This window comes from Eleutherodactylus coqui, chromosome 13 (assembly GCF_035609145.1).
Source record: "Eleutherodactylus coqui strain aEleCoq1 chromosome 13, aEleCoq1.hap1, whole genome shotgun sequence".
Classification (NCBI taxonomy): Eukaryota; Metazoa; Chordata; class Amphibia; order Anura; family Eleutherodactylidae; genus Eleutherodactylus; species Eleutherodactylus coqui.
The window spans coordinates 39,444,915-39,516,643 of record NC_089849.1 but is presented as its reverse complement, the minus strand read 5'-3'; the positions used below and the strand labels follow the sequence as shown (position 1 = coordinate 39,516,643).

At 43.9% G+C, this 71,729-nt stretch overlaps 3 protein-coding genes and 1 long non-coding RNA gene across 6 annotated transcripts in view; 1 reads left to right on the top strand and 3 right to left on the bottom strand.

The window, feature by feature from the left end:
• The window catches only part of LOC136588424 (keratin, type I cytoskeletal 47 kDa-like), an 8,589-nt gene extending 2,187 nt beyond the window's left edge, over positions 1-6,402 (bottom strand). Inside the window, exons 1-5 of the mRNA XM_066587618.1 lie at positions 5,682-6,402; positions 5,140-5,222; positions 4,879-5,035; positions 1,522-1,683; positions 193-318 (exon numbers count right to left, since the gene is read on the bottom strand). Coding sequence (XP_066443715.1) covers positions 193-318; positions 1,522-1,683; positions 4,879-5,035; positions 5,140-5,222; positions 5,682-6,329 — 1,176 coding nt within the window. The 5' untranslated portion in view covers positions 6,330-6,402. The remainder of the gene's footprint in view (positions 1-192; positions 319-1,521; positions 1,684-4,878; positions 5,036-5,139; positions 5,223-5,681) is intronic.
• Positions 6,403-21,001: 14,599 nt separating this feature from the next.
• LOC136588423 (keratin, type I cytoskeletal 47 kDa-like) lies at positions 21,002-28,956 on the bottom strand. Of its 2 annotated transcripts, none has more exons than XM_066587615.1 (8): positions 28,223-28,956; positions 27,475-27,557; positions 26,132-26,288; positions 24,520-24,681; positions 24,312-24,437; positions 23,662-23,873; positions 23,073-23,584; positions 21,002-21,236 (listed from the first exon to the last, which is right to left on the bottom strand). In XM_066587615.1, the coding sequence occupies exons 1-8, from the start codon at positions 28,886-28,888 to the stop codon at positions 21,139-21,141; spliced, it is 2,016 nt and encodes a 671-aa protein (XP_066443712.1). In that variant the 5' UTR covers positions 28,889-28,956; the 3' UTR covers positions 21,002-21,138. The 2 variants fall into 2 exon arrangements, with proteins under 2 accessions (XP_066443712.1, XP_066443713.1); XM_066587616.1 differs by having other exon boundaries at positions 23,281-23,584.
• A 16,368-nt stretch (positions 28,957-45,324) lies between these two features.
• On the bottom strand, positions 45,325-49,708 carry LOC136588428 (keratin, type I cytoskeletal 47 kDa-like). Of its 2 annotated transcripts, none has more exons than XM_066587624.1 (8): positions 49,239-49,706; positions 48,693-48,775; positions 48,287-48,443; positions 47,945-48,106; positions 47,735-47,860; positions 47,188-47,405; positions 46,375-46,487; positions 45,325-45,554 (listed from the first exon to the last, which is right to left on the bottom strand). In XM_066587624.1, the coding sequence occupies exons 1-8, from the start codon at positions 49,635-49,637 to the stop codon at positions 45,454-45,456; spliced, it is 1,359 nt and encodes a 452-aa protein (XP_066443721.1). In that variant the 5' UTR covers positions 49,638-49,706; the 3' UTR covers positions 45,325-45,453. The 2 variants fall into 2 exon arrangements, with proteins under 2 accessions (XP_066443721.1, XP_066443720.1); XM_066587623.1 differs by having other exon boundaries at positions 45,451-45,565; positions 49,239-49,708.
• A 113-nt stretch (positions 49,709-49,821) lies between these two features.
• Positions 49,822-71,229, top strand: LOC136588429 (uncharacterized). The gene is made up of 2 exons (XR_010787575.1): positions 49,822-49,986; positions 70,802-71,229. It is a non-coding gene; the product is annotated as an uncharacterized lncRNA (long non-coding RNA).
• The last annotated feature ends 500 nt before the right edge of the window (positions 71,230-71,729 follow it).

Below are 71,729 nucleotides of genomic sequence, written 5' to 3'. Positions count from 1 at the left end.
ATTGTAGTTTTGCAACCTCTAGAGAGCTACAGGTTGGGGATCACTGGCCTTGAGCTTGTCTTGTGATGGCAAAGGGGAGAGAAGAGGTACATATATAGTGTGTAGTATGCAGTTTTCATCTATTCATTAGACTTATGCCATTAGATCTTCATGGGCTCTGATAATCATGTTTAACTCTACTCATATTCGTACCATTGCCAACTGGGACTGCAGCTCTATCTCCAGGGCTTGCAGGCTTCTTTTCAGGTCGGAGATCTCAGAAGTGCTGGACTCCACCTGAGCCACTCCAGCGGAAATCTCCTTCTTCAGCTCCTTACTCTGAAACAGCAAGGTAACAGATTACATATCAAATCTGCAGTCACATATGAAATAATATACATTTTAGTTGAGTGAAAGACATGAAAGAGTTTCCCCACTTTGGATGACCTCTTTTTATTATAACATTCCCCCAATGATACTGCGTAATTAGGCAAGTGCTGCAACCTCTTCACTGTATACCAGGCACAGTGGCGTACATTGTATAGTGTTATAAAGAGGAGGCCAAAGGCTAGGGCTCTGATGAATGACACTTCACAAAGAAGATTCAACAGTGTATATTGAACCAAAGAAACATTAATACCAATGAATAATGTGTTTTGAGGTTCACAGACCCCTTCATCAGAAAGCTGGAGGAACATTAAATATGATGTTCAGCATCTTGGTCCATAGAGAGGAAGAGATCATGATCTACCAACTGCAAGGTTTCCGGAAACCAGGAGCAGCTAAGAGAGTTTGTGCCACTTCTCCTGGGGTTTAAGATGTGAACCTTGAAATACGTTATTTCCTGATGTTAAATAAAATGTATTTGGTTCAATATACACATTTTAATCTTCTCCTTCATGAAAAGTTGTTGTTCACCAACAGGTTGTGCCACAGCCCTAGCTTTTGTCCTCTTCATCATGCTTTCCAAAGACTAAGCTGACCATTGGTCTACCAGCATACTAGAATAGAGGCACCTATTATACCGTGTATCCCACCTCTCATAGATCCAGCACACCACAGTACCACTCCAGGTTCGACTGTTCTTTACCCCTTTTTGGAACGCTCTGCCCACATTTTTTTCTGTTTCGCTTCAAGTACATTTCATAGTGGCTGGCATAGCAGGTCAATCCCATTCACTTGAACGGGAAGGAGGTGCACATAGGCCAAGTGACAAATGATTGTGTCCTGACTGGCCAAAGAATTAGCCATGGTGCTTACACAGGCATTGTGGCCTCTTCAAACAGGGGATCAAAGGAGTCTTGGGCAGCAGACCCCCGCCTAAGTGATATTGATGACCTATCCTGAGGATAGGTTATTAATATCCTAGTCTCAAATAACCCTTTATAACTTTTTTTCCTGTACCTTCCCAGAATTATAAAAAGGATTTCCATTCCCTAGTCCTCCATCTAAACCTCCTGGCCAAGGTGGAGTGGCTTGAATCGCATCCACCCCAGAACCCAGTGCTCAGGGTACATGCACCACCATGATATCTCCCTTTACCTGTTCCAGGAACCGAGCCTCAGCTTCCCTTCTGTTCTTATCAGCGATGGCTTCATACTGTTCCCTCATGTCATTCAGGAGTTTGGTCAGATCATTGCCTGGAGCCGCATTCATCTCAACAGTGACTTGCCCGGCCTGTGTACTTTGAAGATTGCCCATCTCCTGGATGCACGAAAGGGAAAAGGAAAGGCATTAATCTCAGTTTTACTTGTGAAGGATAATATGTAGCAGTGACACATTAGATATCATTAGAAGGACAACTTCTATGGTCATCTTTATCTTTGTTTATTAACTTGTCCTTAGCTGAAGTATAGGAGAAGCAGAATCGGGCATGTAATGGTTAGGGTATTATTCCTCTTGCACTATAATCCTGCCATTAAATGTTTTGTTGTATGTTCTCCGTACGTTGTGCAGTGGCATGGGTTGGTATTGAAGGCTGAGTCCCATTCACTATAATAGGACTTAGCCTGCAGTACCAACCTGGGCCACTGCACAATGTACGGAGCTGTTTGCTTTCTACATCTTGGGGGAACAGCTAATCACCAGGGGTTCCCACATAGCAGACACTCGCCAATTTGCTACTGATCATCTATCCAGAGAATAGGTCATCTATAGCTAAAAGTGGGACAAGCCCCTTTAAATATTTTCTAAAACAAACGTAATGATAGATCTTCTTTAAATGAGCACCCACACAATAGCGGACAGCAGTGTAGACAATTTCATAAGCTGGTGGTAATATGAGTACCAGCTTCGTCTAACCACTCTACATTGCATACTGTGAGTTATGAATGCAGTCATTGCTTTTGTCTACAATTTATAGTGTAAATCTCTAGCTTAGGGGTGTAACTAAAGGCGCAGGGCCCAGGTGCAAAAGTTCAGCTCGGGCCCACCTTTACCTGCACCCATAACCAAAGACATAACTTGAAGCTTCTGGGCCCCATTGCAAAATCTGTAACAGGGCCCCCAAATATAATGCTTTATTCATAGTATTGGGCTCCCAATAGGAAAAAGAGTTGCCTTATGACCCCCCCCCCCTTTGCGCTTCTGGGCCTGGGTGCAACCGCATCCCCTGCATTCCCTATAGTTACACCACTGCTCTGGCTTAGATATGTAAATTGGAGGTGTATCTTGCCTCTGCAGTGCCACCTATTATACCTTCTCCTATTTACATACCAAATTTCTCAGAGGAGCATTTCATGGTCTATAGGTCTCCTCACTCCTACTTGGCGCTCTTCACAAGAAAAACAGTATCTCTTGCTTATAGATGCCCTAGATGGAGGATCTCACCAGTTTGGGTCCCAATTAAGAATCTAACATCTCTCATGTCTGCTGGACCCTTAAACTGGCATCGGGGTTCTCTCCCCACCTATTATCTGTCCTGTTCCTTTGCACATTTGGGGAGCTAAGCATGGATAAGTTGGGAAAATCTTAGCAGATAGGTGTTTATAAATACAGTAATTTGTCCAGATCAGATCTGATAAAGCATATCCATATCATATGTTTCAGGTTGGTATGGAAAGACTACAGCATGATGTACAAGACCTTCAGCTAATTACAGCCCTTCCTTATTAGTGAGCTTTGTAGTTATTCAGTAGGACAAAGAACAAAGTTCATAAGATGGGCATATTTTATTTAGGATCTACATTTTCCCAGAAACAGTGCCCCTCTTCTCCGTGGCTGTGTCTGGTATTGTAGTTCAGCCCCATTTAAGTGACTGAGGTGAGTTGCAATATCAAATAAAGCCCAAGAACAAGAGTGGCGCTGTTTTTGGACAACAAACAGGTATTTTTTTCCTAGTCTCATACAACCCCAATACAAATTCACAAGGAGTTACATGAAAAGGATCTTAAAGGGCTTTTCTTGGAAGAAGTGGGAAGCGGTGACGTTCCATACATAGTACGTGTGACCGCTCTGCCACTCACTGAAGCCTATGGGTGACTGAGTGGTCATGTGCACAATGAATTGACCGTGACTACCTGCTGTTTATTTGGGGTTCTTTGTGGTGGACACCGAGCTGCAGTGCTGAACAGAGTCAGGCCGGAATAGGTGAGTATTCCATTTTTCTTCATTTTAACACTTTCTAAGTTTTTTAATGTCCGATAAACCCCTTTAAAAGGATTTAGAACTAAAGGCATTTATCTCTCTGACCACTGTAACCCCCAGTGATCCCAACAACTGCACCCCCAAATGACCTAGTTGTACATACTGAACCACTACTGCATTTACTCCTATGGGACAGACGACGATCAATGTGCTTGGCATTTTGCCTCTGTCCCATAGAAGTGAGTGGAGCAGTGATGGACCATGTGCACTACTGCTTCATTCACAGGGGCATTCAGGGGCACAATTCTCAGGATCTCTAGGGGTCCCAGACGTTAGGCATTTATCCTCTATCCTGTATATAAGGAATAGAAACATGTCTTTGGTGGTCAAAGCCCTTTAAATAAATCTAATTCTCCAAACGGAATGTTTTGCTAAGATCTGGCCTTCCCCTCACCCCCTGTAGAACTGGTTCAAGAACCAATTGAGTAGAAAATGTAAATTGCAAATTCATCATTCTCAAAGCTTTGACGTAGGTCATGAACAGGCAGGTTCTGGACATAAATTCTCAGTTGCCAGAGGGAAAATATATTTGGGTTTCAGTTATGTATTTCAAGGATAATTGTAGGTTACGAGAAGGAACATCAATCATCTTCTATCCTTTATGTCACAAGTTCATCAACACCTACATCTTCTCAAGTAACTTCCTAACGGATGCCTGTAGAATACACAGTATCATGCACAAATAGCCATATAACCAACTCAGCTATATTTATGAATTTGGCTCCTCTACATTTGCACCTTTCCCATTATTGGAAGAGGCTGGAAGATGTGTGGAAGAAGCCATCAATGTTCATCAAGGTGGGTCGATACACCTCTATTTTTCAATTCACCAGTGAGTAATTTGGGGTTGAAAAACAGTGGGTGTGGGACACTTCCATCAGTATCATTGTTGCATCTAGCAGGGCTTGTATTGGTGTAGCATTAATCTTATCAGTGATGCAATGTAGCACCACATGGTTTTATAAATAGTGAAACCATTTTGAGATGATCACCCAAAATTGCAGTGAAAAATGCTCTTTTTGAAAGGCTGGTCTTCTGAACAAAGATGGCCAATATTTATTTTTAAAAAAGCCTAGTCAAGGTCGGGGTTGATCTTCTCAAAGAAGTCATCTTTTGGAGAGATTTCATTTTGACTTGAGTAAATTTCTTGGACATTCTGTTACTTCAGGTCATAGGGTCATAAATTTTGGACTAGCTCCAGTGACAGACACACACTTTGTTTTCTCCTATACTACCTAGAGTTCACCTTCTTACCTCTTGGTGGTTCTTCTTGAGATAAACCAGTTCTTCGGCAAGACTTTCTATCTGTATTTCCAGGTCAGATTTTGCTAAGGTCAGTTCATCCAAGACTCTACGTAGACCATTGATATCAGCCTCCACACTCTGTCGGAGAGTCTGCTCATTCTCGAATCTACAAAGACATCATCTCCATCAACATCCATTTATCTTTATGGGATCAATGCACTTATACATCCACTTCATACATAAAAACCTTAGTATATTTATTTTACTCACTTCAGTCTGAAGTCATCAGCTGCCAGCCGGGCATTGTCAATTTGCAAAATGATCTTGGCATTGTCAACAGTAGCAAGCATGATCTAAAATGGAAGGTGTACATGGTGACTTCAACCCATCACAACACCTGACCAGGACCACGTAGGTACTCTGTCTACTTCCTTTGTAGAAGTGTAGTATCACCCTAAGGACTATTCTTGCCCTCTCTCAACTTGAAAATTTTTTTTAGCTTAGATTCATGCAACCTCCTAAGGATGATCACAGCATCCGCTTACACCAAGCTCCATGTGGGCCCCAAAGTATTCACAGAGGCTGCCTCTATGGTACATATATCTATAGCTTTACTGTTAGCTATGCAATGTATATGTATGTTACTAAAAAGCTGATAATCTGTTTAAGCCAGGAATTATTTATATGCAGTTACATCTTGAAAAGCCGACTATGAAACTACACAATAGCAAACACATCAATTAAATGAAAACTTAGAATCACTTATTTCTACTGCATAGATCTCATACTGTATGCAAGTTTTTATATCTTACCTGATTTCTAAGATCCTCCATAATTGGATCATACTTGCTGTAGTCTGCTGCTCCTGCACCAGTAGTGGAGCCTGGACGATGTTTTTCATACCACTCTCGGATCTTTTGCTCAAGATCAGCATTAGCCTCCTCTAAAGCCTTGACTTTATCCAAGTAAGAAGCCAAGCGGTCATTTAGGTTCTGCATGGTTTGTTTTTCATTGGTTCCAAAAATTCCTTCTGTTGCACCTCCTCCACCACCAAAGCCTCCACTACCAAATCCTCCACCACCAAATCCTCCACCACCAAATCCTCCACCACCAAATCCACCACCACCAAATCCACCACTAGATCCTCCACCAAATCTTGCACCTCCACCAAATCCCCCTCCAGCTCCACCACCAGCTCCTCCACCGAATCCTCCTCCATAGCTACCACCAGCAGCTCCACCAAATCCTCCTGCATAACCTCCACCACCCCCTTCAACAAAGCCACCACCAAATTCACCACCTCCAAACTCATCATAACCAAAATGTCCAAATCCTTCTCCATTCATTATGATTGGCCCCCCACCAAATCCTCCACCGCTTCCCCCAATCTTCTGGAAGCTTTGAGTTGACCTCCTTGAACTTTGGCCCCCACCCAAGGACCTTGCGTATTGGCTTGCCATGGTGATGGAGTAGGCAAGGAACTTTCAGTGCAAGCTGTGGCTGATAAACTGACTAGACCGCAGTGCTGTAAGTGTTCCCCTCCTTTTATATTAAATCATTGTGGGTGTGTTTTCTTGTGCTGGAAGAAATCACGGTTGTGTAAGATCAAGGATTTGGTGTCCAGGTGAATAATTTATTCCGTTTTGATATGTTCTTATCTGCACAAATATTTTAGCCCAAGGGTATGTTGTTTTTTCAATCAAGACGGTAATATGGGTGGAGTGTCATGAGGCCGTCATTATATTGTCTCTTAGCTGCTGAAGCCTTTCTAAACTTGTCTAAACTAATTATTCATGCTGTATACTCAGAGATTTCTGCTGGAGGCCACAAGAACTATGCCACGTGGTCAGGTCCCTACTTTTTGCATGCTAGATTGCCATTAATCTAGTATAAGTGTAGATCTGCCCGGGGCATGTAAGTGAAGAAAGCAGTATCATTAAAGGAAATGTATCATTATATATTTTTTTTTACTAATTAAAACCACGTACTGAGAAATGTTACATATTTCCAATCTGCTTTTGTTTTCTGATTGTAGATTTTTTTTTATTCTATTGTTTGCTTTACAGCAGGCTCATGGGTCATATACACAATAGACAGGAGCTAATCTATTGACTTCTATGGTAGAATGTTATAGGCATGCTCTGTGCAGGGAGAGGCGGAGGTGAGCTGTGACCATCACCTACTGTGAATAGTGGATCCTATCTTTATATAGGTACTACATTTATTGTAGTCCTGCTTGTAATGATAATAAGATGACTGCTGAGAAGGTTTCTCTACACAACAGGAAGTGTCAGACTATTATTAGGCTTACTGGTCAGTGTGAAAATAACAGGAAGTTAGAATTCTTTTAAAATATAGATTGGAACATTAAAAAAAGAAAAAGAAAAAACACAAAAAATTCTTAAAAATATGATGAATTTTAAAACTTGATTTATGCAGTAGGTAATTTTCTGATGACACATTGCCTTTAAGGGGGTTTACAAAATGCAACCCAATTGAAATGACAGAAAATATAGAGCGGCAGACATAATATACCAAAATAATATGCAACATGTGTATAATGATTATAGGGGGTTTCCAGGGATAATACTATTGATGACCTATCCTCGGGAACTGATTAACTGTTGAAAACCTATTCCAAGGCTAGGTCATCAATGCTGCAAGGGATTAAATGTTCGAAAACAGCAAACATGCTAGGCTTTTTGCCACCTGGGACAAAGAATAAGCTTGTTGCGCCCCAACCCTAAACCCCTCCCTCCCAGAAACTTTACTCTTCACTTCCAGGTGCAGGGAGTCCCTCCCCTCCCCCCACGCTCTGCACTAGACATGACAGTTGCAAATTCAATTTTCCCAACCTCACTTCAAATGGCTGTAGCTCATATTATATAACTGCTATAGACATGCCAAGAATTCTGACTTTAAAATAATACCAAAAGCATGTGGGTAGCACTGATAGAACCGAATCTACAGCCGTTTGGCTAAAACTGTAATGTTCTTTCCCTGCAAATCAGCTTTTTTCTTTACAGATAAACTGTAGGGGGGTTAAATGGTTACACTGGCACCCCCCTCTTTCTTAATGTTCACTGCACCCGGGGCACATGCCCCACCTGCCTCCCTAACTACGCCCCTGCTCAAAATACCCATTTAACTCCTTACACAAGGACTGTTCAGAAGTTTTTTGTGCCACCATTTTTAAATCAAAACCCTTTGTTCATCTGTATGGAGTTATGGGTCATTCAGAGTGGACTTCCCCCATACACTATATTGTATGCTTTTAGGAATGTCTAAAGTAATTTCCATGACATGTAGCGTATATATGTATCCAGTGTGCATACTTCCCTGTGGTTAGTCCTTAGCTGGTCCAAGCTTGCATTAATGAAGCGTAAGCATTACGGTAATTACTGTAAAATCCCCTGTGTCAGGGCTATGTTTTATCTTCTTGGAAGTAAGTGATTTTCTTGCATCCTCAGGTATGGGAGGTTACTCAACTGACTGTGAACATGATCAGACAGTACGATCAGTTCTGCCAAATATCTTATAAATTATAACATGCACCTCTGTTGGCTCGCGAACGTTCAGAGCTCAGGAAGCAGTGATGAAGTTATGAGGGACCTTCTGATATATTAATCCGTTTTAACTTGCTTCCAGGTGGATTCCAAAGAATGTTGTAATATTGCAGCATAGAGGGCTTCATTTAATATATAGAAGAACTAGATATGGGCCAAAACATGGGCCAAGGACATATGAGTCTGATCACTAGTGAATGTGTATCTTACTGCCTCTCATATTGTGCCTGCTGTATACATATGTACCTCCTAGTCCATACCTCCCAGGGACAATTCCTGTTGTGTATATAGCATGCAAATTTTTATACCAGGCCATGCCTCTTTTATGTTAAACCATACCCTTTGTGTCCCCTCAAAGTAATAGTACCTCCAATACTGCTCTCAGTGCTCCCCGATAGTACTAGTTCTGTCTTTGTGGCCCCACTAAGTAATAGTGTCCCCTCTGTGGCATCCACTAAGTAATAGTGCTCTCTCTGTGGCCCCACAAATTAATAATGTGCCCTCTGTGGTCCCAATTACTAATAGTGCACCACTATGGCCACACTTATTTATACTGTCCCCTCTGTGGCCCCACTTGGTTATAGTGCCCTCTATTCCACCACAGAACCCCTGCAATAAGTCTGTTCAGTAGCAGTAAATGTTTATCACTTATACAGGATAGGACTGCTTGACAGTTGTTCTTTACACAGCATAGTGTGACTCCTCCACCGGCTCCTGCTGTCAGTACTGTACAGAGCCAGGGAGAGGAGTCAGGCTATATTGCATACTGAGCGCACTGTTAGACAGTCCTGTCCTATGTGAGTGATGAAGATTAACTGCTTCTACTGAAGTGACTTACTGGAGGTGGGACGGTGATGGGATATCAGGGCATGTGCCATGTCTGCTAGGATGGTAGGATAGCCCCAAAAATGTGCGGCTGTCCCACTGAAACTGGCACAGTTGGGAGGCATGCTAATGCCTCATGTCCACGGGGAAAGGCCCACCGCGGATTCTCCATGCAGAATCCCGCAGCGGGTCCCTCCTTTCCTGCGGACATGAGGCCTAAAAATAAGAATTACTCACCTGTCCGGACGCTGCGGATCTGCCCTCCATCACGGCCAGATCTTCTTTCTTCGGCCTGGCAGATATGCTAGGCACGCCGGCAGCGTGCCGCGCGCATGTGCCATGCAGTCTTTTTTTTTTTTGAACTCCTGCTCTCCCGCACTCCCACGCCGGAGAGCAGAAATTCAGCTGCGGGTGTGCTGCGGATCCGGACGGCTTCCATAGGCTTCATTAGAAGCCTGCGGGAGACCCGCACTAAAATGGAGCATGCTGGGTGTATTACCGCACACGGAATCCGTGCCTCAGGGGAAAATGACATCCGCAGGTATTTAATTACCTGCGGGTATCCAATGCATCCCTCTGGGGTGCGGATTTAAAATTTTTCTTTTACCCCTGGACATGAGGCCAAATACAGTGGCTGCTGTTCCCCTTTCTACTGTGCCTTATGTGTCCCTTTTACTTTACCTCTTTATATTGAACTTGCTGTGCCTCCATGTGTTGTGCTGGCTATGTCAATATGAATTCTGTCTGCTGCTCCCTTGTACTGTGTAGTGACCCAGAGGTTCCTACAGGGTAGTCAAAAGAGTTAATAGGTCCTAGGGACCTTGCTATGAGCCCTTAAGAGGACATAGGAGGCACCTTGTGGGAGAAAGACATTGTCTCTCCCTGAACCGCAGGAAAAATCCAGTCTGCCTAGCCACCACTAATTATCTGATTGGCTGCTGGAAGCTAATTTTCTGTTTGGTTGAGGAGGAGGAGTTGAGTATAGCCCGGGAAAGGGAGCTAGTAGAGGAGAAAGTGAGTCAGCAAGAGTGGAGAAAGTGCGGGAAACGAGAGGAAGTGTGGGGTTAGAGGATGGAGAGAGAGAAGGGAAGGCTGGGAGAGAAGCTGAAGAGAATTGGAGAAGTGCAGGAGCATAGCGCTTTCCTCCGACAGTGCCTGCTGAAAGGAACCGGAGCCAGGGCAGACCCCACGTAGGCTCTGTTGAGAGTAGTCAGCTCATCCATGAGTGTTAGTCAGCCGTGAGTAGTTAGAAGTCAGTGGGGTTACAGTGAAGCCATGCCAGTCCCTCCATTCCTCCACAAATAACCTCTGTATCCAACCAGCATTTAACTTGGTTCGGCAGTCACCTCATCAGAAAGAGAGAGAGAGAGCAAATCGAGGAAAGTGCTGTCTGCTATTACCTGTTTCAGAAGGACTGTGGAAGTTGCTATCACCTACTAAACTGCCAGTTGTGATCATTGTACTTTAATTTAAAGGAATTAGTAAACTATGTGCCTTCGGTTTACTACAACCCTCGTGGACTTGTTTCTTTATTTCGTCCTTGCACAAACGTAATTACTCAAAGGCACTGGCGTCACATCAGACATCACACAAACTATTCATCGCTATCATTACGAACCCTATTGCAATCCACCTGCTGCACGAGTCACCATCACTAGACAGAGTAGCCATCACCGTGACACAATTAAAATTGGCATAACCGCACAAGCTACCCTCCTGCCAACTTCAGCTCACTGCACTGTTACCCACTTGTTTGGTTTCTACTGTGTTACCAGCTACTATGTCTGCTGTGCCCCCATATATTATACCTGCTGCTTTTTTGGACTGAGAATAGCAATGCAACCAAACGAGTCAGGCCTCTTAGCACTAGGGCGCCTAACCCATAGGTACCATAGTGGGAGTTCCCCATCTTACTTATTAGGAGCTGGCCTTCATCTCATCTTCATCAACACTATATCTAGGAGAGAGGGCTAATGTACATGAGCATCAATTTTGTGAAAGTTAAGTAGACAATCAAGTCAGTGACTCCTTTAGGGCTCAGTCACACAGCGCCGAACCGCCCGTGTTTCGGCACGATAAGACCACTGCACTGCAGGTGCGGACGACTCTCTGCACCGGTCGGAAGAAAGAACACATGGCTGGCAATGGAGCCGGTCATGCAGAGCGTCGTCCGCACGCGGTGCGGCGGTCTTATCATGCAGAAACCCGGGGCGGATCGACGCCCATGGGACTGAGCCCTTAGAGTATATTCACAAAAGGAGAATTTTCATGCAGATTTCGCCACATAATCTCTATGAAATCCACGGCTCATTTTTTCATTGGAAATCTACACTGTAGTTCATTCTGTGGATTGTTTTCTGACATGGATTTTGAAGTGCACATTGTCGAAAACCGCTGTCAGGGGAAAAAGTGACGTGTCCCATATGTGATGTGGATTCTGCATTAAATCAGAAATAAATGCGGAAACTGAAGCAAATGTAAAAAACCAATCAGTTAAACGCATGGATTTCTGAACTGGATTTCCCTTCAAATCTGCATTGGAGTTTACAATCTGAACATAGCCGTACACTTTAAAGGGGAAAGCCTTATGTGTATATGGTCACCGAATGGCCATCAGAAAGGATAGGTAAAGGCTCCCAAGGAAGTGGAAGCCCCAAGGCTAGTGTGCCCTTTGCCCTCCCTATAATCTGGCCCTGCAGAAGAGCCCATGCATGCCCATTCAGCTCAGCTTATTGTGAGTATTACTGACAGCACTGATAGGATATTGCCAGACTATTGGGAATAGTAACACCCAGCTTTTAATTTATAATTTAATTTCATGCAGGGGGGTTGCTAGGGTCTTGAAAAAACAGAGGCAAAAGCCCAAAGACATATGTGTCTCCCCCTTCAAAAAATAAGTAATGAAGACAGTAAAGCTATAAAACAACTTTTTGACAACATGACAGGTTTAGATACATCATCTCAGCAGTACTGTACGCTGTTCCTAGATAGTAGTTTATAATGAATATCAGCCCTACGGGCCTGGAACCTTGATACATGTAGGAGATGCATCAGTCCCACCCCCAAACAATTTTTCCTGCCAGAAACACTAATTTAAAGTATATATAATGGTATATCTCCGAATAATTCAGTCACTAAATAATACCTCCACAACATGGAATATAAATACCATATAGACCAATAATATACCCATACAGTGACCAAAGGGTGGTGAGATACTACCCTGTTTCCTCGAAAATAAGCCCTAGTTACACTACATTAAAAAAAACACAACACATTACGTAGCAGGCGCCATCCAGGTCCCTGCCGGTGCTCTCTAGAGGTTTGGCGCGGTTCCTGCAGTCCTCAGACGCTCATACAACATCACTTCCTGCTTATGGGATTCATAAATCCCACCTCCAGGAAGTGATGGCTTCCACCGCTGCACAGCCAATCAATTCAGCACTGGATGAACTAGTGCAATGGCTGTGATTGGCTGTGGCTCAGCCAATTTATAAATGCCTCCCCTACAACGAGATGGCTGTTGATTGGTTCTTCCATCGCTGCTGAGCCAATCAATGCAGCGCTGGATAAACCAATCACAGCTATCGCATTGGTTCATTCAGCGCTGCATTGATTGGCTGTGCAGTGGTCAAAAAACAATCACAGCCATCACTTCCTAGAGGCGGGATTTCTGAATCTTGTAACCAAGAAGTGATGTTGTATGTGTGGCTGAAGACTGCGGGAAGCGCGTCAGAGCTGTGGAGAGCAGCAGGAGGGACCTGGACCGAGCCTGCTAGGTAAGTATAATAAGACCACCACCAAAAATAAGACCTAGTGCCTCTTTTGGGGGCAAAAATTAATATAAGATAAGGTCTTATTTTGGGGGAAACACGGTAGTTCTACACTGGTGCTCTGCAGAGTATAATCATGTAATCACACTGTACAGTACAATTAAATTCAGTGACTCACAGGTGATGTCTTCTCTTGAAGTCTCTCCTCTTAATATTTTTCTCCATTTGGCCCAGACCGCCATATTGTCCACACCCGGCCTCTTCAGAGATACTGGCTCTTCACTTTCTCATCACATCCTCAATCTCTACACAATCATCCCATCTTGCTTCCCCCTTTATCATTGCCCTCCTGCTGCAGTAATAGCGCCGCAGAAATAGTGCTCCTGAAAAAAAGTGGCAAACAGATAGTATCCCAGATGGCAAATGTGCTCCATTTAGTGATCCTCTAAAACCCCACATACTAATAGTGTCTTTCTTTGTGTCACACACAGTAATAGTGCCCTCTTAGTTACCCTCATACCATAGTAGAGCTCCATATGTGTCCTAATCTTCTAATAATGCAATAGTGCTTCTTTTAAAGGGGTTGTCCCGCGCCGAAACGAGTTTTTTTTTTTTTCAATAGTCCCCCCGTTCGGCGCGAGACAAACCCGATGCAGGGGTTAAAAAAGAAAACCGGGCAGTGCTTACCTGAATCCCCGCGCTCCGGTGACTTCTTACTTACCTGGTGAAGATGGCCGCCGGGATCTTCACCCTCGGTGGACCGCAGGGCTTCTGTGCGGTCCATTGCCAATTCCAGCCTCCTGATTGGCTGGAATCGGCACGTGACGGGCGGAGCTACAAGGAGCCGCTCTCCGGCACGAGCGGCCCCATTCAGAAAAGAAGAAGACCGGACTGCGCAAGCGCGTCTAATCCGGCGATTAGACGCTGAAAATTAGACGGCACCATGGAGACGAGGACGCTAGCAACGGAACAGGTAAGTGAATAACTTCTGATAACTTCTGTATGGCTCATAATTAATGCACAATGTACATTACAAAGTGCATTAATATGGCCATACAGAAGTGTATACCCCCACTTTGTTTCGCGGGACAACCCCTTTAAGCCCTACACATTAATAGTTTCCCCCTTTGAGTCCCCACATAGTGATAATGCTCCATTAGTCCACCCCACCCCATTATTATACTGTCCATCCCACAGTATTTGTGTCCCTAACACAATAATGATGTCCCCTAAGTTTCCCCAACAGTGTAATGATGCTCCTTTAATCACACAGTGTCTTCTTATTCATCTCTCCCAGTATTAGTGGTCCTTGAAATATTATGATTTATATTCACCTAGCCTCTTTCCTATGACAAATGGAGCAGAGCAATCTTCAAGTCTGTTCCAGCCCGGGCAGTTACGGATTGGCACAGGCAGACTGTGTCGGTGTCATGTCTCTTGATATATGTTGGTGTATTTTGTTAGCTACAGGTTAGGACTTTACTCTGCAAGATACCACAAAAGGACCCCAGAACAGAATGGAATGATAAAGTGATGTCATTGTTCTTACCTGCTCCATGAGTCTGATGGAAGAGTCAATGAGATTGCAGATATAGTTGACAGTGGTACTTGCCCAAAAATCCAGGGCATCAGATCAAAAAGTCTGTGCTTAAAAGGGTTGGACAGTTGTAAACTATTGATTGCTTACCCTCAGGATAAGTTATCAGTAGTAGATTGGCAGGAGTCCATTGCTTGGGACCCTCTGCTGATCTGCTGTCTGCCAGTCCGATGTTAGTGAAATGAATATGACTCCATGTTCTATTCTGTGCATAGTCATTTTGTGTCAGGTAGCCATCCTATATGCTTCTTTTCATTATATTCATTTGTCCTCTTTCTTGAGAATTTATGGATATTAAATAGTTACTCAAAAAGCCTTCAGTGAATAACTAAGGCCAGAGCTGCAGGAAATAGCTATGTAGCGTTTAGACTGGCTGGCGGGTCAAGATGACAAGTTCTTAGCTGTTCACATATGTTCCAAAATATTCTCTCTAAACAACTTATTTATTTAGAATTACTGTTCTTTTGTGTTCTGAGAAAAATGTAAGACTATGCACATGGGCAGGAGGAACGGATGTCACAAATATTCACTTAATGGGGTACCGCTGGGGAAAAGTGATATGGAAAAGGATCTAGGGGTATTAGTGGATAATAGACTAAACTGGAGTAACCAATGCCAGTCAGCTGCTGCAAAGGCAAATAAAGTCTTGGGGTGCATTAAAAGAGGTATAGGGGCGAAGGACGAGAACATTATCCTTCCACTATATAAGGTACTTGTCAGGCCTCACATGGAATACTGCGTACAATTCTGGACACCGGTGCTCAGGAAAGATGTCACAGTGCTTGAAGGGGTTCAAAGAAGGGCAACTAAACTAATACATGGAATGACGGGACTGGAATACCCAGAGAGGCTATCCAAATTGGGACTATTTACTCTAGAAAAAAGAAGGTTAAGAGGCGACCAAATAACCATGTATAAGTACATGAGGGGACAACACATGGATCTCTCCCAAGATCTGTTTACACCCAGGACCACAAAGGTAACAAGAGGACATCCGCTACGATTAGAGGAAAGTAGGTTTCATCACCAACACAGAAAGGGGTTCTTTACTGTAAGAGCAGTTAGACTGTGGAACTCTCTACCGGAGGAAGTGGTGATGGCAAAATCGATAGAGGAGTTTAAAAGGGGACTTGATGTCTTTCTGGAGAAGAAGTATATTACAGGATATAAATATTAGGTTAAGTGTCAATCCTGGTATACAGGCAGGTAGGAAATATTAGGGGTTGATCCAGGGAACAGTCTGATTGCCATTAGGGAGTCGGGAAGGAATTTTTTCCCCCAAAAGGGCTAATTGGCTTCTGGCCTTGGGGTTTTTTGCCTTCCTCTGGATCAACACAGTAGGATAGACAGGCTGGACTAGATGGACAATGTCTTCATTCGGCCTTACATACTATGTTACTATGTTACTATGAGAAGTTAATCATGTGTGATTCTTCTGCGTTTGCCTAGCATTTTAGATGTTAAATTCCTTTTCTTGCATATTCATATTGTGTTTATTTTTATCAACCAATGATAATAAATGAATTATAATAGATTTGAATTATTGTAATCAATGCATGTGCCTCTATAAAAACTGCTGCTTGTCAATTGATAAAGAGATAACATTGATCACGCTCAGTGGTGTTGTGGTGAGAGTTATTTCTTGAGCTCGACCTATTCTCTAACTGAATTTGGACCCCAGAAGAATATTGTATAGCAAATAGTTTTGTTTGCACTAACACTGATGTGCTGGTTCACTACATGAGTGCACCAGCGCAGCTGATTGGCAGGCGGTCCCAGGTAATAAACCCCCGCCACTCTAGTACTGATGACATATCTCAACGACAGGCCATCAATAGTTTACAACCAGACAAACTCTTTAAACCTCAGATGCTTGATAATAGCAATACCCTTATTCCCATGAGGAATAACAGAGGATTGGCGCAATGTACAGTTTTTAAGAAAACATGCTACAAAATTGTTATATCAGGCCAAATACTTTACTAAAACAGGCAGATCTTTTTAAAGTGGTTCTCCAGGACTTTACTATTGACAACCTATCCTCAAGAAAGATCATCAATAGTTGATCAGCAGGGTCTGCCACTTGGAATACCTGACGATCAGCTGTTCACCCAGCCGGCTGCAGTGCAGACAGAGCTGGAAGCAGATAGTGCTGTCTACATTGCACTATTCCAGCTTGGTATAGCAGGCGTTGCTCACATTAATGAAGTAGAATTATGGAATCATAGAATGGTAGAGTTGGAAGGAACCTCCAGGGTCATCGGGTCCAACCCCCTGCTCAGTGCAGAATTCACTAAATCATCCCAGACAGATATTTGTCCAGCCTCTGTTTGAACACTTCCAATGAAGGAGAACTCACCATCTCCCGTGGCAACCTGTTCCAACTAAACTGCTGCAGTATGTATAGAAATATCTGTTTCTGGCTCTGTCGGGATCCCGACTGGTGGACCCCAGCAATCAAACTATTGATGACCTATCCTAAGGATAGGTCATAAGTAATAAAGTCTCAGAAAATTCCTATAAGAAGGTTCTGTTTCTACTCAAACCATTTAGAATACACATTTTACCACATTCTATAAGCTGAAAGTTGACTGGTCTTACAGTACTTATTCAGATATAGGCAACACCCTTAGGCTTTATACACATCACGGAACCTATGGAGTCATAAGTATTCTGTGTGCCACCATATAATGCCTCCATAACAGGACACTAAGGCTCTTTTCACGCTGCATAGGGCCGAAAACTCAGATGGAACCATAGGGTGAAATTTCATAGCATTTTAGGACATATACTGGTATAAAAAGTCACTACAATTTGCGCAATGCTTGCTCACACAAAACTGTTGCGATTTTGTGACTGCAAGCTGATCTAAGCCTCTTTCCAGAAAATGGGCGTGGCTTGTCAGGAGAGGGTATGGCATAAATTATACCAGAAATCTATGCCCGATCGTACCTGGCATACATTTCTGTGTCGGTGCAGGGAGGAGCCAGGATGCGTCTAATATAGGAAAAGGATAAGCCATTTCATATATAAGACACATCATGCACTGCCGGTAACAATATTAAGAGCGGTCTATGAAACGACAGTCTTAATGATTCTCCCCATAGTGTACTTTGCATGAGAAGGTGATATCTTTGGTGTCTGTTTCATATGGTTTCCGTCCATCGGTCTTTTTACCTGGGTAGATAATCGGGATCCTTGGCACTGGAGGGAAAATCGTTGCATGAAAAAAGCCCAAGTGAGAGATATCATTTTGTGAAATTCTCTCAAGAAAAAATCAGAGAATATGGATTTTGACAATTAAATAATCTGATTGGTATTGAAGCACTGGGGCACTTTTATTATTGGTGTTGTGCCAGAATTCTGGTGTAAATTGCACCTTTTTAAACAAATTTACTATTTATTTGTGCCAAAAAAACACGTTACGCCTCACACTCCATTTTTCAAAAGTGTCTAGATAAGGTGGTGGGGTTTGAGAGGAGGGAGGTTTTTAGAGACAATTATCAGGAAAGGTTTCATCTATTCTTAAGGAGAAATGATACCTTTCCCAACCCACATCACAGGCCTCTCACTAGCCAAGCCAGAAACCTGCACTCTGATGAGGGACAAACACCCCGAAACAGCTGTCTGTGTATGGATTTCTGGCTTCTCGTTTTCAATTCCCAATCACTGTTAGGCTGGATTCAGACGACCGTATATCAGCTGGGTTTTCACGCCCAGCCGATATACGTCGTCTCTCTCTGCAGGGGGGGGGGAGCCTGGAAGAACCAGGAGCAGTGTTCTGAGCTCCCGCCCCCTCTCTACCTCCTTTCCGCCCCTCTGCACTATTTGCAATGAGGAGAGGCGGGATGGGGGTGGGGCTAATTCTCAGAACTTAGCCCCGCCTCCATCCCACCTCCTTTTATTGCAAATAGTGCAGAGGGGCAGAGAGGGGGTGGAGAGGAGGCGGGAGCTCAGTTCCTGCTCCTGGCTCTTCCATCCTCCCCCCCCCTGCAGATGAGGACACCGTATATCGGCTTAGCGTGAAAACCGAGCCGATATACGGTCGTCTGAATCCAGCCTTAGGGTGACTACCCACTACAGTTTTTTTCCCTGCGAAATTCGCAGCATTTTTTTTTCTGCAGGGGTCTATGGGGCTTGTAAAATCGCAATTTACCCCGAAATCGTGATTTTAACATTACAAGTCCCATAGACCCCTGCAGAAAAAAAAAAACGCTGCGAATTTCTCAGTGAAAAAAAAAACTGTAGTGGGTAGTCACCCTAAGGGTGCGTTCACACGAGCGCATAAACGGCGTGCTTTTGCGCCCAATCGTATAAACGTGACCATCTGAGGCAATGGTTTCCAATGTATTCGTTCGCACGGTCGATTTTACGGCGAGTAAAAACGGCAACCCGAAAAAAAGGAACATATGCGACCGAAATACGCGCCAACGCATATTCGATGGCCGAAAAGATAGTTTGCAAAGTAGGAACAAACGAAAATACGCTTTCTAGCTCTGGTCATGATCGCCGAAAAACATTCTTTCTGGCGATTAAACGCTGCGCACGTGCGAACATAAATACGCCTACGCTCGTGTGACCGCGCCCTAATACAGACTTGTATAAAGCATCTGACATTGATTTGCAGGAATGCTGCCTTCCAATAGATGGCGCTACAGAGGTATTGTTCCATTTTCCTTATTTGCAAAGACAGTTATGACATGCGACTTTAAAAAAAAATTGCAAAATGTTTGTGCAATCTCACCCTACTAACTGTGTGGTGTACAAAGTCACTCCACATCATGTGACCTTTGATACATTTTTCACATATTTAAACTGGAAAAGGAAAGAAAATCTGCCAGAAAGCAGTTATTTGGGCGGCTATTCGCCCGTGTAAAGGTACCTTAAGACAGAATGAACTGATAGCAGTCACTTTTGACTAGCGATGAGCAAACTTTTGAAGAGTTTGGTTTGGCCAGTTTGACAAACTTCTGCAAAAAGTTTGATCGCTCACCGAAACCCCTAAAACTGATGTATAACTGATGTATAACAATAAGAGCTATAAAAGCCCCATGTAATACTCTGAGTCCTATACAGGACTTTTATGGCTATTAAGCAGTGATATACACCAGTTTGAGGATAAGGGATGAGCGAACGGAACCAGTAGAACTCTGCTAAAGCTCGATTCAGGCTTGTGCCGAACTGAAATTTTAGCAAAGTTCGACCCGAAACAAGGTTCTACTGGTTCAGTTAGTGCAACACTGCTCCTGACCATAGGTTATGCCTGATATTGCAGCTCAGTCCCAATTCAAGTGAATTTCAGTCTCCAACTTATTGTTGTAATGATATTTAAAGGGCTTGTATGAGAATAAAAAAAACAGAAATGGTTTCACTCTTGTCCGTAGGCTGTTTGTGATATTGTATCTCAGCCTGATTTATATGAATGGGACTGAGCTGCAATACTGCACACAGCCTATGGACAAGGGTGGCGCTGTTTATGGCAGAAAGCAGCCATGTTTTTCTAATTTTATAAAACACTTTAAGACTTGGAGAACAGACAGTTATAGACATATAGACAACCAAGGAGGCAACGCGGGCATTTGATTATGTGCCACCTAGTAACACTGCCCATCTCATTTCATGTAATGAGAAGAGGTAGGTTGAGTAGATAGAACATGAATATTTTGTGAACACGATGGTTAATTTAGACCTTATTTGCTTGGACATTTCACTAAGAGGAATAAAGGGGGATTTAGAGATTCTCAATCTCATCCGTAGAAAACACTACATTTACTAAACCAGACATGTCCGGCCAACAAAATCACTGCTGCGGCATTGCAAGGCGCCCACCAGGATACGTGGACAAAAAAATGGGGCAGTAACAAAACACTTAATTCGGTAATAAATGGAGTCCTAGCCTGTAACCCTAAGATTGCTCTAATAGAAAAAGTATGGGTGAAGCCTTGAACGTCTACTCTGGAACCTGGTCATCAAAGACTGTCTCTTACAAAATCCCTATTACTACCATGTTGTATTAGGGTACACAGCTGTAGCTGGCCTGTCATGGTGGACGCCTTGCAGGACCACAATGATGATTTGAGTTCATATTTGTCCTTAGAGGAGGATTATGTGTAAACTAAGCTCTCCGCAGGTTGTTGTAGGTTTAGTCAAGTTTGTTCTGGGAAGAACTGTCTAAGGATGCTTTGCAAGGTTTTAGGACTGGTGTTCAAAGGTGCCCTTGGTTCTACATTTGTCCTCTCTATGATTTGCATCACATTCTTCAATATTAGTTTCTTCAATATCCCTCTGCTAATTGTGGCTAAGCTGTCTAGTCCAAATGGCCATTCAGAACGACAGTAAAAAAACAATCCCATACTGGGTCACACACAAAGTCATTGCTCCAGGAATTTATTGCATTAAAGAAGAAACATGTAGACATGTGGAAAAGGACAGGAAAAGCTAAGAACCCATATCAGCAATAGATGAGTACAACTGTACTTCTGCAGCTTCCCATGTTCTGGTTTTTGCATTAGTGTTTCACTGTTTCTTCAATCTCTTCGGTTTTCGTTTCCACTATGTTACCATCAACGTAGGTTTCGGTTTTCACGACTGTCCTCCTAGTTTTTCCTATAAGAATAAAGAGCAATAAAAGGTGTTAAAAATCATATAACTACTATCCCCACTATAACAAATACTACTGCCATTACAATTAGTAGTACCTCCACTACACCAACTAGTATTACTGCTACTGTTAGTACCACCAGTACACCTACAACTGCTATTAGTACTACCACTACTACTACTGATCACAACTATAACTACTAGCACTACAATTGCAACTATTACTACTACTAGTATCATAACTATAACGTCTACCTCTACAGCTACTAGTACCACTACTACAATTGAAACCACTACTACTATCATAACTATAACTAATACAACTACAACTACAACATTTACCACCACCACCACAACTGCTACTATCACTACTACTACTACTGGTATCACAACTACAACTACTACCAATACAATGGCAACCATTACTACTACTAGTATCATAACTATAACTTCTACCACTACAGCTACTAGTACCACTACTACAATTGAAACCACTACTTTTATCATAACTATAACTAATACAACTACTACCACAACTACAACATTTCCTACCACCACCACAACTGCTACTATCACTACTACTACTAGTGGTATCACAACTATAACTACTACCACTACAACTACTATCACTACTGCTAGAAGCACCACTATACCTACTACTAGCATAACCACTACAACTACTACCACTACTACTAATAATACTACAATTACTACTACTACCGCCACTACAATTACAACTACTTAGGACCACAACCACAACAAATACTACTGCCTCTACAACTGCTACCACTACTGCTAATACTACCACTAGAACTAAAACAGCTACTACTAGTACTTATACCACTACTAATACTAGTACAGTACCACCACTGCAACTACTACTACTACCACTGCCAGGGCTACTACTAGTAGTACCACTAATACTACTAATACCATGATTACAACTGGTACTACTGCTAACAGTACAACCACTACCGGTACCACAGCTACTTGTACCATGAGTACACCTACAGCTACTACCACTACCAATAATCAGGTCGGAAGTGATCAGCCCGATATCCCAAAAATAATCCAGAATCATGATGGCCCGATCCTGATTCCCTCTAAGGCCAATGGAAGTAAAAATTGGGTTCAATAATTTTGCCTTAGAATCATAGAATGGTTGGAAGGGATCTCCAGGGTCATCTGGTCCAACCCCCTAAGTGAGTGTGCCTTAGTGAGTGTGCTTTCAATGAATGTAGCTCAGTGGTTAGTACTATTGCCTTGAAGAGCTGGGGTCCCAGGGTCAATTCAGACCAAGGGCAACATCAGTATGAAGTTTTTATGCTCTCTTTGTGGTATTTTTTTTTGTACTTCTCCTACACACACATAGTCTATCTTTCTGGGAAATCTGAGTTTTCGGTGATTTTTTCCACAAAATGGATTTAGCGAAAATTGGCCCAATTTAATAGCCTGGACGATCATGACAAGCAGCAGTATTTACTAGTACCGCCACTAATATAACTGCTACTAATACTATTACCACCAGCACAACTGTTACTACCACTACTATAATGGTACTACTGATGGACTTAATAAGATCTATGACTTTACAAGAATAATATAAGACATCAATGGTCTCTACCAGTGTATAGGCTGAAGTTTCTTCTCTGCTTTAGTGCAAATAGTATTACATAGAGCAATACATAGTTACTAGTTCTATATGCTAAGATTTTGAGGGTGATCATACTGTGAAATCAGTCAAAAGCACCCAGTAATACCCCCCAGTATACAATTGGACCTCAAAACAAGCTCATGAGACTTTGACAGTACTGATATATTGATAAATAGAGATCTCTTTACCTTCTGAAGTATCAGAAGTAGATGATGCACTTGGGCTTTGACCACCAGATCTTGCACCAGCAGTGGTTGGTGTACTAGAGCTTTGTGCACCAGATCTTGCATCAGCAGTATTAGAAGTGGTTGGTGTACTAGAGCTTTGACCACCAGATCTTGCACTAGCAGTACTAGAAGTAGATGATGCACTGGAGGTTGAACCACCAGAACTTACACTTCCAGAGCTAGAAGAGCTGGGTTGACTTCTAGTTGAAGAAGATGATGGAGTAGTAGGGGTCTGACTAGAAACACGTGAGCCAGTAGAACCTCTACTTCCAGATGTATCTGAAGCACTAGAGCCTCCACTTCCAGAACCTGTACTTCCTGCTCGTGAAGTTTGAGAAGTTGAAGGTGTAGACCTTGAGCTCTGAGTTGTAGAAGCTCTAGAAGATGAGACTGATGTGCTTCCAGCTCGGGAACCTTGAGTAGTAGTTGCGGTTGTGCTGCCTTGTGATGTGGCTTGTCCAGCATCAGAATCCCTGTAAGACAAGGAACATGTATTAAGAATGGAACATTACTTAAACCTTGTGTCATTAGTCACATTTTTTGTATTTACCCTTGCTCCAAAAGCTGCTGATAGGTCGCAATCTCCTGTTCAAGACGGACTTTGACATCCAAGAGTGCATCATACTCAGTCTTCTGGCATGTCATTTCATCCTTTATCTGCTCCAACTGCTCTTCCACGCTGCTGATTACTACTTGGATTTGTGATATTTGCTGGCAGTAGCTACCTTCTTTTTCTGCCAATGATTGCTCCAAGGATTGTTTCTGATTTAACATATAAAAATGTTTATTAACTCTTAATTCACACATCAAGATTTCTACATGTGACTGGCTTCTCAGAACTGCCATATATCTCTGCCCCAGTCCCTACAACTCTGTACAACAAAGCCATAGGCACTCAATGTGCCACGGTCTGGTGCTTTTATATGGCACTGTATTATGTATTTCCTGCCAGCTAATTATCTGATCTTGGTTCCTTAGCCCCAGTGCTTATGGCACTTTTCTCTGCCTTCAGGTCTTGATGGTATCTACTTCAATAAGAGCTGTGTTTGCTATGTACCCTCAACTTAATGGCCAACCTGATGTTTGGAGCCCATCAATAAGTTGAAGTTCAAGACAGGAACATAGTTAATCTCTTACAAGCCAAGATTCATAGATGAGAAAACTGTGAGTTAGTCTCTATGATGGATGATGGCATCTTACCATTGCATACTGTGATTGTAACTCCATTTCCAGAGATTGAAGAGTACGCTTCAGGTCAGTAATCTCTGTCTTGTTTGACTGCTCCTGTTGGACTCCTACATTGATCTGTTGACTTATTTGACTACTCTGGAAAGTACAAAATAATAGAAGTTATATTACCAACTTCAGAAAAGTTCCTGCTCAGTATGGAGACAGTACGGAAATTTACCTGTTTGTTGTACAAATCCTCAGCATCTTTGCGGTTCTTCTCTGCAAGGGCTTCATACTCACTTCTCATGTCATTGAGTATCTTTGTCAGATCCTTTCCTGGGGCTGCATCCATTTCAACATTGACTTGGCCAGCAGTGGTTCCCTGGTTAGACTTTGTGTCCTAAAGAATAGAAATGTAGCTTCTTACAACTAATAAAATGTATGAAGAGCCTTATTAGTGTTTGCACAAAGATGAAACATACTATAGTAGACCTTGTTTAGCCTCATTTTTCCCACATTGTTTCTGTAGACTTGTTTCTACCTTTGCATGCCTGTTACTATTTAGATGTTTACACCCTCATGCAACTTTTAAGTAGGCAATAAATGTTTACAGCAGGCTTAAATAATATAATATTTAGGTAAAGTATCGACAAATGAATATTGGCTGAGATCAGAGGTGTAACTTGAAGCTAAGGGGACCCAATGCAACCTGTACCAGGGCACCCAACCATCATGTGCCATTTATAGTGCAGCACTACTGCTCTCTTTTCTGGTAGAAGGACCTTTCTACCCATTTAAACACAAGGGACTAGGTGTGATTGCAACCTCTGTACCACCTATTTATATGTCCATTCTCGATGTAGAAACCATAACTTAATCTAAAAAAGACTGAAAATCCCATGAACTATATATAAAGCACAGTGTGGTGGTGTGCCGGCTGCAGTCAGGAAGTGGAGCCAGGGTGACATCACAACGTCAGCGCCGGCCCATATGATTGCACCTTAGGTACATGCCTCTTGTCATTTGCCATGGGGTGCCAGAAGTGCTACTTTCTTGTCCCTGTAGAAGGCCCTTTTATTTCATCTGGCAAAAATCCTCAGTGTTTCTTGGTACTACAGTAGGTGATGTTTATCGGAAATTCCTCAATGTTTAATCTTCGCTTCATCTCTTTCCTGCTTCAACATCTCATGTGGTGTATGGACTAATTGAGCAAGAGAGAGGTATTTCCCCTAACCGGCTAATCAGCCATGATGGAAGTGTATTTAATCCAGGCCTGCCTCTACATGGGTGCTGTTAATTGTCCTGCCTGAGATGTTTGGTGAGGCAGCAGACTTCTGTCAGCTAAGTACCTGTGGCTATTTATTCTGTGTGGGGTTCATTCACCTCAACCTTATACTGTATTACATACATTGCTCTTTCCATTTACATTGAACATCTTCCTTCTCCTCCATCTAAGAACAGCCTATGCCCCCTAGGTTCCTGATGTGGGGCTGCCTCTATCAGGGCAATCATCATGCTTCTAGGCAAGGTCTACCACATAAAATTTGGTTAGGGATCGAGTTCCTCTTTCTATATTTCTGTTACTTGACCTATTTTGTGTTCCCTGCTTTTTGGTATGATAATAGATGTCTATTTTTGTCCATAGTGTACTTTGGTTTCATCTAGGTCTGATGTGTTGGTGACATCCATTGGGGACACCGTAATTGCGCTCTGTACAAATGTAACACACAGTATACCTACAAAGCAATGTAAACACATCCTGAAAGAGATGGCTATTCATGTATAAGCTTTAATAGAATCTGAAAAAAGAAAATGTCAAAATAGGACATTTCCTTTAAAAACATGCTTACCTCATCATGATTCTTCTGGAGCAAAGCCAACTCCTCTGTCAGGCTTTCAATTTGCATCTCTAAGTCAGATTTACTCAAGGTAAGATCATCCAAGACCTTACGAAGACCATTTGTATCTGCCTCAACACTCTTGCACAGATTAAGTTCGCTCTCATACCTGGTGATAAAGAATAGATTAGTATCAGATCATTAAAAACCCTAAATATCAAATCTATTTTTATCATTTATTAATACCGTGTTTGCAAATTTTTTACTTTGTCAATTACTTATCACGATAATGTTTTGGGTTCATTACATGGTGGAAATCAGAAATAGCTATCAAACTCAATCTATAAACCTAAAGTAATTTAGGCATTTTCGAGCTATAGGTAGGGATTGGACCAAGAATAATCGTGGCCCCCAGGCATTCAATTTTATGAGCCCCATATCAACCACTGGAGCCATAATGCTCAATTTGGTTGCATAAAATGAACAATTACCCCTTTAGTCATGGCCTTCAGGGAACAATTACCCCCTTAGTCATGGCCTTCAGGGAACAATTACCCCTTTAGTCATGGCCTTCAGGGAACAATTACCCCTTTAGTTATGGCCTTCAGGGACACTGCCTTAAAGGGGTTGTCCCGAGGCAGCAAGTGGGTCTATACACTTCTGTATGGCCATAATAATGCACTTTGTAATATACATTGTGCATTAATTATGAGCCATACAGAAGTTATAAAAAGTTTTATACTTACCTGCTCCATTGCTGGCGTCCTCGTCTCCATGGTGCCGACTAATTTTTGGCCTCCGATGGCCAAATTAGCCGCGCTTGCGCAGTCCGGGTCTTCAGCAGTCTTCTATGGAGCCGCTCGTGCCAGAGAGCGGCTCCGTGTAGCTCCGCCCCGTCACGTGCCGATTCCAGCCAATCAGGAGGCTGGAATCGGCAGTGGACCGCACAGAAGAGCTGCGGTCCACGAAGACAGAGGATCCCGGCGGCCATCTTCAGCGGTAAGTATTGAAGTCACCGGAGCGCGGGGATTAAGGTAAGCGCTCCGGTAAACTTTCTTTACTTCCCTGCATCGGGGTTGTCTCGCGCCGAACGGGGGGGGGGTTGAAAAAAAAAAAAACCCGTTTCGGCGCGGGACAACCCCTTTAATACCCAATTGGTCATTCACTCCTGTTTTAATTCTAGAAAATCTAAAGGATAATTCACAATCATATAAAAACATAAAAACAGCAATGACCATGATATAATAGACATAAAAAAGACACAGTAAAAATACATATAAAATGTCGAGATTCCAAATAGTTTTCAACAGTTAAGCTCTAGACATTCACATAGAAACCTATTTTTTTTTGCTTACTTCATCCTGAAGTCATCTGCTGCCAGTCGGGCATTGTCAATTGCCAAAAGAACGCTGGCATTGTCAGCAGTTGCAGTTTCTATCTGCAGATTGAATACAAAAATAACAGAAAAACAGTAATGGAATCTTATAATTATCAATTATTGCATTGGATTAGAGGGGTATTTTAATCGTAGGCATATCTTAGAGATAAGGCATCTTTGAAACCTTCACATATTCAGAGAATGGGGTCTAATGACTCGTTTTCACCAAATGCCGGCTTACTTCAATGGTGTGGTTGTGCTTGTGCACCGTCCTTCCCAATGAAGTAAAGAGCAGCTGTGGATATGCAGTCAATGCCTTAGATAGCATTAGCCATTTAACTACCAAAATGCTACAGTTATTTACTAGTACCAAGGGTATCTATGTCATGAGTCCCTGGAGTAGGAGTCTATATCAGGTTGGTCATCCTAATTTTAATGGTTGGTGAGAATCTGCAAACGGATGTGGTCTGCACATGTAATGCAATATTAGCAAACAGTGAAGGTTGAATTGTATTTGAATCATAATATCAGAATGGGCACCCCAAGACCCCCTCTCTTTTATGGCTAGCAGTGCGGTGGAATCACATAGTCCCTGATGGAGCCTAATTTTTATCTTTGCAATGAGAATCCTGTTTCTCTATGAGTAAATATTAATTACAAAATAAATTATCATTTTAACTCAATCAATGCAGAGTTATTTTACAGTCAAGATTGTTCTTTCTCACCTGAGTTTGAAGATCTTGAATTGTTTGGAAATATTGGCTGTAGTCTTTGCCTTCTGTGGTGGTGGTGGAACCAGAGCCATTTTTCTCATACCAGTCCTTGATTTTAGCCTCAAGGTCTGTATTTGATGCTTCTAAAGCACGGACTTTATCTAAATATGAGGCCAGGCGGTCATTTAGGTTTTGCATGGTTTGCTTTTCATCTCCAGGAAGTAATCCATCATTTCCACCAAATCCACCACCACCAAAACCTCCCCCAGTGCTCCCACCACCATAGCCTCCTCCAAAGCCACCAGAACCAAAACCACCTCCAGAGCCACCACCAAAGCCACCTCCTGAGCCACCACCATAACCTCCTCCTGAGCTACCACCAAAGCCACCTCCTGAGCCACCAGCATAACCTCCTCCTGAGCTACCACCATATACGACACCTGTGCCACCACCATAACTACCTCCTGACACAGCACCACCAAAGTTTCCTCCTGAGTTACCACCATAACCACCAGTAAAACATGCACCACCTTGGCCACCGCCAAAGCCTATACCACCACCACCTCCAACATGTTGTTGTCTTTGAGATGAACTGCTGGCATTGAAACTATAACTTGAAGAAGAATTAGAACCGTAGCTCCTGCTAACTCCTCCACTCCTTTGATATTGATTTGACATGGTTGCTGAAGCACAGTGATACCCTCCACAGCCTACAAAAGCGATGGTGCCAGATGGGACATTATATTTTGGACTGTTGTCATTTTATACACCAGCATTGTGGGTGTGCCATATTGATATATTGAGTTGTGACACCAAAATACTGTCCAAGCCCAATTTTTTTTCCCTGTATCTGATAAAATTACTGTTTATCGTTAGGTTGGAGACATCAAGACTAATAGAACCCTTTAATTAAAATGTTTAGTGAGATAAATATACTATGAAGCAACCTCTTCAGTCTCCCAGCCTGTTCTCAGTGGTAATACTGGGTAATTTGTAGGTTGAGTAGTATCAGTGTCTTGCAATCTGGGATAGTCAGACCGGTATTTGCTGAAACCAATTTTAGGACTCATCAAATGAAATATGCTCCTATTTAGTAATATTGTCAGCATTACACAAATAGAGTATATTGGTGGGATGTGGGATAAATAATTTTTTAACCAGAAAATTTAACAATTTGTAAAAATCAGGCACCGGACACAAATAAAAATAGGAAACAACTAGCCAAGGATCTGTGCAGCTCTCACTGATATAGTCCAGAAGAGTAAGACCCACGGCACGTTAGTGTTTTTGGGTCCACATGCTGTCTGTGTGAAATCACAGACAGCACACACACCCATTATAGCCTATGGGATTATGCACATGCTATTGTCGGTCCCTGTGAAAAAAACTGATCGCATATTCTTGCCCATATCATGGACAAATGCATGTCAACATATGGGCCCTCTATGCATCAAAAAGGACAAATAAGGGAGATGGAACAATCAAGAGTCTAACATTGACTTCCAGAATGCTGCCTTCCAATAGATGGCGCTGTAGAGGTATTGTTCCATCTCCCTTATTTACATATTACCCAGAGGAGCTTGAATGACCTATAAGTCTCCTTTCTCAATCACCTTCTAGGTGCCCTCCCTAAAGAGAAAAGATAGCGTTCCTGACCCTGAAACAGGACATGGACAGTTGTCTGATGTGAGAGGCACCTGAACCTCTTGGGCACAATTTGCACACATGGCAAGCATGCCCCCAACCTTACAATAACAAAAAAAATCCAATTTTTCAACAGCTCTCTTAAAAGGACTATGGTAGCAACCTTTGGAACTACACATTTTAGAAGATTGCGTCTTATGATCCCACTAAAAGCTAGGCAGTGGCCACCACAAAGGTGAGGAGAAGCGGGGAAGAAATGACCATCTCTATAGAATGTAGTTTCTCAAAAATTCCTTTAGAAGAGTACACAAATCAGCACAAAGGGGAGGGAAAACAAGGAGGAACAGACCATGCACATCCACAGTTTTTTACAGGATCACTGTTGGGGAGCTGGATGGGCAATTGCCTATAGCTCTCATCAGCAAAAGTGCTTCTCTATAACTGTTCCCCACACACAGTCTAAAAACTTCCTTTTACCCACTCAGGGAAAAAGCCTGCTCATGCTAAACTACCTGAGCTCTCCCTGTAATGATCAGGAAGAGCACTGGTGAAACACTCTGCCCAATCATAAAGAGAACTGTCTGGTTGTCAATTACATCTGCACAGTCCTCTCTGCCTCTACTGTGTTCATCTCTATGATCAACACATGGAGGAAACAGGAAGCTGACCACCAGTATTCACCTTGCTGCTATGGATAGTAAAGTCATCGGAGGCTAGTGTGAAAGGCCATAGGGAGCAGTCTGTATGGATGTGGAAGTAGTCTGTGTGATAGATGGGGTCATAGAGAGCTTACAGTGTAACATAATTGGGATAACAGCAGGATGGAGAGTTGATGTAGATTGGTAAATGGTTGGCATATTGCTGAAAAGTAAGGAGGCAAAGAGTCTGTGCAGCAAACTCTGCAGATAAATTGTGGCTAGAAGACGTCGTCATGGTGGTCTGGGCTGGATGGAAAAAGATGGAAGAATTGAATGACTACAATAAAAGAAAATGTAATCTGGGAATCATTGGATATATAACTGTAGCGTATTCACCTATTGTGGTCTGTAGAGCAATGGTACAGAACTGGTATCTAACACTATGCGGTAACTGTATAGTGGTATTATTGTTTCATATTATTCAGTCACTGTGTGGTAGTAATGGTCATGGTGGTCATTTTTTAGTGCCTTGTATAGTGGTATCATTGGTAATATTGGACTTTATATAGTCCATTTTGCTCATTAACCCCTTAAAGACATGGGTTATTTTGGCATTGAGGACGCAATGATTTTTGGGGGATTTTCATCTCTACTTTTCAAAACACATAACTTTTTTATTTTTTCTATCGTCATGGCCATATGAGAGCTTCTTTGTTGCATGGCGAACTATAGTTTTTATTCGTACCATTTTTGGGTTCATATAATGTATTGTAAAACTTTTATTGTTTTTGGAGAGCAGGGAGAGAAAACACATCAATTCTGCCATTATTTTTTTTTCTTACAGTGTTAAGGCTGCCTGTCCATGGACGGGTTTTTATTGCGTTCCCCGCAGCGATAATCCAGCTGTGGGGAACGCAGTGAAAGCTCTCCATAGAGTTGCTATGGAGAGCACTTCCCCCCTGTCCACGAGCGGAGAATCATTGCGATTCTCTGCTCAAAGTCGACAAATCGCCGCAATTCTCAGCGGTCAGCCTGTCAGATAGGCTGACAGCGGAGATCTGTCTGACAGCTCCTGCTCCCGCTGTGTGATACTGCAACGCCCGTGGACTGGCAGCCTTGATCACACAGCATAAATAACACGACACAATTTTTCTGTGGGTGAGTACGATTATGACAATACCAAAAATAGTATCATTTTTCAAGGCTTTTCCACTTTTGCACAATGAAACCCTTTGTTTTGGAAATTATAATTATTTTTACATTGCTGCATTCAAAGTCCCATAACATATTTTTATTTTTCCATGGATGTAGCTTGCTTTGTGCGTCACAAGCTATAGTTTTTATTTGTACCTTTTTTGGGTACATATAGTTTTTTTGATCACTTTTATTGTGCTGTTTGGGAGGTAAAACGAACAAAATACGCATTTTGCCTCCATTGTTTTTTTTACGATTTTTGCTTCACAAGGATAAATAGTGTGCTCCAATTATAGTACAGGTCATTACGGACACGAGGATACCAAATATGTGGGGTTTTTCTTAAATTTTTAATTTTTTTCATACAAATAGGGGTAAATGAGCAAAAAATGTTTTTTTACATTTTTTTGTTTTCTTACACTGTTTATGTCCCTGAAGGGAACCTGAGCCATAGCAGTTATGATCGCTTTTATAAAGCATTGCAGGACTTCTGTATTGCAATACCTTATCGCTTGTAATGGCGATCATAGGCAATGGCAAGCCAGGACGCCAGTATCTGGCATCCTGTTGCTAATGCAACCTGTTGGGCCTCCGCAATTACATTGCGGGGGTCCGATGACGTCACAGAGTCAGCACCCTCCCTCTGTGAACCCTTTACATGCCGCGATCTTCATAGATTGCAGTATACAGGGGATTAACAGCAGGGGTCGCTGTCGCCATGTACCCCCGCTGTTGCCGGGGAAGGCCGGCTATCAGTAACAGCTGGCTCCTGCTGCGGGAGCTTATGTTAAGGGGTTAACAGTATGTAGGTATTATTTAATCACTGTATGGAGATATTTGGTCCAGCTATAGCGGTATTATTTAATAACCATATATGTTTATAAATAATTTTGTGTTTGTTTGTGTATGTGTTGGGGGGGACTATATACCCTTTGAATTGCGCCTCTAATTTACTGTATTAAGATCCGAGTGAAGCCCCTTGAAGTGCTAGATGAGTAGTCCGAGCTGCAGCCCTCTGTACACTGCCTTACCCCTTTCTGAACCTACTGAATGTGGCTGTATCGTTGGTACAATATTTCAGCATTTGGGACCCACATTTAATTTTCCTGGGGCCACACTGTTTCTGGTGCAGCCTATAGGAGTAACAGTAATGAAATAAGCTAATTTCCTAAGAATTCCCTTAAAGTGGAATTCCAACTACAAGCATTTATGGCATATCCAGAGTTTTCCTTTCTTACGGCCACCTTATTTGTGGATCAGATTGGGAACTTACGATTGAGGTGGAGCAGCGCTTCTCTTTAATTCACATTGCATGTGGGGAGTTGCATCATTCCATTAAGTCTAAATTACATTAAATTATATATCAGTGTAAAATAATTAAGTGTTTAAGCAACACATGGAATCACTACTCTCCATTAGTAGAACTGTTTGCTGTCAAATATGGATTTATTGCAATGTAGCTGCCTGCTCCTCCTGCAATTATTATTATCTTTAAACATTTCACCATTTGTTCAGCACATCTTCATCCCCAAAATGCATCACTAACAGGAGAAATTTGCCAGTACCGTATGTAACGTTGCAATTCTGGACCCACTTTGGCAATTAACCTGTTGCTTGTCTGACTTGTAAAGGTATTATATTAAACCTCATCCAGCGTCCGAGCAGGGGTACGCCAATGTGGGGGAGACCACGGGTAAACAAGATCGATGTCATGGATGGCTTTGCGATCTTTCTCTGCAATGGCAGCACAGGGCCCAGCTCGGTCGTGCACAGTGGGAAAAGGGTTACTACTATGGTTAGCAATTATCAATGGTGGTTTGTCACGTGACGCCAGTACCTCTTCCTTAATGGACTTAAAGGGTTAATGAAGAAATAATTGACATGAGTCCTGGTAGCTTTGATTTGCAAATAAGAGGTACTCATTTTACTTCAGTTTTTAGTAACATTTAGAAACGACAGGTACAGTTCATCAGTAATGGCAGAGGTATTGCTTTGCATAGACAATAACGTTGCTCCAAATTCCAGTTTAATACAATACAGTTTAAACTTCAACTCTCTCTCTCTTTTCATTTAAAGGTTACTCAGTAAGAATTCCCACAGTCCTAGCTATCTAAGGGTTGATTTTTTTGAAGATTACTATGCAGTTTGTGAAGTTATTTTAGAGCTGGGCGTCTTTCACTTTTCCTGGTTTTACTTTTAACAGGGGCTTGTGCAACTCACTATTGTGTAGATGGGTCCCAATCCTTCACACCGTGCTAGGTTTGGAAGCGTGTAAAGGTTTGCTTCCAACTTTGGACAACGTTAAACCTCTCCACACTGCAGTGCACCTTCTCCGACAACCTCCTTACTATTCCCTCTAACTCCTCCTTCACTTCCTGTCTTCTCTCCCGCACTTTTTACAAAACTCCTCCCAACATCCTGCCCCACCCTGCTCATTTTCGCATTCTTGGCTCTGACCCTTTCCCCCTCTACCAATTAGCGGTAGAATGACAAGCAGCCAATCAGCAGCCAGCTGTTGCCAAGTAGTTGGCTTAAGCTCAGGAAGAAAGGGGAAAGACAGGGTCTTTCAGACATAAGACACCTTCTATGTCTCAGTATGAGCACATAGCCAGGTGCTGCAGGACCTGAAACTGTGTGGCTACCATGGGCTACTACACTGCTGCTGAGGACAGAGACATTGTAGGACTGAGTATGCTCTACTAAGCTGCTCATGAATGTTTCTCCTCACAGTATTTCACTTGTTAAAGCAGGGTTTAGTGCTACAGAGCTGCACTTCCTACTGTTACTAGACAATTAGAAAGTTGAAACCATGAGCCGTCATTGTGAACACTATGAAGAACTTTTCTTTGCCATTTACCACATTAACATCAGTTATTAAAGATATTCTTAAAGGGGATGTGTTATCAAAAATGACCTTTTGTTTAAGTCAAGACTTTATGGTAAATACATTTTTTAAACATTTTTGATGATTTTTAAAAAATTTTCTATGTCACTATATACAAAAAAAAATCCTTAATCTTGCAGTTTTCCAACCACTAAGTCTAATTATAGTCAGACACTTCTGCAGTCATCTCATTATCATTACAGGCAGGATTACAATGAAAGGTAAAACCTATTTATAGATAACACTGGATCCATCATTCACGATAGCTGATGCTCACAGCTTGCCTCCTCCCCCTCAGTGGGGGTCAAACAGCTGAGACCCCGGTCAGTCCCAGGATTTAAACCCGGGTGTGTCCTGAAGTGTGGACAACAGAGGCCACACATGCATGGCTCTGCTCTCTTCACTTCAATGTGAGTACTGGAAATAGCCAAGTTCACGCTCTCTGCTATCTCCTGCGGTCCCATTGAAGTGAATTGAGAGGAGGCACGCAGCATGCAGCCTAGACTGACCCCACACTTTGTGATGCTTTGGGACTGAAATCTCAGGATTGGCAAGGGTCTCAGCAGTCAGATCCCACCAATCAGCAAGATATCCTCCATTCTGTGGATAGGGGATAACCTGCTGTGATGGGAATAACCCTTATATGTTACCTTTCAACACTGGAGCAGTGGGTAATGTTAAAACCAAACCAAGACCTGCATACAGCTTATATTTCTATCTACTTTAACTATTTATTTTCCATTGCTCATGTAGCACTATAATGAATGTAGGAGGACGGGTGACAAAATCAATGAGGCAGTAATTTGCAATCAGCTGTTTCTTTACTGTAAGTTATACAGCAACATGCACAGTAATGCAGAAATATTTGTATTGAATGTGGATGGAATTTAACAACCTCTGTATTTTGCAATCTTAGTATGTATATGGCAATAGCCTCAAATAAAGTGCAGCTTGTCTATTTAATACTAATCTCAGTATCAGTCACTTCTTATACCAGGTGCCCTTGTTCTTTTAGATTCACACTGTCTCTTATCACTGTCTGAACTTCCAGGATAAGTCCAACTTTTTTCTTGAGTTGATAATTCATTTTGCTGTTGTATGCCCATCTGTGTCACCACTCTGGTGAATTGCTGGCTTCCCTTCATGACATAACTCCAATACTACTGCAGGCAATGGCTGGTGGCCGGATTAATCAACCACACACTGCAAAATCACGCTCTTTCGGCAACTACACTTCTCGTCTCCAGACACTGTACTACTCAACCACTCTTCCTCTATCTGTCTTGGCTGAATCTTCTTACTTGGCCATTCTGATCAGTATTCTAGTATCTTATGCTGTGCAAAACTGATATGCTGGATCTAAATGTTGCAGCAACATCTCTGTCTGTTACAGAACCAACATATTACATATTTTGTACTACTGTATAGAAGTTGTCATCACTGTCTAAATTCCCTATGCATATGTTCTTCAAATGTAGAAGTTAAGCAGAAGAAACCCATACAAACACATAAAAAGCATACACTGATGTGCCAGAAGTTATGGGACAGGAACTAATGTCCTGTAGGACCCCTACTAGCCTGGCAAAGTACCATTGATTTCACAAGTGAATGGAAGACATCTGGAGGGATGTTGAGCCATGCTGTCTGGATAGGCAGCGACAGCTCTGTGCTATTTGCAAGTGAATGGTGCATTATTCTACTGGAATATCCCATTATTGTGGGGTACATGAAGTCCATACACCAATATGCACTGTGCCTTGTTGACAACTGGGATCCATGCAACCCACATAACCCCCATCATCAGCCGGAAACAATTAGTGTTATGACTCATTGGACCACACCACATCTTGTCAGTTCTCTTGGGTCCAGTCAGCAACCTCACAAGCCCAAGTGAGGCGCTGTGTCTGATGTTATCGTGTTAACAGAAACCCTCTGGTGGGTCTTCTGCTCCCATACCCCATGAAGGGTAAAGAATAGAGATGAGCGAGCACCAAAATGCTCGGGTGCTCGTTACTCGGGACGAAATTATCGTGATGCTCGAGGGTTCGTTTCGAGTTACGAACCCCATTGAAGTCAATGGGCGACCCGAGCATTTTTGTATTTCGCCGATGCTCGCTAAGGTTTCCATGTGTGAAAATCTGGGCAATTCAAGAAAGTGATGGGAACGACACAGCAACGGATAGGGCAGGCGAGGGGCTACATGTTGGGCTGCATCTCAAGTTCACAGGTCCCACTATTAAGCCACAATACCGGCAAGAGTGGGCCCCCCCCAACAACTTTTACTTCTGAAAAGCCCTCATTAGCAATGGATACCTTAGCTAAGCACCACACTACCTCCAACAAAGCACAATCACTGCCTGCATGACACTCCGCTGCCACTTCTCCTGGGTTACATGCTGCCCAACCCCCCCTGCACGACCCAGTGTCCACAGCGCACACAAAAGTGTCCCTGCGCAGCCTTCAGCTGCCCTCATGCCACACCACCCTCATGTCTATTTATAAGTGCGTCTGCCATGACGAGGAACCGCAGGCACACACTGCAGAGGGTTGGCACGGCTAGGCAGCGACCCTCTTTAAAAGGGGCGGGGCGATAGCCCACAATGCTGTACAGAAGCAATGAGAAATATAATCCTGTGCCACCGCCATCAGGAGCTGCACACGTGGGCATAGCAATGGGGAACCTATGTGCCACACACTATTCATTCTGTCAAGGTGTCTGCATGCCCCAGTCAGACCGCGGTTTTTAATTCATAGACACAGGCAGGTACAACTCCCTATTGTGAAGTCCCTGTGGACCGACAGCATGGGTGGCTCCCTGGAACCCACCGGCGGTACATAAAAATATCCCATTGCATTGCCCAACACAGCTGAGGTAGTAATTTCGTGCTTAATGCAGGTGGACTTCGGCCCACACTGCATGCCCCAGTCTGACTGGGGTTCTTTAGATGTGGAAACAGATGCATTTATAATTCTCTGTGGACCCACAGCATGGGTGGGTGCCAGGAAGCCACCGGCGGTACATAAATATATCCCATTGCATTGCCCAACACAGCTGAGGTAGTAATGTCGTGCTTAATGCAGGTGGGCTTCGGCCCACACTGCATGCCCCAGTCAGACTGGGGTTCTTTAGAAGTGGAAACAGATGCATTTATAATTCCCTGTGGACCCACAGCATGGGTGGCTCCCTGGAACCCACCGGCGGTACATAAAAATATCCCATTGCATTGCCCAACACAGCTGAGGTAGTAATGTCGTGCTTAATGCAGGTGGGCTTCGGCCCACACTGCATGCCCCAGTCTGACTGGGGTTCTTTAGATGTGGTTTCAGATGCATTTATAATTCTCTGTGGACCCACAGCATGGGTGGGTGCCAGGAAGCCACCGGCGGTACATAAAAATATCCCATTGCATTGCCCAACACAGCGGATGTAACGTCAGCTGTAATGCAGGTGGGCTAAAAATTCATTTGATTACACTGTAGGCGAGGGCCCACAAAAATTGCTGTATCAACAGTACTAATGTACATCCAAAAAATTGGCCATGGCCAACCAAGAGGGCAGGTGAAACCCATTAATCGCTTTGGTTAATGTGGCTTAAGTGGTAACTAGGCCTGGAGGCAGCCCAGTTTAACGAAAAATTGGTTCAAGATAAAGTTTCAACGCTTTTAAGAGCATTGAAACGTATAAAAAATGTTAAGAAAAATTATATGAGTGAGCCTTGTGGCCCTAAGAAAAATTGCCCCTTCGGCGTGATTACGTGAGGTTTCAGGAGGAGGAGCAGGAGAAGGAGGAGGAGGAATATTATACACAGATTGATGAAGCAGAAATGTCCCCGTTTTGGATGGTGAGAGAGAACGATGCTTCCATCCGCGGGTGCAGCCTACGTATTGCTTAGGTATCGCTGCTGTCCGCTGGTGGAGAAGAGAAGTCTGGGGAAATCCAGGCTTTGTTCATCTTGATGAGTGTAAGCCTGTCGGCACTGTCGGTTGACAGGTGGGTACGCTTATCCGTGATGATTCCCCCAGCCACACTAAACACACTCTCTGACAAGACGCTAGCCGCAGGACAAGCAAGCACCTCCAGGGCATACAGCGTGAGTTCAGGCCACGTGTCCAGCTTCGACACCCAGTAGTTGTAGGTGGCAGAGGCGTCACGGAGGACGGTCGTGCGATCGGCTACGTACTCCCTCACCATCCTTTTACAGTGCTCCCGCCGACTCAGCCTTGACTGGGGAGCGGTGACACAGTCTTGCTGGGGAGCCATAAAGCTGGCAAAGGCCTTGGAGAATGTTCCCCTGCCTGCGCTGTACATGCTGCCTGATCTCTGCGCCTCCCCTGCTACCTGGCCCTCGGAACTGCGCCTTCTGCCACTAGCGCTGTCGGATGGGAAGTTTACCATCAGTTTGTCCACCAGCGCCCTGTGGTATAGCATCATTCTGGAACCCCTTTCCTCTTCGGGAATGAGAGTGCAAAGGCTCTCCTTATACCGTGGATCGAGCAGTGTGTACACCCAGTAATCCGTAGTGGCCAGAATGCGTGTAACGCGAGGGTCACGAGAAAGGCATCCTAACATGAAGTCAGCCATGTGTGCCAGGGTACCTGTACGCAACACATGGCTGTCTTCACTAGGAAGATCACTTTCAGGATCCTCCTCCTCCTCTTCCTTCTTCCTTCTCAGGCCATACACGCTGAAAGGATGACAGGCAAGCAGCATGGGTACCGTCAGCAGTGGGCCAAGCTGTCTCTTCCCCCTCCTCCTCATCCTCCTCATGCTCCTCCTCTTCCTCCTGAACGCGCTGAGATATAGACAGGAGGGTGCTCTGACTATCCAGCGACATACTGTCTTCCCCCGGCTCTGTTTCCGAGCGCAAAGCGTCTGCCTTTATGCTTTGCAGGGAACTTCTCAAGATGCATAGCAGAGGAATGGTGACGCTAATGATTGCAGCATTGCCGCTCACCACCTGGGTAGACTCCTCAAATTTTCCAAGGACCTGGCAGATGGCTGCCAACCAGGCCCACTCTTCTGTAAATAATTGAGGAGGCTGACTCCCACTGCGCCGCGCAAGTTGGAGTTGGTATTCCACTATAGCTCTACGCTGCTCATACAGTCTGGCCAACATGTGGAGCGTAGAGTTCCACTGTGTGGGCACGTCGCACAGCAGTCGGTGCACTGGCAGATTAAACCGATGTTGCAGGGTCCGCAGGGTGGCAGCGTGCGTGTGTGATTTGCGGAAATGTGCGCAGAGCCGGCGCACCTTTACGAGCAGGTCTGACAAGCGTGGGTAGCTTTTCAGAAAGCGCTGAACCACCAAATTAAACACATGGGCCAGGCATGGCACGTGCTTGAGGCTTCCGAGCTTCAGAGCCGCCACCAGCTTACGGCCGTTGTCACACACGACCATGCCCGGTTGGAGGCTCAGCGGCGCAAGCCAGCGGTCGGTCTGCTCTGTCAGACCCTGCAGCAGTTCGTGGGCCGTGTGCCTCTTCTCTCCTAAGCTGAGAAGTTTCAGCACGGCCTGCTGACGCTTGCCCACCGCTGTGCTGCCACGCCGCGTGACACCGACTGCTGGCGACGTGCTGCTGCTGACACATCTTGATTGCGAGACAGAGGTTGCGTAGGAGGAGGAGGAGGGTGGTTTAGTGGAGGAAGCATACACCCCCGCAGATACCACCACCGAGCTGGGGCACGCAATTCGGGGGGTGGGTAGGACGTGAGCGGTCCCAGGCTCTGACTTTGTCCCAGCCTCCACTAAATTCACCCAATGTGCCGTCAGGGATATATAGTGGCCCTGCCCGCCTGTGCTTGTCCACGTGTCTGTTGTTAAGTGGACCTTGGCAGTAACCGCGTTGGTGAGGGCGCGTACAATGTTGTGGGAGACGTGGTCGTGCAGGCCTGGGACGGCACATCGGGAAAAATAGTGGCGACTGGGAACCGAGTAGCGCGGGGCCGCCGCCGCCATCATGCTTTTGAAAGCCTCCGTTTCCACAAGCCTATACGGCAGCATCTCTAGGCTGATCAATTTTGCAATGTGCACGTTTAACGCTTGAGCGTGCGGGTGCGTGGCGTCGTAGTTGCGTTTGCGCTCAAACTGTGGCGCTAGCAACGTCTGGACGCTACGCTGAGAGACATTGCTGGATGGGGCCGAGGACAGCGGAGGTGAGGGTGTGGGTGCAGGCCAGGAGACGGTAGTGCCTGTGTCCTCAGAGGGGGGTTGGATCTCAGTGGCAGGTTGGGGCACAGGGGGAGAGGCAGTGGTGCAAACCGGAGGCGGTGAACGGCCTTCGTCCCACCTTGTGGGGTGCTTGGCCATCATATGCCTGCGCATGCTGTTGGTGGTGCCTCCCCAGCTGATCTTGGCGTGACAAAGGTTGCACACCACTGTTCGTCGGTCGTCAGGCGTCTCTGTGAAAAACTGCCACACCGTAGAGCACCATGACCTGTGCAGGGTGGCATGGCGCAAGGGGGCGCTTTGGGAAACAGTTGGTGGATTATTCGGTCTGGCCCTGCCTCTACCCCTGGCCACCGCACTGGCTCGGCCTGTGCCCACACCCTGACTTGGGCCTCCGCGTCCTCGCCCGCGTCCACGTCCTATAGGCCTACCCCTACCCCTCAGCATGGTGTATTACCAGTGATTTGATTTCCCAGGCAGGAAATAAATTGGCGCAAGCCTGCTGTTAAACGTAGCTGGCTGCGTATGATTTGTTTACTATCTCCACCCACCACACACGTACACAGAACGCTGAGGACTGACAGAGGCAGGGCACATAGAATTTTTCCCTTTTTTTAAAAAGAAAAGGCCCACTGACTATATTCAATCAATAATATATGTCTTCTGGCCCTGCCTACACAATTCTGTCCCTGTAGTATTACTGCAGGGCGCAATGCTCTGCACAGCCGATTTGAAAAAAAAAAAATGCAACACTGCTAACAGCAGCCTGCACAGTACTGCACACGGTTAAATGTGGCCCTAAGAAGGACCGTTGGGGCTCTTGAAGCCTACACTCACTCCTAACACTCTCCCTGCCTAACCACCACTTCTGTCCCTGTAGTATTACTGCAGGGCGCAATGCTCTGCAGACAGCCGATTTTGAAAAAAAAAAATTGTGCAACACTGCTAACAGCACCCTCCACAGTACTGCACACGGATAGATGTGGCCCTGAGAAGGACCGTTGGGGTTCTTGAAGCCTACACTCACTCCTAACACTCTCCCTACAGCAGCACCAGCAGCAGCACTTTCCCTCAGCTAACTCAGTCACAAGGCATCTGAGGCGAGCCGCGGGAGGGGCCGACTTTTATACTCGGGTGACATCTGATCGCCCCAGCCACTCACTGCAGGGGGGTGGTATAGGGCTTGAACGTCGCAGGGGGAAGTTGTAATGCCTTCCCTGTCTTTCAATTGGCCAGAAAAGCGCGCTAACGTCTCAGAGAGGAAACTGAAAGTAACCGGAACATCGCGTGGTACTCGTTACGAGTAACGAGCATCCCGAACACGCTAATATTCGCCCGAGCATCAAGCTCGGACGAGTACGTTCGCTCATCTCTAGTAAAGAACACTGCACTGACCTGTAATATATGTGTGTTGGGACTTCTGCTTTGAATGGGGATTTCATTTTTGCACAAATAATTCTAGCTAGACACCACCGGTTACAATCATTAAGCACCCATGGGCGGCCACTGTCTTGTCCACTATGGGTCAAAATGCCTTCTATGACATTTTTCTGGTACACACATAAGACACTGAATTGATGAATGTTAAATACCCTCACAACTTCAGAAATGTAATGCCCCATCCGTCTGGCACCCACTATCATGCCTTCTTCGAACTCTGATCATTCACATTGCCTTGCCATGAGCACGCTGGTCAGTGTTCAACCTCACTCACAGGATGGCACCTCATAACTTATACAGGTGTGAGTGTTCCAAAGTTGTCACCTGAGGTAATGCCGCTTCATAATCAATTACTTTTTGCATGCTCGTGTACAAACTCCATGTCGCTTTGGTTAGATTCTGATCCAGCACCCCAGTGTTGCAAATCAACAGTGCTAACCACTGTGATACCTTGCTGTTCCTATCAACATAGACTATAAAACATCTCTATGTACCATGTATTTAAGTGTCTAGAGAACATTAGACCCCCTATAAAATATTTCAGGATAGACATGTCTACCGCTTTGCTGCCGATGTGGTGAACATCATCACTGCACTAATATATTTCGATCCTGTGTTCATGGGACTCCCTTGCTCCAGGACCAGATAAAGTATTAATGAGCGATTGTAATGATGCTTTGAAGGAGCATGCATAATCCATAACATAGCATATGATGTTTCTATGTCTTGTGACTAATCCCATTTTCCCTGGATCCTTATATATAATAAGTCATTGCCAGGAGGTAATATGGGGGTGGAGAGTTAAACACTACTGTGTGGGCACCATATGGTGCTGCTAGTGACATTATTTTGTAATTAATTAAAAATAGAGATTCCTTCTGGATCAGACGAAATATATAGTGAAAACTCTCCCAAAGACCACCCACTTATCCAGACCAGATTTCCTTTGATGTTCCTTTTCATATTATGCATACTGTCCATCTCCTTTGAGATGACCACCCCACCTAGAAGACCATTTAAAGTTCAATTTTGGTTGCTTATCTCAAAGAGGTTTCACTTACAGAAATAAGTGGATACAGGATATTGTAGATATCTACCCCAAGGTAACAAAACCTGAAAGTTTCTTCCACGATTCAAAGATGATAGAGTTTTTGGAATATTCCATGGAAAATGGGTCATGACAAGAATCAAATGGCTGGGGTCAGTATAAGGAAACACGTCTTACAACAATGAGTAGGAATGAGTTTTCATTGGTGAAAAGTTATCGTATCAATAAAACATTCTCTGTGTAAGTATGTACGGTGTCGGATTGAGGTTCTTTGGGCCCACCAGAGGAATGTCTTCTGAGTATGGCTGGCTTTAGCTACATGCAAACTGTGTGGTCGCACAGGGCACAGGAGGATGTAGGCTGGGATTTATCACCCCCCCCCCCTTGGGTTCACCCGGGAAGATGGTCTTCTTCTTCTGTGCAGAAGTGTCTTGTGGAGCTCCATGAATCATTCTCTTCTTGGCTCTGTCTCCTCCCCTTTGATGTTCCAATGTGCTGCTGTCAGTCCATTGGCACCCCCGCAAAACACAGATGCTTAGTTTTGATGCTGTAATTATGTTATGAGCTTGCTTTTGATAACTACGTATTGAGGTTGCTTTGTGCTCTATTTATGTTATGAGCTATGTTCGGGTGCTGTATTTATGTGACAAGCTTGGTTCTAGTGCTGTGTTTATGTTATGATCTTGGCTCTGGTATGGTATCTATGTGCTGGGTTTGGTTTATGGTATATTTATGTTATGAGCTTGGCTCTGGTATGGTATCTATGTGCTGAGGTTGGTTTATGCTATATTTATGTTATGAGCTTGGTTCTGGTATTATTTATGTACTGAAATTGGTTCTGGTGCTGTATTTATTAAAAGAACAGCAATGAGGTAATCACCGTGTATCCAGCATATCATGCGGCACATTGTAGTTGGTTAGAAGGGCAATGTTAACCATGATACTATTCCTTGTTGTACTGCATAGGCTGTTAGGCTGGATTCCTGTTTATCCGGTCATTCAGTTTTGTTTCCCTCCAGTGTTGTAGTGAAATGTAGGAGTGAAACTGATGCCAGAACCGATCCCATAGTTTTGTATGACATAGTACGTGGCATCTGGGATATCAGTTTTGATGCTGGATGTCTCCCTGCACCTATAGGAGGAAGGCAGTACCATGCGCTGCCCCTTAGGCCTCATGTCTACTTGCACGCACGGTGCTGAATCCTGCAGTAAAATCCATATGTGCTTGCAGACATGGAGAGGGAAAAGACATTGTACTCACCTCTCCGGATGCTGCAGGGTTCTCCTACGTGCAGGCCGGATCTTCTTTCTTCTGGCCGGCGGATGTGTTCTGCATGCCAGTAGCGTGCCATGCGCATGTGCCATGCACAGTTCTTTTTTTAAAAACAGCTGCGGCTGTGCAGCGCATCCGGACGGCTTCCATAGGCTTCAATGGAAGTCACGGTGGCCGTCCACACGGGAGACCCGCAGGGAAATGGAGCATATTGCAATCTCTTCCCGTGCATGTGACTTGCACGCCGGGAAGAAATCCCATCCGCATACTTTTAGCTGCCCTATGGAGGCAGCAAGACACACGGATCTCCTGTGCGGGGGCCACATGCGGATTTTATAAATAAAATCCATGAGTAGACATTAGGCCTTACTGTTAGGAGCTGTCAGGCTGCTGTGACAATTGGCTCTCGGACAGAAAATTTAAGTTCCACCCGTCTAGCTCAAGACTCAGCCAGGAGGGGGACGAAGCAGAGAGAAGTGAACGGAGCATTGGTCATGTTGCAAGGCATGTTAAAAGATCATTTATTGATATTTAGGTTAGCTACCTTCCAATATGTGGCGCTGTTAAGGCATTATTCTATCATTCATTAGTATGGCTTTTTCCCAGAGAGCATTGCATGGCATTTGAGCCTCCCCACTCCCTTGTGGTGCTCTCCACAAGGAGAACCATTACCTCCGCCCCTCCCCAAAACTTTTTAATTCTGATCAATATATTACTAAACTGACTTCTGCCAGTCTAGTAAAAGATCCAAAAATATACCAAAACATGTGCATGTTCTGATTTGTAAAATAACTTAACTTTTCAAAAACAACCATTACTATTTGGGTAAGATGCAGAAAGGGTTTTATTGAAGCACAACAGGAAAACAACCTAATGCAACATTCATTTAGAAGAGCAGAGTTTCTGAAGTATCCCACAAGCCGACACCACTCTCTTTTGTCTTGTTTTCTCATTTTTAATTCACCTTTTCTTCAACCTCCTCAACTCTGGATGAGACAACTTTCCCATCCACAACTTCTTCCACTATGGTCTTCACCTTTCTGGTTTTTGATGGATCTAAAATAAAACTCAGATTACATGCACAAATCAGGAATAGACTGAGAGTTGTGTGGATCCTCTGACAAAAATGAACGTGAGCCCCCAACCAACCACTATCATTATAATACACTGGATCTGGGTAGAGATGAGCGAACGTACTCGGTTCAGGTGTTTTTGGACTCAAGCACCGCTTTTTCCGAGTAACTGACTACTCGGACGAAAAGATTCGGGGGGCGCCGGGGGTGCGTGGGGTGTTGCAGAGGGGTGTGGGAGGGGGGGGGGGGAGAGAGAGCTCCTCCCTGTTCCCCACTGCTACCCCTCGCTCCACCATGCCGCCCCCCCGGCGCCCCCCGAATCTTTTCGTCTGAGTAGTCAGTTACTCGGAAAAAGCGGTGGTCGAGTCCAAAAACACCCAAACTGAGTACGTTCGCTCATCTCTAGATCTGGGTTAACAAAAAGTCTTTGGCCAGTATTTATCTCACATATTGTAGCTCTTGTTTATTTTGAAGACCCTGCACTTCAACAGCTCAGGGTCTTTGGGCCCTTTCCTAGTCATGGACTCGCAGGCACTGCCCTAATGCCCAATGTTCCTTGATTTCATTTTATTTACTCTTTATGTTAATAGTACCCTAATTGTGTTCAAACCTTTGACCTCAGTAGTGCAAAAGAGCAGCTTTAGCCACCAAGTCACAGTGCGATCATTCATAAACAGTATATACAATATAAAAAATTCTAAATAATACAAAGTTTTAACTTTTTTTTTCAAATTTTTCACATTTTTTTGTGATTCTAAGCTAGATTAGTCACTTGGGAATTTTAATTTTGGCCATCAACTTACCTTTTTTGGAGTCTGTAGAAGATGTCTGTGATGTTGAAACTCTTGATCCCGATAGATTTGATGCTGATACTGAGGACGATGAAGACCTACTCACTGAAGTCTGGGAGATTTGACTGTAGGATGAAATGTGTAGAATTAAAACCTTTTGCTTGCATTCTTGAAGTAACATAGAATGAACTAGGTTGGGTGAAAGAAAGGCAACCAATGATTCTAAGATACGCAAATAGATTTTATGGGACTACTGCATCTGTCCACTATGTTTGGTGTATATGTTGGGATAATCTCTCAGTGTATACAAGGAGGCACTTTTACTGTGTGAGGGCCACTAAAAGAAACACTTATGGTTTAGGGTCAACAGGGGGCACAAAAGGGGAATACTGTTATTGTTTGAGGCACTATGGGTGGTATTACTACTGTCTGGGGCACTATGAATGGAAAGATTTTGTAGAGGTGTGGATATCATAGGAAGAAAGTTGGAAAAGCAAGGAGCCAAAGATGTCTGTATGTAGAGACAAGTTGTGGCTGGGAGAAGTCATCATGGTGGTTTGGACCGGAGGGAAAAGACAGGAAAAGTAAACAACGCTAGTCAGAGAGATTGTTACCTGTAATCACTGAATATAACGGTTCTGCAATCACTTATATGGGCTGCACAGCACATGTGTAGAGCTGGTATCTACCACTACATGGTTCAGTGTTCACACTCAAGGGGAGCCCCTTTCAAAAAGGGGGCCTGGCCTTTTCACGTTTTGCCCCTGGATGTGTACTGTATTAGCATAGCATTCTACTTCAAAATGCTCAATCGCTTGTTCTTACCCCAGTTCTCCGTCTAGCAGGCGGCGATAGGTTTCAATTTCCATTTCCAACCTAGTCTTGATATCAAGGAGCTCTCTGTATTCCTGGCTCTGCCTCTCCATGTCTGATCTGATCTGGACCAATTGCTCCTCAATTCCACTGATAACAAGCTGGAGCTGTTGAAGTTGTGCTCCATAGCGACATTCTGTCTCAGCCAGGGTCTCTTCCAGGGATTTTTTCTAAAATTGGGTAAAGAGGACATTATTTTTTATATATTGGATAGAGATGAGCAAAAAATCAACACCCATCAATTGACTGTTAAACTCTTTTATTGAATGGTCTAAAGATGGCCATGTTCACAAGGATAATTTTGATACAGCAAATCCTCCTTGAAGCAAAATCGCATAGACACATGGTCATCTAGAGTGGTGGTCCACTTGGCCAGTAGCTGGCCTGGATAACGGAGTAATTTTTTTTTTCAAAGAGCGAGAAGTTTCACTTCATTCTTATGACATGTTATTGTCAACTATATATATTTTGTACTTCTAAACTGAATTTAAGAACTTACCATTGCCAACTGTGACTGCAGTTCAATCTCCAGACTTTGAAGGGTACGTCTGAGGTCAGAAATTTCTGTCTTGCTTGTCTGCACCTGTTCTACACCAGCTGAAATTTCCTTCTTCAGTTCATTGCTCTGGAACAATTAAATATATTTTTGGGTTATTTTCTTATAAGGCCCAACTTTTATGTAATTGATGGCTGGAGAAAGCAACCTCACCTTCTGATTGAACCATGCCTCTGCATCTTTGCGGTTCTTCTCAGCCAGCGCTTCATAGTCAGCTCTCATGTCATTCAGAAGCTTAGTAAGATCCACGCCTGGTGCAGCATCCATTTCTACATTGACTTGGCCAGCAGTGCCACCCTTTGCACTTTTCAGTTCCTGTTCATTGAGATAGAAGAAATGTTGTTAATGCACTAAGGTGTTTATGTCCTAACTTTAGACAGGGCCATGGCTATAGGAAGTGTAGATGTAGCAGTTACACCTAGGTATTGGTACCAGAAGGGATCCAATAGCTACTCTGTCACATAAGAAGGCACTAGTATTATAAATGCTGCCTACCTCCTCATGGTTCTTCTTCAAGTAGGCCAGCTCTTCAGACAAGCTCTCAATCTGGATCTCCAAGTCTGTTCTGGCGAGGGTCAACTCATCCAAGACTTTACGGAGTCCATTGATGTCGGCCTCCACACTCTGGCGGAGGGCCAGCTCATTCTCATACCTTACAAAAGAAACCAAGAAGTTAAATATATGCAATATTAGAAAAATGAACATATAGAAAACAGTGATGAAAATTAAGCACTACTTTAGGTCTATTCAATGTCCACAATTACTCAGTGCCTACAATTACTCACCACTCGACAAGCAGCCTGGCTCAAAGACTATTCATTGGGTAGTCTTAATGATTCTTAAACATTACATATCATCTACAGATGTCATAAATTAAACAACATTTGATACGTGGTCTTACTTCAGCCTGAAGTCATCAGCAGCCAGTCTTGCATTGTCAACTTGAAGGACAACACGAGAATTATCAATGGTGGCAGCCAAAATCTAGAAGAAAGAAAACAAAGTATTTATTTTAGGATTGTCGGGACAATATAAGGGCTGCCTATACAGGAAGAAACCCCTCAACAATAATGAAGGGTGCACAAAACTGATGTGTCAGTGACAGAGGTGAGACTTTATATGTAGGCAACATTCATAAAAGAAACACAGCAATATAGCTGTCTCTCTTAGAACCTGAAAATGTGTAGATGCAAAGTGTACTTCACGGTGTGGTTAGTTATAGTATAGCAATAGCTTGATTTGATATATATTTAGGGTTTATTCCAAAATCAGACAATGACAGGATGATAATTCTGGTCTTTTACTTCAATTTACGAAATTATGGGCAAGGCACACTTTAATAGAAGGTAGTCTGGAATGACACATAAGACACTGAGCCGGTAATGTAGAGCATTTATGATTTTGATAGAACATACAGTATCTCAAAATGCAATACACAAAACCATACCTTGCTCCTCAAGTCGTTGATAATGTCATAGTATTTGCTGTAGTCTTTAGAAGCTGCACCTGCTCCAGCACCAACTTGTTTCTCGTACCATTCTCGGATCTTCACCTCTAGCTCAGTATTGGAAGCCTCCAGTGCTCTCACTTTCTCCAAGTAGGAAGCCAGACGGTCATTGAGGTTTTGCATGGTCTGTTTTTCATTTGTACCGAAGGAACCAAAATTGCCAACAGAGAACCCACCACCAGATCCAACAGCAGAGCTCAAGGAGAATGCTGAACCGGATCCACCACCAAAGCCTACACCATAGGTTCCTCCAAAGCTGCCACCACCGAAGCCAGTTCCATAGCCTCCAGATGAGCTTGAAACTTGATAGGATGATGAGCTAGATCGATAGGAGGTCATGGTGGTGAAGTTGCTACTGGAGCTAACCAGGGAAATGTGGATAGAATAAGAAGTGGGGATAACGACTGTGGTCTTCACACTCAATTTATATAGCTTGTCAGGGGTGTTTCAGTTTGAAGGGAACACCTTCTTAGAGAAACAAAAAAATGTTTTCATGGTCAACACCTGTTTAACACCTCCCCTGGTAGACTTAGACCATTCTTTTAGAATGTATGAAGCCCTTGGGCTATTTATTATATGTTGGCTAGAAACTGGGAGAGGCAAATTCTTCTTTTCTTTAGAAGTAATACAGTCAGTTTCACCTTGCCTTCGGCTTCATCATATCAACCTTACAATCTGTCAACTTCAGGTAATTTAAGATCCCTTCCTTGCATATGCAACCGTGTCTTCTTTTGACTTTTCACATAAAGGTTATCAAAAACCTTTACTTGCTTGTAGTCTAGTGTAGAAAAGGAGTCACCCACAAGTACATTGTACTATTTGCTTTGGAGAATATAGTCGGGTAATCATGGGAGGTATTTTTGGGTTGAGTATTATTTCCCATTATTTCTATAATGTGCCAACACATTCTGGGGTGCGGCACTCATGCCAGTCCTTGTTCGGAGCGAGACTCACAATCTAAGCCTCCTATTTGAGGCTTAATACCATAAAAAAACCTGTATTTGAACTGGAAGAAAAACCAACGCAAACAAAAGTAGAACATGCAAACTCCATGTAGATAGATTCGACTTCTTGGCCTCGGTACTTGTCAGACTGCTGTGTTATCCATTGTGCCACCCATACAATGGAGGAGCATGATGTGGTCGCATAACTTGGATATACTTTCATCTGATATTCTTAATAATTGTTGTTTTAGTGCCTCTTATAGATTTTGCATTGGGTTTCAGTATCTACAGTTCACACCCCTGTGTGGAGTGAACACAATTTGGGAGATGCATTAACCCATTAAAGGACCAGGGTGTTTTATTTCTAAAGGACCACTTTTTAGGGATTTTACCCATGTGGTGGTTTTACAGCCCTATTTTTTTTTCTTCATCTACCAAAATTATTTTTGCAGCACTTTTTTCTGTGACATGTAGGGCTAGTTTTTATATCCTTTTTTCACTGCCTTTTTTTTCCTTTTCTTAGTTTTTTTAGGGGTAATGAGTTAAAAAAAAGTTTTTTACATTTAGATTTGTTTACTTTTACAATTAGTATATTTATGTTAAAATAAAGTGCAGAAATGCATTACTCATTTTGTTTATATTTTGTATAGTCTTGGAGTGAGCATATGGAGACGATTTTGGTTGGTGTTGGCGGTGGGTCATTTTCTTTTTTGATACATATTTAAAAAAAAAATTTTAACTTATTTTTTTTAATTATTTTTTTTACCACTTATGTCCCTCATGATGTCATATAAGACCTATGGGAGTCGTTTACATTGCCTTTTTTTAATTTCACACTTTTCTACTGTAGCTGGGGCATTCGTAGGTGCAGCATCCATAGGAGACCTAGTTACAGGGGAAAACATCTCCCTGTTGTGACAGTATTCACTGTCAGAGCTGACCAGGGATTAAAGCCCAGGACCAAGTGCCATAAATTTACTGTGCTTGATCCTTAAGGGGTTAAAGCAACCCTCCAGTCCTGGACAAACAAAGATGGCCCCACTACTTCTATGACTACCTGATGTACACTGTGCATTAGTATGTAGCATTAGTCTAAGACACTACATGGTGCTTTGCTTGTCCAGCAGTGCTGATAGGTCAGAGCAGCATGTAGTGTCCTAGACTACTGATATATACTAATGCGCAGTGTGCATCAGGTAGTCAGAGAAGCGGTGTGGCCATCTTTATTTGTCCAAGACCAGAGGGTGGCTTTTAGGATGGCATTTCACACACCAGTCTTAAGATGACCCGCTGGTCCCAATACTGGCGAGGTAACCTCCTTTGTTGCTGTATAGCCACCAATCCACCAGTTCTTGGGTTCTTACTTCAATGATCCAACATGGCTGCACCACTTTTTATACTACCCAATACGCACTGTAAAAAAGTAGTCTAACACATTACACGCTGTTCTGATTGGTCACTGCACTTTTGTTAAAGGGAACCTGTCATCAGTTTTTAAGGTAGTTCCACCATGGTGATGGTCACATAAAAACTTCTCTAAATGTATCCCTGCCAAGGGTGGATCGGGAACACAAAGCAGCATTGAAAATAAATAGAAAGTGGCCTCATGTTGTACATGGACTCAAACCAGCAGCAAGTGGGGCAAACACAAGTCTACTGGGGTTATCGAAACACCAGCTAAGCCATGTTTAATGCAAATAAGGAAGATAGAACAATACCTCTGCAGTGCCACCTATTAGAAAGCAGCATTCCTGCAAGTCAGTGTTAGACTCTTTATACAAGCCTTGTAACAAGAAATGCTGCCTTCTAATAGGTGGCGCTGCAGAGGTATTGTTCCATCTCCCTTATTTGCATGTTACCCAGAGGAGCATGAATGGCCTTATAAGTCTCCTCAGTGACTCACCTTCTAGGTGCTCTTCCTAAGGACAATAGATAGCGTTCTGGACTCTACTGATCACATGTGACATTTTCTCTAGCTGAAGATGCTCACTTTCCCCTTTTTTCACCTTCTGGCTCAGACCACCATGATGGCTTCTCCCAGTCATAGCTTGTCTCTGTAGGATTTGATATATAGACATCTTTGACTACTTACTATCATCCTCCCTATGCTTTTCACACATCTACACAATCTCCCTATCCATAGTGCCCTAGATAGTTATTAGGCCCTACACAATAACTTCACTATTTATGTCCTAATCAGTAATAATGCACCTTTTTTATGCCCCGCTCAGTAATAATACTCCCCCTTATGGTCCCCATCAGTAAAAATGTTCCCCCTTATTGTTCCGATAAGTTTTAATGATCCTCCTTATTGCCCTCATCAGTAACAATGGTCTCCATTATTGCCTTCATCAGTGAAAATAATCCCCAATATTGCCCCTATAAATAACAATACCCTCCCTTATTGTCCCACCTGTAATAATGCACCCCCATTATTGCCTTATCAGTAAAAATGGTGATGATCCTGATGTTATAAAATAAAAAACAATATAGTCACCTTTTTTGCTCACCAAGTTACTCTGCTCTGGCACGCCATTCTTCCTGACTTCTGAGTAGCATAGTCACTTGTAGACACATGACTGCTGGAGCCAATCACTGACCTCTAATGGGCCTCAGGAGGGCCCAGCAGCTTGGCCCCTCTAAGATGTAGGTCCTGGTGGTCCTTGTGGCCCCAGGACCTGACTGGCTTACTGGAATTTCCCCTGGTGCAGTCAATGGCCCATCTACCCCTGTCTCCTGTATCATCTGCAGTCTTCTACAAATCACTTGTTCCATACTGCATAGAATCAGTGTATGTGTATTGGGAACTCCCTGTTGTGGGCAAAGGCTATACCAATCCCTTCTGCGCGTGCGCCAACCCCCATCTACATTCTGGGCTCATTAGGAGACTGAATGACTTTTCTTTAAAAAGTGCCAGAAAAAGAACCCAGCTAATGCCCAGCGTATATCTCAGGTTAAGAATAGGGCTGCTTTTAGCAGGTGGAAAGTGGCTTTTGTTCAGGGCACCTTTCATCCTGGTGGCCCAAAGGGCCAGGACTCCAGGACAAACTTCATACTGAAATATTGCATTCATTTTCTTTAGAGTTCCTCTTCCCTTGGTCATGTGCTGAACAATAAGCATTAAATCCACAGTCTCCTGCCTTGCACAGATCTAAGCTGAATGGCTAATTTGTTAGACCCCTGGCCATTTCATGATTGGAGCTTTCCTGTTCGGAAATTATCTCCGTAACCCCGGAGTGCAGCATAAAATCACGGGAAAAGTTTCCCATGCATCAGTTTCAGTGTGAATCCACATTAGATGAGAAAATCCAGCGATCTGGGTGACTTTCAACGATGTCTGGTCATCAGTACTAGACTAGCCGGGGCCAGGATATCAACTGCGTGGGGTTTTCTCATACAGCGATGCAGAGAGTATATGGAGAATGGTGTGGTCGAGGAAAAACATCCAGCGAAAGGGGATCCCGTGAATGGAAACAACTTCTCAACAAAAGGAGTCGGAGGAGGATGTCAAGAATTGTTTTGATGAACAGCGCTGCACAATCAGGCAAATTGCAGCCGAATACAATGCCAGTGCTCCAACTAATATGTCCACACACACAACTTATCATTCCTTACCACAGATAGGATATAACAGTAGAAGACCAGTTCCAGTGAAGCAGATGGTCGATGGTGTAATATGGCGCATCCGTGACAAATGGAGGCGACATATTTTATTTCAAAAACTGATCTTTACTAACAAAAGCAATGCGGTATTTCGTCACTCCATGGGAGGGTAATTGTGCTTCAACTTGAAAGTTGTCATGAACCACATTAGCGTTCTATCAGGATAGGGAGACACTTCGAATTTAGTATTGCTCCTCAGTGTCAACATCCTTTCCAGGCCTGCGTCACTCCTACATATAGGTGCAAGTATCTGTACAATGCACAGAGCCTTACTACGTTTGCCATCATCACCAGCGTGTAGCACCATCGTAAAGTCTCTCGCTGTCCTGTCACATTCACAGGTTACCCATATATGGCACAACCGAACATCATTTCAGGTCATTGGCGTTGCATTAATTGGCCGCATTAGCCAGCCGTTACAGTCGATAATGCCTTAATAGTGTGCCTAGTGTGTTTGGGAGGCCCCACTTACAGTTCATTGTTAGTGGGGTCCACTCTGCTACCGCATCACAGTGCTGAACTCCACCACATTCGGTCCTCCTAGTAGCGGTTCCACACAGATGCCTCTCCTCAACGACAACTGCCATCCTCCCGATGACGGGCAACACCACTCACCCGTCTCTAGAAAGGAAGGTTCAAAGTTTTTCATGACGTACCAGTAGGTTCCATTTTCTGCCCTACAGCAGCGCTGGCTGGGTGTCTCATTTACAGTTTTATGGTCTCTGAGATGTGTATGCAACCAAGTTCAACAAATTTTCCATGCACTCGTAAATTTGCTTGTGACAAGGCGGCTGTTTTTGGATTCAACACCAGAATTCACGTTGTGCTTGTACAAAGGATTCATACTTAGCAAACTCAAGCCCACCAAACAATCTCTACTGCGGTGTCGCCATTTTCCTATAAACAGTAGACAACAAGAAACAGCGCTGCGGTGTGGCAGAGGATGGAACTTACTGGTATGTCTTAAAAACTTTGAACCTTCCTTTATTCAGTGATGGGAGGATTGTGTGCCTCTCTTTTATAGTTTGTTTGTAATTAAATCCTAAAATCTGCTCCTTCTTTATGAATAACCTGTATAGCAGTAGTAGGAGTGTGCTTCCGTGGCGGAATAGAGGTATTATGTAGGCGCCGTATGGCGGTATTATTTCATATATGTAGCTGCTAGATTACAGAAAACTACTTTAAAAAATGAGTTGGTTTGTTGCCCATAATCCCACTTTTTATAAAACCTGCCCTGATCCCTCTGTACTAATATGCCCTCTGCTATTTTTGACCCTTTTGAGGGTCTTCGACATAGTAATGATACTATCATATAGTTCAAAGCTTTTATAGCAAAGAGTGACAGAGCCGGGGGCTTTAGAATTGTTGGTAGGGGTGTAGTCTGAATTTGTGCTATTTCCTTTCAGGCTGACAAAATGACTTTGGTGTCAAACATGTTTGGCGAGATTACTCAGCAGCATTAAAGGGGTTGTCTCGCGAAATCAAGTGGGGTTATACACTTCTGTATGGCCATATTAATGCACTTTGTAATATACATTGTGCATTAAATATGAGCCATACAGAAGTTATTCACTTACCTGCTCCGTTGCTAGCGTCCCCGTCTCCATGGCTCCGTCTAATTTCGCCGGCGGCTTGCTTTTTTAGACGGGCTTGCGCAGTCCGGTCTTCTGCTCTGAGCACGAGCCGCTTTAGTGTGCTCGCCGCTACAGCTCTTCTGCGCATGCGCAGACGAGCTGTCACTTCTCGGGAGCGCGCTGGAGCGGCCATTCTGTACCATCCTCTGTTAGAGGAAGGTGCAGAGCCGCCCAGCTGTCCCGCCGTCCTGCCGTCCCACCGTCCTGCCGTCCAGGTAAGTGATGGGCCGGGGGGGCTGCCGCTGGGCTGGGGGGGGCTGCCGCTGGGCCGGGGGGGCCTTCGTCTGTTGTCAGGGGTCTAGCGCCGGTTACCTGCTGCCTGGCGGTGGGTGACTGTGTGCCGTGGTCGGCCGCGTTCAATCCAGGGGTCCGGTCGGCGGCTGCGGGGCGTCTGGTTGTCAGGGAGACACAGCTGGTAGCGTCTCGGGAGCGCGCACGTCGGGCTACAGCAAGCGCCTGGAAAAAGCCGGCGGCCATCTTGGGAAAATTTTTATAAGTTGCTGGAACTGTAAGTACAAACCAGCTAGAAAAGTCATTTACAGGGGGGCTTAGTAATGTATGCTTAATTAGGGGGACTGGGCAAAAAAAAAAATTCACTGCTTCCTCGAGACAACCCCTTTAAGTGTATTAGAGAAATATTGTAGTTTATGGATGTAGAAAGACAATACAATTATAAGACAATTATCATGTGTCAGTAAAACACAAGATTTCCCCCTCCCTTCATGAACCTAAAAAATATTACCCCAGTAAATAAAACTCTCGAGTCGTCTCTGTCTCTATCGCTCTCTCACTCTCTCTATTGCTCTCTCTCTATCGCTCTCTCACTCTGTCTCTCTATTGCTCTCTCTCTCTGTCTCTCTCTATCGCTCTTGGTTGGGCAGTGTATGGTGCAGCTTAGCAGTGGATGCTGTGTTGCTTAGCAACGCTTCACTCATTCCAGCGCATGCCTGAAGCACAGCAGCGCCACCCATAGACTTCACATTGTAACTTTCACCTCATCTAACAGTCCCTGAATATATTAAACTCACATTTGATGATTTTACGGCACCGGTGAGCATGTGTGTCATCTAATGACACCAACATCATACACCAAAGTTACAGCAAAGGGGTCAAAGTGTGGTGCAACAAAAAGCATGGAGGCTTATTTATATTAGATATGTGATCGGTATTTGCCTCCGTATACTGTATATTTTCTACTGTACAAATAGTGATCCATATTTAGTAAAGAATGCAAAAACAGAGGCAAAAATGCAAAAAATAGGTCATGCCTCATTTAAAAAAAAAAAAAATAGCTGTGAAATATTCGATCATGTGATATGTGATAAAATACATAGATTTACATTAGTTCCGCATTGCGGTCTGCAAAACACGGACCAAATATAGAGCTAAAATACACTCATTTGAAAGAGGCCAATTACTGTATAAATGCGCAGGTTTGTTGTTTAGCACTCTAGAAAGCTTTGTTGAATGTTACCCAGCTTTCCCAGAAACAGATGACTGAGGACCTCAATGACTGTGTTTGGGGTTCAGCACATTTGGGGGATTATGACTTTGCAGCCTCTTGATTTATAATACCCCCCCCCCCCCCCCCCCCCACACACACACACACACAGCAGTATACGGTGCCTTACTATCTATACCTCAGGAATTCAAGGATTTCAGGTAGAACAAGGAGGACAGACGTGTTTTTCTTGCAGACGTTGGGATGTTGGTGACTTCTGACCTGTATGTGCGAGGGCGAGACTAAGCTATGTGACATAGCTATTAACCGTATCTGGGGTCATCTGTGTAATGCCTTGCAGGAAGGACAGTAGAGCAAGGTTAGGTGAGATGTCTGTACGGCTCATGAAAAATATGTCATTTGAAAGCAGGACAACAGAATAAAGAAAAACTAAAGATTCACCTTGTGAGATTAGGAGGGGAATAGACTTCGTATAGTGCAAACTTATTGCACAGTGCTTTCAGGTAATTTGTTTATTACCCCCTGCCAAGCTGGGTACTCATTTTGCTGACCTCAGAAGAATGAGTCAACCTTGAGCTGGTTACCTGAACCATGCATGTGGGGATTGAACCTGCAACCTTCAGGTTGTGAGCAAGAGCTTAGGACTGCCTACTGCTGCCTTAACACTCTGCACCACACAAGAGCGTCTGCTTATTTTCCAAGAAAAAGTGCCACTCTCGTATGTAGGCCATGTTTCTGTGTCACAGCATGTCAGTGTTGCCCTTATATATACTTTATTAGACCCCCAAACAAGCGCTATTCCTGCCCTGTCTTTCTCGCGTGTAGTAATAACGAACGAGAATCTCGGTAGTGGAAACAAAACTATTGAAATCAATGATTTCATTTTGTCCCGTTATGTGGCTGTGATTTTCACGGCCACGTAACACGACAAGATAAAGGTGGTGATCTTTACTCCATTCATATGAGGTATGTGCTGGTTTAGGATCTGTGATGACGTCACCATCATGTGATCATGGCTAGAGCTAAGAGACAGTGACTGATCACATGACAGTGACATCATCACAGATCCTGTCACCACATGGCTGCTGTCCAGCTCTGCAGGTTTTTAATAAAGTGAAGAACCTGTGATGATGTCACCATCATGTGATCAGGGGCTGGGGTCAGAGCCCAAGTGACTGATTACATGATGATGACATCATCACAGGTCCTGTGAGCACAAGGCTGCTGTCAAGCTCTGCATATTTTATGCTTTAGGACTAGAGATGAGTGAGTATACTCGCTAAGGCACATTACTCGAGCGAGTAGTGCCTTAGCCGAGTATCTCCCCGCTCGTCTCTAAAGATTTGGGGGCCGGCGGAGGGCGGGGAGCGGCGGGGGAGAGCAGGGTGGAACGGAGGGGAGATTTCTCTCTCCCCCCTGCTCCCCGCCGCAAGTCACCTGTCACCGGCGCCGGCCCCCGAATCTTTAGAGACGAGCGGGGAGATACTCGGCTAAGGCACTACTCGCTCGAGTAATGTGCCTTAGCGAGTATACTCGCTCATCTCTATTTAGGACCTGAAATGACATCACTGTTATGTGATCAGGGGCGGAGCATGTAAGTCACTCACACACTCACTGAGAAGTGGTCGTTAGCACTTTGATGGTGTGATCGAGGAAAGACTTCCAGTAAAAGGGGATCCTGTGGATGTAAATAACTTAAGCGCTGTGGAATAAGTTGGCACTATACAAAAAAAATTATTATTATTACTATCATTATTATTAACTTGTTAGGGCTCCTTTACACGGGCGATTTTGCGCCCATTTTTGCACAGAAATTTGGTTGCAGAAACCGCATTCATTGAAATCTCATTTCTATTGGGCAAAAAAAATACACAACGGGTTCTATTTTTGCGCACATTTGCATGCCCCAGTCCCCACAGGAGTCTATAGGGTGCACAAATGCACACTTGTTCCAAAGTAGCACAATTTTGCTGTGTTAATTGATAACACCGGGGACTAATTAGGCTGCCCCATCTAGGCTGGGTTCACACTGGGCGGATTTGCCGCGAAAATTCCATCCGGAATTTCGCCACGGCACATCCGCCTGTGGCCGCTAATCCCGGGATTAGCCAGCCGTGTGGACAAGATTTCTCAGAAAAGCCGCAGCATGTTCATTTTTTTTCTTCTTCTGCTGCGGCCGCGCTCTCCTCTATGGAGAGTGCCGCGGGTTTTGAAGCAGCGCCTCTCCTGGCGGAAATCTCGCGGTTTTTCGATTTAGCCAAACCACGAGATTTCCGCCGGGATTCCGGTGTGTGTGAACCCAGGCCTACTGATTTGGCTGCCGCAGCTACTAAGTCAGCTGTACCCCCTACAGAGGCTGTCCTGCTTACTAATTAGACTGCCCTGCTTGTTCAAACATGGCGCACATAAAAGTACAGTGAAGGAGAGTAGTTATGCTTGCGAGAGAACGTGATAGCGCTCCATTAAGAGTGCAATTACGTCACACTCTCGTGAGAGTGAAAACGTCACACATGTGTGCAGGAGGTCTCAATGAAAGGGGTCAGGAGAGGATGATTCTTTCGTCTCAGCTTATGAAGTAATGGTGTGATAAATGTTTTTTCATGGACGTCACAATGTATTGCTGCAGTTTTAAAGATAAAAAGTGATGTGATATGTTACTAGATGAGGTCTCCAATAAAGTGCCAACTCAGATCCAGATAATGAGAAAAAATGGAGACCCTGGTTAAACTGCGAGCAAATCCTCCAGTATATGACCAGCATTTTAAAATAACCCCATCTAGAAACTTTGATACTATTTCTGACCCATTAACATGAAAGCAGTTGTAAAGCAGTGACTCAGCCCTATTAAGTATATTGTACTTACTACCCTTAGGCCAAAACACTCCCTTCCTCCATTTACTGAGCTGTCAGAAAGTGGGTGATAACCTGAAGAAAGGTCTAGATGAAAAGATATCCTCCTCCCAACCATCTGAACATTGTGACTCTTCTTCATTATTGGAATGTTCGTCTATAGTCAGATATAACTGAGCCCTTGTGCCAAAGTTGCACGGAAAATCTTTGGTCAGTTAAGATGAATAAAATCTGTAGAAAATCATCATTAGATATGTCCCAATGACATGTCATCAGTGAATATGGACCCTACCCAATGGAATACTTAGAAGAAACCCAAGGAGAACATACAAACTTCATGCATCCCTGGATGGTGGATGATTTGTCTTGTAATGCTTTTGTAAGGGGTTAAGTACACTTGTGCACACATATATGTATGTATTACCATTTTATGACCCTGCCAGGACCTTCATAGAGGGGTCACATGATTTAATGGAGATCAGCTCTGATACAGTGAACAGCCAGAGAACAGTGTTGAAGGACGTTCTCTCACGTGACTCTGCACAAGTGGTCGTCTTGTAAAGGGGCATATGCGTCCAGAGAGCAATAAAGGGCCCCCGTCATCACCTTTGAGTCCCATACACTACATTATGTGGTTCAAAGGTGAAATAATTGGGAGTCTGGGAAGCTGTGTTTGATACTCACTGGGTGCCCTATTCCATGATGTGTTCCCACGAACTTGGTGCATGCCCACAGTGTGACTCTTTTTGTAGAGATGAATGGGAGAGAGCACACACTGCCATAAGAAAAGAGTTACACTGTATGCGTGCCGGCTTCACATGGACGCAGCGTGGAATGGGGCACCCGGTGAGTATCAAACACAGCTTCCCAGACTCCCCATTACCTCACCTTTCAACTCCATAATGTACTTTATGGAGCTCATAGGTGATAACAGAAGCCCCTTAAAGTAAAGCCCTGGACTGTAGCTCTGCCCACCAATAAAGGTCTGTGCAGTGGGAGTTGCAGGAAAAGGCCTAATGTAGCAGTTGCTACAGCAGGTGAGAAGGTGGCTATTGAGAATGCAAGAGTGGCTGGACCACCGGGGCAGAGAACCTCGCGGCAAGTGAGATAAGATGGAATAACCCTCTCCGCTGTTTCCCTACATTCAGGTGGCAGTATTGAAAAGGTCTGTGCAGATGAAGATGGAAGTGAACATTGGCGTTGCTTGTGAGAGCACTCTGTCCTTCTGGGTTATGTGAGCTATAAAATTACGGGCTAGGCTGGGGGTCATGGACATGATGAGACTGCCCGAAAGGGTTAATGGTATTGAATAGTGTTAGTTGCATAAGAATTAAACTGCTTGTGTAGTCAGTCTATGATGAAACGTTGCATGTTATGGTTGTAATTGCACAGCCAGGCGCCTGGTGTATAATTAGAGTAGACACTAATATGAGCAGAATGGAATATTTCGAGTCATATGTAATATAGTGATAAAGCCATGGTTAGCAATATTTAAGACAAAGGCTTCCATGTACTACTGAGGAGTTCTCATGTAGTCCCAAGGAATGTGGACTAGAAATGTAGAAGTATGTCGCAGGAAGCATGTAATGAAATGTTAGCAGAGTGTGTGATGCCCCTGGATATGGAAGTATGTTGGGTGCTTCATGTGTGTGTAGCAAAATAGCTTCCACACGAACATTGCAGGAAGAAGCTGGATGCAGAATCGCAGCAGCTGCCAGTGTGACTGGTAGTAAAAATATGAGCTTATCAGCACAAAATGCTTGAATGGAATAAGATGTCATAAAACTAAATTGTGTCACCACAAAAATTAAATATTCCCCAGGAGAGTACTTGGCGGAAGGGGTTGACAGGTGGGGAATGCGACCCGGGAGCAAATAGGACTAAGTGCAAGGCCCGACCAAGTTAGGTGTAGGAATGACTGAGGCTACTTTACAGTACTATTTCAGCTGATTTTTGCTGACCACACTGAACACACACTGTGCCTCTGTAAGTAGGAGCCACATGACAGATGCGGTCTGTCTGCCAGGCGGGAACAGCCTGCGTGTTCAGTGACTGCTATGGCAGCTATCAGTAGTGCACTCAATTTTATGGGGATGGAGGTCCAACAAGACAGAACTCTTTTTTTAATTGTGCTGGGTTTAAGTTTCAATGTGCCTCCAGAATTTAATGCTACCCCTCTCTTCATTTTTGGCGGCAACAAGTCCAGTAGAGCACGCCAAAAGGGAGTCCAACAGCTTTCACCCTCCATGCATGAGACCAGTAAGTGCTTCCATGTCCTCCTCAACTGCCATGTTTTCTTATGTGGCTGCTGGATTGCTAATTTAGCTGATGACTGGAAGGGATGGATAAGACTGTGTCCTCACATGGAGCTTATATAGAATTCCTATGTCAGTTCTATGGCGTTTTTGATGTGCATATTAATTGCTAGAAAAAGTGAAACCGACTCACCTACCCATGACATCCTGGAAACTACGTAGCATGGTGCAAGGAAAGATTTTGTGGAGTTAACTTTGTAGTAAGAAAATAACCAAATTTTTTCAGTGTTTTAGCAACATCTTCTGCAAGTTAGTCAGCGTTAGGATAATGTCGCCTACAAAAAGGTGTATTTTTTGTGTCGTACGGCCCACTTTAATTCCTCCAATATTTGGGTTGTTTCTAATCTCCTGCACCAGTGGTTTCGTGACAATCAAAAAAATCAAAGGTGATAGGGGACACCCTTGTCTTGTGCCGTTTGATATAATAAAAGGCTTGGATGGGAACCTGTTAATCAGCGCCATAGTTGAGAGAGAGGAATATAGAGCCATTTAATGGCATGGGGCCTTCAAACCCAAATCTCTGCAAAGCTCAAAACAGGTACCTCCAGTAGACCCTTTCGAACGCCTTCTCCATGTCCAAGGAATATGGCAGAGAAGGCATCCTTCTTTTTGCAGCTACATTCACCAGATTTATCAGTAGTCTGGTGCCATCTGGGGCCTGGCGGTCTTTAGTAAAGACAACCTGATTGTTTTTGACCAAGCTAGGTATCAAGTTAAACAGTCTGTTTGCTATTACTTTGGCATGGAGTTTCAGGTCTGAATTTAAAAGGGAAATGGGGTGATAATAGTTTTTGGGCATTGGGCTCTTTGCCTGGTTTAGGGAGGGCTATTATCATGGCTTTTATGTTTTTTTCTGAGAACGTGCCTTTAGTCATAGCTAAGGTGAAAACAATTGCATGTATGTGGGAGTAGAATGGAATGGAAAGATTTCATGTACTCATTAGAAAGTCCTTCAGGACTTGGGGTCTTCCCTAGTTTTGACTTTTGAATGGCCAAGTGTATTTATTGTTTGGAAATTGGCTAACTAAGTGACTGTAGATGTGTTTGTGATAGGCTAGGAAGATTTAACCCTTTAAGGAAGTCATGAATCATTGTTTGTTAGGGTTCTGGGGTGGAAAAGTCAAGCTTTACGATGTAGAGGTTATGGTAGTAATGGCTTAATTCGTCCGCTATAGCTTGTGGATTTAGGATTTTATCTCTAGACCTTTGAGATCTCAAGTGTATTATTCTATTTTTGTTTAGTTTGCCATCAGCTTGCTTCTTTGTTATAAGAGTTGAAGTAGTTAATTTCAGTGTTTTGGCATTTTTCAAATTCTAGGAACATGTAGCTTCATAAGGAATTCTGTGCTTCTTTGAAAAGTGACTGGGTTGAAGGAGGTGAATTGGATTTGTTTCCACTAGTAGGTTGCTGTTGTTTAGTAAATCTTGTATATTTTTAAGTCTTTGTCTTTAAACTGTGCACCTTGTTGGAGTACTATGCTTGTGCTTTATGTAGGGTTGGGACATTGACACAAAAATATCGATAGTCGATAGTATCGACTATCGCTGAACAAACTATCGATTATTGTAAAATATCCGTGGAAAACTATTGATATTTCGATATATCGACCTTTTAAAATGCTGTATAAAAATAAAACCGGTCTAGGGTTAATAAAGCATCAATCAACAAAAAAGATTAGAGTTTGTTCAATTTAGTATTAAAGGGGTTGTCCCGCGAAAGCAAGTGGGTCTATACACTTCTGTATGGCCATATTAATGCACTTTGTAATGTACATTGTGCATTAATTATGAGCCATACAGAAGTTATTCACTTACCTGTTCCGTTGCTGGCGTCCTCGTCTCCATGGTGCCGTCTAATTTTCAGCGTCTAATCGCCCGATTAGACGCGCTTGCGCAGTCCGGTCTTCTTCTTTTCTGAATGGGGCCGCTCGTGCCGGAGAGCGGCTCCTTGTAGCTCCGCCCCGTCACGTGCCGATTCCAGCCAATCAGGAGGCTGGAATCGGCAATGGACCGCACAGAAGAGCTGCGGTCCACCGAGGGAGAAGATCCCGGCGGCCATCTTCACCAGGTAAGTAAGAAGTCACCGGAGCGCGGGGATTCAGGTAAGCACTGTCCGGTTTTTATTTTTAACCCCTGCATCGGGTTTGTCTCGCGCCGAACGGGGGGGCTTTTGAAAAAAACAAAAACCCGTTTCGGCGCGGGACAACCCCTTTAACTTCTAACTATTAATAACATGAAAATATATTAAAGTTACAAATGAAAATAAAAAATTACAGATGAAACATAAATAAAATGAGGTATATGAGAAGAAGTTTTTTATCATTGGCCCCAATAATCGTTATCTAATGAGCCAACAAACACACTGAAACAAGGTCCTGGCAGCTACAAGGAAGCCAGAAGATGGAGGCTGGACCTGACGGGATGTGAGCATGATCTCTGTGTGTTTGTGGGGCTGCATGCCCTGTATGTTTTTTAAGTTGCCACTGAGGGACCAACGGTCTCCATGGCAACCAGTAAACATTGCAGGACCTGTTAAAGCGAACGCCGAGCCCCGAACGCAATTGTAATTGCCTTAGATGGGTCTCCTATATTTTCTATGGGCACTGCGTTCGCGTTAGACGCTGAACGCACGACATGTCTCCTTTTCTGGATGCGGCCTTCGTGCGTTCAGCGCAGCCCTCCATCTGCATGTGGAAATGCTTTCATGTAGAAAGCATTGCCCCCAGCTATCACGTTAGATGTAAGCGTTCAGAGCCTGCGTCTACCGCCATGAACAAACGCATTGTGGGACAGGGGCCTAAGACCCCACTGCAGCAAACCTTATTGGTGACAAAGAGTCACCTCACACTTTCCATTAGTTTCTAGAACTTATTTATAAGTTCATTAATGCAGACAGCAAAACTACATCCTGTCCCAACACAAAGGGAAGGGCGAAATGTAAAGAAAGGAAGTCTGGTCACTAGACCACAAGACAGGCTGCTGCTTTGCAAATATCGATATTATATCACCTTAAACTATCGATGTTACCGATATATCAGACATGACAATATCAATGAAAAGTATCGCCAAAGCATTAGCGATATATCAGTATTTCGATATATCGGTTTTCGATGTCCCAACCTTAGCTTTATGCGAGTCCCATTTAGCGAAGTAATTGATTGTTGTTGTGTTGTTAATTGAGGAAAGTTCTGAGAGTGGATTAGCTATAACTCTCCGTGTTTGTTTTAGGGACATGATATACGTATTTGTTGTTTTTCCAGATGTAGGTATCATTGGGGTATTCAGTGGTTTTAATCATTAAGGTTATGGGTGCATAGTCTGACTATATGTCCAATGTCAGTGTAGATCATTTCTGGGATAACCCATTTATTGGTAATAAACATGTCGATTTGTGTGTATGTATTATGCTGTATATTATATATAAAGTCTTTTTCAGAAATGTGCGAGCATCTCCATGTCTTCCCTAATTAGCCATGATCTGATTGGGGGGTGGGAGTCTGTTGGTCTTGGAAGTTGTATTGAAGGGGTTCTGTCAGCAAAAAAATAAATTTTATACTTCCCATGTCCGTCCTGCAGGCCGTATAAGGCAGTGCAGAAGCTGGCAAAGTTCCAGCTCCGCAACTGCCTCAACTCAACTGCCTCAACCACTGACGGGTGGCAAGTATTTCCGCCCGGGTCAGTGGTCGGCACGTGATACTGGGCGCGCGACGCGTCACTCCTACGTCGGCTGCGTCTAACCACCAGAGTCGACGCATGTGCGCTCGCCATCGACTCCGGCGGTTAGACACGGCCGGGGTAGAAGTGCCATTTATCTCCATATCTTTCACCAACTTGAAGCAAGTTGGTATAAACCCCTTGCCTTGATGGTACACATAATAAAACTAGGAAGACTAGAAAAAATAATATGTAATCCATGGTCAATAAAAAAGTATTGCCATAGTATTGCCATAGAATAGAGAAGGTTGTGTGAGACTGCAAAGAGTGACGGTAAATTGTAGAACAGTTCTTGTCCAAGGCCTACTAAAGGGTTGGTAGATTAATGCCCTCAGTTGTCTCTTGTTGTTGAAGTCCATTCTTTAGCCAGCTTGAGAGATGGGGAATGGGGTTTAGTTGTGTTTTGCTTGGGTGGAGAAGGTGAGGAGAAGTCCCACAGCTGGAGAAGTTCCATTCCTTTTTCTAAAGAGCTGACGGTATGGGTTGATCCATCTTTTGTGGTAATCACGTTTGTGGGGAAACCCCATTTATGTGGAATTGTGTGCTTCCTTAGTATTTGGGCGACTGGTGAAAGCGATTATGGCTTGTGCAGAGGCGTAACTTGAAGCTCCCGGGCCCCAATGCAAAAACTTTAACAGGGCCCCCAACTATAATGCTTTATTCATAGTACTGGGTTCCCTATAGGGAGAAGACAGGCCTTATGGGCCCCCTAAGGCTCCTGGGCCCTGGTGCAACCGCATCCCCTGCATCCTCTATAGTTACGTCCCTGGGCTTGTGATATTTGGGTACAGGCCTGGAAATGAGGGTAGTCTTCTCAATTTTAGCATATTCTTTTACTGTAAAAAAGTGAATATGAGCAATAACATTGTGTTGTGTCGAATTTGGGAGATGTTTTGGTAGTCTGTGATCACGATCGATGGCTGACCCTTGAGGTGATCATTCGGAGAGTAAAGTGTGGATCAAATTCTGTATGTATGGGAAAAGTTCAATAAAGGAGAAAAGTTGGCTCCTTAAGAACACTTGTTTTAGTCTTCTTTTATTCTGAATAATTCATAAAAATACAAATGGTAGGTACCGCGTAACATCATGTCTGCGCTCAGCCGTGTTTTGAAAGACACTTCTTTCTTGATCACAGTGGGGTAAATACTGCTTACTAACCAGATGAAGATACCATTATGTTATGTATTGTGAGAAAGTTCAATAAGTGACACTGATTTTTATATTATTTCTTCAGTTTCTGACTTCTGTGTCAGCAATTTTAGAATGAAGGGTCCCAAGTTCTTCTTTCAGTGAGATGTGCACATCCACTAGTGTGTTGTGGGCTGTCGAGATTTCACTTTTCTGATCCATGTGGTCCAGCCTATCTCCCGAAGCATCAACATTAGATGAGGCTGTAGCTATTGCTTTGGCGATGCCCTCTGAAATGGAGCTACGTAATGCTAGCATGGCTTCCTTCAACAAGACTTCTGAAGCAGTTTGGTTGCTAGCAATGTGCACATTTGACGAATCGTCTGTTGAAGTTATATTAGGATGAGTGGTGTCAGTATCTAGACTGTTAGTGTCCACTTGGGGGTCCCATTTAGTACATTGTTTAGTTGGGATGTTTGAGGGAGATGAAATGATTAGGGCAATGGTCCATCAATATAGCTTTTCCTGTTTCGGGTACAGCCCGCAGGTCATTTTGTTCCTATGCTGGGATTCTCTTTTTTTGAGTTAGTGACTGACCTGATCTGTAGATCTTGTTTGGGGACTGCAGTCAGGATAGTCCACCATGCTGTCATCTGAGGATCTTGAATCACTGCTAAGGCTCACGTTGGGTGCTGCCATCTTTGATTTGGATGCAGGTCTGGGTGAGGCGTGAACCCTGCCTTGTACTGTCAGGAGACGAGGTCCAGTTTGATCTCCCTAAACCATAGGAGGATGGGAGTGCATATTCTCGGATGACTATGCTGCTGTAGATGTAGGTAATGGCAGTGGTGGGGAGCTGCTTGCATCCCCGCTGAGATGGCGATAGTCTTCCTCGGAGTGGTAGAAGGTGGTGAGGAAGGCCGTCACTATGTGCACGGCTCACACAGTCTTTGAACAGGGAACAGCTTGTGTCTCTGCTGAGTGGAGTACTAGTGTCGGCGGGAGGCGGTGAGGGGAGAGGGAGGTCGTCCCCATACACGCGTCTTGTGTGGTCTATACTCTTAGAGCAGCCTGAATCTTTTGGCGGAGGAGTAGTGCCAATGGGAGGTGGTGAGGGGTGAGAGAGGCCAGCGCCATGTGAGCATCTCGCATTTGTTCAGCTCGCTAGTGAGGTCCTTCCTGCGCTAGGCCATGTTCAGGTGGCACATGGTGTTTCCACTAGAGGCTAGAGAATATGAGGGTGATGCTTGGAGGTAGCTTTTTTAGAAGCCTGGAAGGAACGGGTTTAGTGTGTGACCATACTGCTCCGAGCCCCGGACACGTCCCCAAGCGCAAGATTTCAATGTGCTTCACTGGTAGAAGCCAACTGGCTGAAAACTCCATTGCCAAACTGCAGCGTTTCATGGTAAGTCCACTCAACTACTTGTGGATCGCACTAACTGGTAGGCCGCACCTGGATTTCTTATCACTTCACTCGGTAAGTGCGGGTGTCCAGTAGTGATTCACATGCGGTTATAGCGGATCACAGCAATGTTTACGGCATCCTTCATTACATTGCAGAGTCTTTGTTCCGTGGACTTGATAACCCAACTACAACTCTGCTAGTCACCAAATACGTGAGAACAAAGATTTATGTTGCAAAAACAAAATCATCACAAATTGTATCCAACTTCATACAACAATATGATATTCCGGGTCACAAAATATCCTTGTGTTACAAAACAGTATGTACGGTTGACAAAATTCATCATGTAAAATTGAGAGCGCCATCTACTGGCAGCTATAGAAAACTAATAGCAAGACAATCATATCCCGACTGGTTAGAACATTTCCTAACTTAGGTAATATTTTAATAGCACAAATTGGAGGTATAGCGTCTTTGACAGCCATATGCTTGGAAAAGACTATTTTAAAGGGTCTTCTGTACACTGCACAGGGGTCGGAGTAAACTGTTTTCGCTCCGTACTATGTGATTGTGACAATGACAGCGAGTACCTGACCAGCTGATCGGCCGGGATCCTGAGCGGCAGGCCCAGCCGATCAACTATTACGTATTTTTTACACGACTTTTGATCGCATGAAAAATAATGCAGCGTGTCCTATCTTGGTGCGTCTTACACACTGATAGCCCATTGAAATCAATGAGCGTGCATAAATACACAGGGAATACGCAAGAAACCTGTATAATACGCTGCGTATTTATGAGTCAATGGGCTTTTGTGTGTTTTTTTGTGTGCGTAACTACTCTGCATATTTATGTGTATGAGGGCTCCCACCCACTTGCGAGGGCGATAGTGCGTTTATAAAATCGCTGCGATATCGCAGTGAACAATTTGCGATTTTTGTGCTCTATGTAATATTACTGTCCTGCGATTTTTTATCGCAGCGTTTTTGACACTTTAAACTCAATTGTAGAGAAAAGAATCGCAACGCATTCGCGCATGCGATTCTGTAATGTGCGATGCGTTTTTACGGCACCCATTTACTTGCATCGGCGAGGGAAAAATTGGACATCACACTAATATAGGGCAGTCGCATTCGAAAAAAATTGCACCCGCGCTGCGCAAAAAAATCGCAAATCTGCATAGCCACATTACAACTCATTTGTTTCAAACTAGAATTTTTTAGCGCTCAATCGCAGCGCTAAAAAATCGCAAATCGCTATCGCAAGTGCACGCGAGCTTATGCGTAGACACACTTGCAAGAGGATGCGTGATTGCTGTTTGAACAGAGCGTGATCACATGCTTTCACGCGCGTACCCATTTCACTGTGCTTTTTGCACTTGCAGCCCATTCACATCGGTGTAGGAGACAACTGCATCGGTTTTGAACCGGCTCAGCAGTTTAATTAGTCCCTGGTGTTAGCAATTAACTGGTGTTAGCAATTAACAATTAATTAAAATTGCGCAGTTATGTGCACGATTTTGTGAAGATGAGGTGTGCATTTACTCTCCCCCGAAGACTCATATGGAGCCTCAGATGCGCAAATGTGCACAAAAATAAAGCATGTTGCGTATTTTTTCACCTGCCGGAAATGTGGGTGCAAAAACGCTGATGTAAGGAAACCCATTGAAATCAATGCGTACTCCCGCCCGCGGCTTGCACGGGCAATTTAGCCTGCATGAAAATGCGTGCAAAATTGTCCATATTTATGAGCGCAAAAAGACAGCATGTTCTGGTTCGTGAAAACGCTGCATGAGTATAGACCAAAATATGCAATACGCCCGTGTAAACGAGCCCAAAGGAAGAAGCCAATGAAAACAAAATGTGTAATCAATGTCGTTCTCAACCTTTGGGGCTCATAATTGTGCCGGGGCTCACCGCTGGAACAGAAGTTGAGTACCATGTTGTTACTAAAGGAGAGGTAGAAGAATCAGTTACGCCCCGGCACCAATATCTGAGGGGGCCCAAAAGGCTACATTCACATGCAACAGGTACCGGCATGTGGCTGCGATTCCACCCAGCCGCGGTTGCCAATCGGAGCGCAGTGCTGCCAACCTTATCAACAAGATCACATTCCAATTAGCTGGGTGGTACTGTTGTATGTGAACGCTGCCTAAGAAGACACCAGTATTATACATGACACATGGTAGGTGGGGGTCCTCTTTTGCATTGGGGTCCATGGCCTTCAAGCTACGGTTCGTCTCTGTCTGACTCCAGTTTACAGAAAGCAGAAAGGGAACTTGCCAACATCCCACGGTAGAAATAAAAGCCGTCACAGGATGTCAGTGTTGTGCTACTATTCTGCTGACGGCTTCGTAAGCTAATGTTATTTCATATGTGTGTCCTGCAGGAGTGGCCAAGCCTGAGATACAGAGAGAAACTTCAAAAAGTTACAGAACCAGATGGGAACCTTAACCTCAATCAGAGACGGCGGTCCAGACCTCGCAGCACGCAACCGGCATGAATGTACCCAGTAGGAGCTGAATTACCGGACACTCTGAATGAACCGTACCGGATAGGAACCTGCAAAGAAACTCCTCTTCTTCTGCCCACTTGTGAACAAGCTTCCGATTCTAAGAAAGCCGTGTGACATCCAGCACAGCTTCTACATTAGTTGTCACCCAGCTTTCCTGGAATCCTGAATGCAAATCTGTCTAGAAATGCAGGAACTACAGAGAAAGATGTCAATGAATAATTAGCAAAATTGCCATTTAGGCCGGCTTCCAACGGGCGTATTTGTTCATGCAATGTGCAGAGAATATAACCCATTGATTTCAATGCGTTTGTTCACATTTCCGTACTTTGCACGCGCATTTCATATGCTGTAAAAAAAATAGAACATGTTCTATTATTTTGCATAATTGCACACCAAAGGTCCCCATAGAGGTCAAGGGTGGGTGCGCAAAGAGGTGCGAAAAAGAACACATCCGGAATTAATTAGACATATTAGCCAATTCAGTTGGAGCGTTTTTGTGTCCCACACGCTAAGGTACATGCCTTGTGGGCAGAAAAGGTACAGTAAAATACACCAACTTGCTCAGAAAAAAAGCCTCGTTCAGTGTGTAAATAGTTGAAGCCAGCCTTGGCCAGACGGGTTAGTCACCCTTGTGGGTGCTGTAATGCCATCATATTTGTTGCATTGTCATTGACTTAAAGCATGCCATGGCTAATGCCCATACTACTGCATAATTAGTGCAATATGCTAATCAAAAGCTTAGAGTTGAGAGTCAACTGTGGCAGGTATAATCAAGTTTTTGGGGTTTCTTTGGCAAAATACA

Bases quoted from the DNA above. Each gene is read 5' to 3' on its own strand.
- LOC136588423 (XM_066587615.1), bottom strand. From the start codon at position 28,888: ATGTCAAATCAATATCAAAGGAGTGGAGGAGTTAGCAGGAGCTACGGT. The intron at 24,682-26,131 runs GTAAGCATGTTT...TCTATTCTTTAG, and splicing joins TCCAGAAGAATCATGATGAG to GACACAAAGTCTAACCAGGG. The intron at 23,585-23,661 runs GTAAATACAAAA...CTTGTCTTACAG, and splicing joins CAGCAGCTTTTGGAGCAAGG to GGATTCTGATGCTGGACAAG.
- LOC136588428 (XM_066587624.1), bottom strand. From the start codon at position 49,637: ATGACCTCCTATCGATCTAGCTCATCATCCTATCAAGTTTCAAGCTCA. The intron at 48,776-49,238 runs GTATGGTTTTGT...TCTTTCTTCTAG, and splicing joins TCAACGACTTGAGGAGCAAG to ATTTTGGCTGCCACCATTGA. The intron at 47,861-47,944 runs GTGAGGTTGCTT...TAATTGTTCCAG, and splicing joins AGGCATGGTTCAATCAGAAG to AGCAATGAACTGAAGAAGGA.